Source organism: Cornus florida, unplaced genomic scaffold, assembly GCF_030987335.1.
Source record: "Cornus florida cultivar Cherokee Brave unplaced genomic scaffold, ASM3098733v1 CherokeeBrave_3.0.0_Hap2_Chr06, whole genome shotgun sequence".
NCBI lineage: Eukaryota > Viridiplantae > Streptophyta > Magnoliopsida > Cornales > Cornaceae > Cornus > Cornus florida.
This window is the reverse complement of record NW_026775576.1, coordinates 25,391,688-25,463,776: the sequence shown is the minus strand read 5'-3', so window position 1 is coordinate 25,463,776 and position 72,089 is coordinate 25,391,688. Positions and strand designations below refer to the sequence as shown.

At 36.8% G+C, this 72,089-nt stretch overlaps 1 protein-coding gene across 3 annotated transcripts; it reads right to left on the bottom strand.

The window, feature by feature from the left end:
• Nucleotides 1–20,071: 20,071 nt before the first annotated feature.
• Nucleotides 20,072–51,623, bottom strand: LOC132311217 (probable LRR receptor-like serine/threonine-protein kinase At1g53440). 3 transcript variants are annotated; one of them, XM_059809038.1, is made up of 24 exons: nt 51,455–51,623; nt 51,083–51,248; nt 42,102–42,173; nt 41,459–41,527; nt 41,278–41,349; nt 41,124–41,195; nt 40,953–41,024; nt 40,811–40,891; nt 40,532–40,603; nt 40,313–40,384; nt 40,142–40,213; nt 38,962–39,033; nt 38,765–38,833; nt 36,907–36,972; nt 36,781–36,822; nt 36,636–36,685; nt 36,081–36,454; nt 35,693–35,888; nt 35,473–35,607; nt 34,789–34,907; nt 34,394–34,604; nt 34,068–34,305; nt 25,808–25,958; nt 20,072–20,645 (listed from the first exon to the last, which is right to left on the bottom strand). In XM_059809038.1, the coding sequence occupies exons 1-24, from the start codon at nt 51,606–51,608 to the stop codon at nt 20,217–20,219; spliced, it is 3,126 nt and encodes a 1,041-aa protein (XP_059665021.1). In that variant the 5' UTR covers nt 51,609–51,623; the 3' UTR covers nt 20,072–20,216. The 3 variants fall into 3 exon arrangements, with proteins under 3 accessions (XP_059665021.1, XP_059665022.1, XP_059665023.1); XM_059809039.1 differs by having other exon boundaries at nt 40,811–40,882; XM_059809040.1 differs by lacking the exon at nt 25,808–25,958 and having other exon boundaries at nt 20,391–20,645.
• Nucleotides 51,624–72,089: the final 20,466 nt, after the last annotated feature.

The window sequence follows — 72,089 nt, the reverse complement described above, 5'->3', positions numbered from 1 at the left end:
AAAGGATGCTCATTTCATGAAATGAGGTGTTGTGTGCCAAAGTGAACGTGCACGCAAACGTAATTGCGAGTATTAAGACGCGTTACGATGCTCCACGACCTTAAAATACATCCGATACAAAATACGACCTATCCGAACCTCAAAAATGAGGAAAATCACCTTAAAAAGAAAAACATGAAGCTTACAACACCCATTTCATGCAAATGTGATGTTATGTGAAAAGTAAGCATACACGTAAGTGTAATATACATATTTACATGTATTCTAATGGCCTTCGGCCTCAATATAAGTCATTTGCAAAAATTCACATTTTAAACCTCAAATTTTCCTAAAAATGACTTTTAAAAGAAGACTTGATACTAAAAATTGTTAAATGGTGTCAAAAGACCATTTGGCCCTTGGCCACACTTCATACACAAATAAAGGAACCTTATGAATATGCCTAAGCACATTTCCCACACCCCATGCAAATGTAGTTAAGCTAAAGCATGCCATTTTTTCCATTTTTAAATAATATAGCTTGAAAGTAAAAGTACTTAGAATACAAAATAAAAGTACTTGGCCCATGGCCTCATTACATACATGTCAAATACATATCAAAAGGTGCATTATGTGCACATTACATATTTAAAACAAAATAATCATGTTTTGACATATAAGATAAAAACAAAGCATTTCATGCTAACATTTGCATGAATTAAATACTTCAAGTCTACAAAGCATCCAAGGTATAGCATGAATCTCAAATCATGATTTCCTGTACCTGAAACAAGTCGTATTCAACGGGGTGAGTAACTTGTATTACTCGTAGGAAATGAGCATGCATAAACCTAACATTTTACAAGTTTATCACATTAATATAAAACAATTCATAAGGTTCATGCCACCTAACGTCTATGTCAAAAGTGAGACTCAAGGATCATCCTAAGCTACTTTAAAACATTTTTAGCATAAAAAATAATATTCATACAAGTAAACAACATAGGAGCATACGGTAAAGCGCAACAAGACATGGGTATTCAAAGTTATCAACTTGGAACCTAAAATGCGAAAACAACTAAAGTGGTTTATACCGCCTAACGTCTATGTTCCAAATGAGTTTATAGGATCATTCCTAAGCTACATTAGAATAATTCAACGCAAGTTACAATATAAATGTAATTTAACTAACATTGGAACTTCCAAATATGATGTAATAAGATATAAATTCACAAAGTAAACAACTTAGAATTTAAATGTGAAATCAACAAGTGGTGGAAAGATAAGGACATGTGGTCTCAATGACCAAGTAAGTGATCTCTGGTTACTAACCCTCAAGTTGCTACCTAGTGCACACTAAATCTGGAATAAAATCGAGATGTTGGTGTTTTTGAGTTACTAGCCCTCAGGGTACCACCCAGTGCGCACTATATGTTGTAGGGGGAACTCTCATCCCTTGTACTAGAGCCATGCCCTAGCCCTAACATATTCCATGTCCGCGCAAGCTTTACTAAAATCAACAAGTTGTGCATCAAGATATATTACATATACTCAATACACTTAATCAACTACCATGCATAAACAAGTCATGTAAAAACACACAATATATGTCATATGTCTTCAAGTTACAATGGCATACAACATGTCAAATATATAATGTGTATACAAAAAAGTTAAATTATAATTTCAACTAATGAAATACTATCACGTAATCATACAATAAGTTGCAAATTATAAATTAAGCAAGAAAACAACATCAATACCTAATTATCTCAATGGAAGCATATAAATGTAATTTAATTAAACTAAATAATTAAATTCTCAAGATTACAAAGCAACTCCAGAAGTTCTAAAAATAACATGTCAAAGCTTATTTCAAGGCCTAATTTAATATCAAGTCACAAGCTAATTCTACCTTAGTTACAACTAGGCAAATTAAACTTCATACAAGAAAATAATTAAATAAAAGTTTCAAAACCTATTCAAATATTCTCAATTTAATATATGTGAAAGAACATAGCATGACATTATTTAAAATCAAATTACAAGTTAATTCTACACTAGGTACAAGTAGGTGAATTAAGTTTCATACAAGAAAATAATTAAATAAAGTTTTCTAAACTCATTCAAATATTTTCAATTTAATATATGTTAAAGAATATACCATACTCATTACATATATCAAGTCAAATGTCCATTTAAATGAATGTAACACTTGAATAGAAAATAATTAAACTAACTAATTAATTTTTCTAGAATTTAAATCAATTTCAAATGACTCCAAATAATTATATGTCAATGGTACTATCATGGTAATCATATATATCAACTAAAAAACTTAATTAAGTAAGTGGAACAATTAAATAAAAATTAATTAATTTTAAAGAATTAAATCTCTAGATTCTAAAACAACTCCAAATGACTTTATACTAATACAAGTTATAGATCAAGTCATGACCTTCAAGAATATCATGTCCTAGCTTAATTTCATGCAAGGTACTACAACCTATTAATTTAAAAAATTAAGTATAAGACATGTAAACAATTTATTGTAATGTGACGGCCCAAGTTTTGGTAAACCCGGTGCATCAGTGATGACCAAAAGATGACCCGATAACGGATCCGAAATGCGAAAGCGAAATGTAAAATAAGGACCTCTAGATATGTACGTCATCCTTAAGGTACCAAAATGACTCTTCATATAGCCATGGAACTCAAATAAACCAATACAAAAGCAAGAATATCAAACCCGAAAAGAAATGAACCAAGGTTAAAATGGTCATTTCAAACAGAAATGGATGCCACCGTGTATACCATTGAAAAGACAATGAAAAATAAATGAAATTAGACTCAAGAATCACCTGATTCGGAGTCCGGACGGAAAGATATGAAAATGGAACAAAGTGGCATTCTCCATTTAAGAGATGCCACGAACCCATCTCACTAAAACTGGAATAACTCTCACTATAGGTGAAGTTTTGAGGTGTGGTTAGTTCCATTGGAAAGCTAACTTCAAGCTCTTCAATTTAGACTTAAGAACAACCCAATTTAGATTAAGAATGAAAAAGATATGGCCCTCTGAAGTTGATCTAATAAAACTGTCCAAGAAAAACTAAGAAAAAAAGGTTCCAGGGAGGATCGGTCGACCGATAACAAGAACTAGCCGGCTGAACCTCAACCTTCGATCGGCCGAACCCTAATCATCAACTAGGCAAAACGATGATTTTCCTAAAATAGCTACTGGAATGGCTTCTCGAACATGTGGCAGCCGGCTGATGGCCCTCATCAGCCGACCGACGCCTCTGCTGCAACAATTTAAAAGCTATTGAAGAGTGTGCAAAGCTCACCCGGTCCAACCTTGATGCAATGAATGAATTCCAATTGATCCAAAATGAGTTTGAAAACGTTTTCTAGCCTCATTCAAGCCTATACAGTTTGCCAAAACAAAAGAAAATCTTGAAACACACACAATGCATGAATTTTGCATAAAAATTCATAAATTATTCCAAAAATAGTTCCAAAGTTGCAACTTAAGTGTTTTATGAAATGTGAACATACCCGCAAATGTAAAATGATGTTTTAGATGCGCTACAATGGCTTATGGCCTCATTTCAAACCAAATACAAAATTTGACCTTTCAAACCTCCATTTCCACAAAATAGGTTATTAAGGCAAAACATGAGCTTTAAAAACATGCATGTAAACTTAAAGTTTTATGGCCGTTGGCCTCATGTTATACATACAAAAAGAACATCAAAAAGTGTACTTAGATACACATCACATGAAGGAAGCCATCTAAGCTTCTAAAATACCATACATCCATGGTATGCAAAAATATAACATCCAAAAGTAAAGCATGCTAAACAGTGCATGGCAATAAGCAAAAATGTTCCAAAGTGCTCATAAGCCTCTTAGGATGATAAGCATCAGAGAACATAGTCTCCTTACCTGTAAAATAACCCAAATGACTAGGGTGAGTAAACAAGTTACTCGTAGGAAGAAGCATATGCATATACCCTAAAGTTTCAATGTCATTACAAGATCAAGATAGACGAATACAAGGGAGCATTCCACTTAACATCTATGTTCAAGGTGTTCTAAGGAATCATCCTAAACTAACATAATGATTTTATAACAATGCAATAACAATATCAATGTACTTAACAACATCAATTCACAAAAAAAAAAAAAAAAAAAAAAAAAAAAAAAAAAAAAAAAACTGAAACCACAAGTCACAATTAAACATTGGTTGTCAACTTGGAATTGAATACGAAATCAAATAGTGGGAAACTTGGACATCAAATCTTGGATAAAGCCAAGAACAAAACGGTTATTCCGGACATTAACCTGCTGGGAATACCACCCTAGTGCACACTATAAATGGGGAAAACTCATACCTCCCGCACTAGAGCCAACTCTAGCCATGTCACTTGTAACAATGTCCCAAGAAAATCCAAAATCACAATTATGCTCAAAGCTTATACACAACTATAAGGCATATATACCACCTTCCATGCACAAGAATTTTGAAACCACACAAACCATGTCTTAGGGTTCCAAGTCTAGATTGACATAATAAATGACAAGTTCACATCATGATATAATGTACAAAACAATATGTAATACCCTAAATTTTAAAATGATAGTCTCGGTAGTTTATTTTATGGTTTTATTGTAATTTATGCATTTGTATGTGTTTATTTGGCTATTTGCTTATTTATTTTATTTATTGTTAATTAATTGTAGTATTTCTTTTATTTAATAGAATTATTTAATTGAGTATTCGTTTTAATTTTTCTTTCTTATATGCTTATGTGGATTAATGAATTAATTGTTTTAATGGTTTTTGTATTCATTATAATTCTAGGGTTTTTATGTTTCATGGTTTAGCCGACTAGGTTTATTCTTAGTTGAGGATTCTGTATCGTAATATAGTAAAATTAGGTTTTCCTTAAACCTTTATAAATATAGCATTAAACGTCGGCTTAGGGTTTAGAAATCAAAAACCATGTTCACGTATACAGAAAGATGGAGAGAAACAGAGTACTTCGGTTAGGGTTTGGCTAGGATTAAGGCTGAACCAAGGAGAGATTAAAGGGGTGTTGTTCGAGGGTTGAACCAAGGAGAAGACAGAGAGAGAAAACAGAACGTTCACCGGAAACCTTAAGAAGACGACGTTGAGATTTTAAACCAAAATCTCAAGGCAAGTTCTATTCCTAACTCTCTCTCTTTGGCTCATGTTCTTTACATACCTAACACAATTCTAGAAGTGAATAAACATTAAAAATTAATCTGGTTTGCATGTTAGATTTGTTTAAATCAATATGAGTTCATGAATCGGTACTTGCTTGTTTTAAATCTTTCTTGCATAATTCTTGTGGTGATTGATGTTGATTAATGATTAATGATTTTAAAATCGTTGGAACACACTGGGACTTAGTATTAACCAGTAGGAACATTAACCATGGAGGACAGAAGGAATGGAAGTTACCGGAGGTGAAACGGGTGAAAAAAACAAGCAGTAGGGATTTCTGGGAGTAGAAGCGGCTCCCCATAAGGGTGGAGCCGGCTCTAAGGCTGGTAGAGGTGGCTCCACATGGTGTGGAGCCAGCTCCACACAAGGGGGAGGCGGATCCCCATGTGGGGGAGGTAGCTCCACCCCCTTTTGATGCATTTTTGGTGTATTTTTGCTTCTAGGTTTGGTTTTTGAACTTTCTGGAGTATTCAAGGACTGGACATGGATCTGAGGTTGTATTAAAGCTCTAGAGGATGTGGGAATGGATAATAAACCACTTAGGGTTTATAGGTTGAACAGTAAATAGTTCTTAACAAAGTTACAAACTGTTAGGGGATGTGATTGCTTATGTTGTTCTAGCAATTTTTCTGTGAATGAGTATCCAATTCTAATCATGTAACAGTGGAATAAGTTAAGTATGTTAAAAAATATATTTTTTTAATTATGCTTGTTAAGGATTACTTAATGATTCAATTTTACCAATTATTACATAAATTGTGGACTGGTATTAGAAACATAATAGTTCGTCTATGTTTATTATGCTCGCCATGAAATTAATTGATGTGTACATTTATTATGTTCTCTCAGTTATACGGATTCTGGGGATAAATTGATATTTACATATACTGATCTATTGTCAATTGCTGGATTATGGTTGCGTAGTATAAAATTAGCATATTAAAATACATAACTCTAGTATGCTTATTCTAGAACAATTGATGCTTAAATATAATATTTTTTTTATTCTCAATTGTTAGATTTGTAGATTAGTTGATATTTACATGCATGGTCTATAGTATCAACTGCTGGATGGATGGATTGTATGCACTGGTATGGGACGGTGGCATACTAGGGGGATTACCTCAAAAACGCTAAGTCCTACCTACTCTGGGATTAAGGAATGGATTAACTAAAAGTTAAATCCTATTGATTTGTAGTGTCAAGGCAACGAATAGTTGAGTGGCACTATTATAGATTCTGGATGGATTTTAAATATATAGTTATGGTACCTCGATATGAACTTGAGTCTCAGGATCGATGGTTAGGGAGCATATATACATTGGGATGTATAGCTGGCTATGATGGTTGGAGGTGTACCCTTTTAGGCTTAGGTACACATGCCCATTTCGTGTGCGTTTTGCATATTGCCTCTATTCAGGTTGAGACCAGCCTATAGTCTAGTGAAAGTCCTTTAGTGTGAATATATATATATATATTTACGGACTATTTAGCTGTTGTTGAATTGTTTAGGATGTACATCCGTATCTGGTCTCTGCTTGGATTGTAGTAGTATAGAACTTGCGCATGGGCCTGACCCACTCTTTTTTTCCAGGTATCAGGCAGTTCCAGTCGTAGACTTGATCGTGCTAAGCAGAGACTATTACTCACTCTTCCGACGATGTAGGACTTCTCTCCATGGTTTACCTTTGGATGTTCTTTAAGTTATTTACATTTCAGTTTGGATTTTTATTAGGAGTCCCCTAGGGATGGATTCCCGAGTTGTTTAAACTATTGGAGGTTTTGGAAGGATTGGATTTTATTAATCTTTATTATTTGAGGATTTTATAGTTAGATTGCTTTTCAGCGTTTAAAATTATTTCTTTCTTAAATTCATTTTGTAGTCTGTGTTCGTTTTAAATATTAATTATCTAGTATCCCTCAGGTTCGGGCTTGGGCCTGATCAACCCGTGTCTCGGAGTCAACGAGTATCACAGTTGGTATCAGAGCACTCCAGGTTCAAGTGTCTCTAGGGTTATATTGTTTAAGCCTTCCGCGTAGCGTATTCTCTTATGTAGAGCTTCAGTTTAGGATTTGTTATATTCCTTTACAGTTCGCTTAGAATGTACTGATGTCAAGTTTATTCTATAATTTCATAATGTTTGGCATTAGGAGAAGGATGTGGTCTGTGATGAAAGTAAAGAAACCCAAGGAAGAAAATGATTACTCCAACGATTCCCTTACGAAAGCGGATCAAGAAGGCAACATTGGAGACCAAGGAATTGTTTCCAATAGACGTTGTTTCAGAGTATAAGCCAACGAAGATTTCTGGTGTGCGAGATTAGCCACCATACTGTGGACCCAACACAACTTCGGTGGTGCTCGAAGCTGAGCCAAGTGGAGAGGAAGACCCCGAAGAAGATCCAGATGGAGAAGATACCGGAGCATCTAAGATGGAGGGCACCAGAGTTCAAGGATGAATGCTCTTTTAAGAGTAATATGATTTTAACTACTAGTAGGAGTGGAAGTGGTATTTAAAGAATAGTATTATTTAATTTTTCATACACTAGTAGTATTTTTAAGAATATTTGGCAATTATTCTTTTGGAAGTGTATGATTTAAAGAGGCTTTAATAAAGTCAACTAATGGTTTTGGCTATCTCCATTGTGTTTTATAATAGTATTGTTATGATGGATACATGAATGGTTTTATTAAACTATATTGGAATGTGTATATTGCGATAATAAAGGAAAATCACAGTGGAATGATTTATATTTGAGCAAGAAAACAAATCTTTGTTTATAGGTTCGTTGTGTTGAGGTGGGTCGATTACCACCGAGTTATAAAAACTACTTGTGGGAATCAATTTGGTAAGATGGATTGTAGAGGGGATAGTTTAGCACCTATAAGAGTAGTTGCTATACTTGTAGAGAGCTTGGACACTCTTCTAAGCAGTGTCCTAAAGCAGGACAGGGACAGGGACAGCGTGTGTAGCAGGGACAGAGGGCACCGATACCTTTACCCGCTTCACAGGTTCCACGGATTCAGGGACAGACATATCCAACTTTGCCAGCACCGCCACAGCCTCCGGGACAGGCACCGCAGCAGTTGCATTATGGCAGGGTGTACAACCCCATGCCACAAGATGTACAGGCACCTCAAGCTATTGAGGGTAAGTTTCCTATTCATGGTTTACCGGAACGGTTTTATTTGATACGGGTGCTATACACTCATTTGTAGCTAGATCTTTTGTTGTTTTATCTGGGATGACGACGCGGGTATGCGATAGACGTCAGGGTATTTCTATACTTTTGGGCGATACAACCATTTTACATTAGAGTGACGGCCTGTGACATTAGATATTGGTAGACTCAAATTTCTAACCAATCTATTGATCCTGGACATGCACATTTATGATGTGATACTTGTGATGGATTGGTTATCTCATTACCATGCCCAAGTTAATTATTTTGATAGGTCCATTGCGTTCACCATACCTGGTCAGGATATGTACGTTGTCACTATTCCACGTTTTAATGGGGGTAGTAGCACTTATTTATTCCATGTGGAGGAGGAAACGGATGAGGAGGTTACTGTGTCATTGGATCGCATACCAATTGTACAGGACTTTCTGGATGTTTTTCAGGAGATTCCAGGGTTGCCACCTAGTCGAGAGATAGACTTTGTGATTGACTTAGCTCCAGGAATTACGCCAATTGTTAGAGCACCATACAGGATGGCACTAGTAGAGATGCGAGAGCTGAGGGATCAAATTCAGTAATTACTCAGCCAGGGTTTCATTCGTAGGAGTACTTCACCTTAGGGAGCACCAGTTCTGTTTGTGAAGAAAAAAGATGGTTCACTTCGCATATGTATAGATTACAGGGAGTTGAACAAGGTTACTATTCGCAATAAGTACCCTTTGCCCTGGATTGATGATCTTTTTGATCAGTTGAAAGGAGCTACTTATTTCTCTAAGATTGATCTGCGTTCTGGATATCATCAACTTCGGGTTAGGGAGCAGGATGTTCCGAGGACAGCGTTTCTCACTAGATATAGATCTTATGAGTTTCGTATCATGCCGTTCGGGTTGAGTAATGCACCAGCAGTCTTCATGGACTTAATAAACAGAGTCTTCAGGGCTTATTTGGAACAGTTTGTCATTGTCTTCATTGATGCTATCTTGATCTATTCTAAGTCGGAAGACGATCATGTTAGACATCTTCGGATTGTGTTACAGATGCTTCGTGAGCACCAGTTATATGCCAAGTTCGAGAAGTGTGAGTTTTGGCAGCGGGAAGTGAAGTTTCTGGGTCACGTGGTGTCAGAAACGGGAATAGTGGTAGATCCAGCCAAGGTTTCAGCAGTGGTTGAGTAGGGATAGCCTACTTCACCTACCGAGATTTAGAGTTTCCTCGGATTGGTAGGATATTATCGTCGATTCATCCAGGGGTTCTCGAAGATAGCAGGACCACTCACACATCTGACTAAAAAAGGTGTACGGTTCATGTGGGATGAACACTGTCAGAAAGCTTTTGATGAGCTAAAGACTAAGTTGACTTCTGCATCGGTTCTGTCTACTCCACGGAGCGGGATAGAGTATCTTGTCTACACAGATGCTTCTTTATAGGGTTTTGGATGTGTTTTGATGCAGGAGGAGTGATCGATTTCGAATGGATCTCGTAAGCTTAAGCCTCATGAGCTTAATTATCCAACACATGATTTGGAGTTGGCAGCTGTGGTCTTTGCCTTACGCATTTGGAGGCATTATTTGTTGGGTGAGTCCTTCAGATTATTTAGTGATCACAAAAGTCTGCAGTATTTGTTCACATAGCGGGAGTTGAATATGAGATAGCGCAGATGGTTGGAGTTTGTAAAGGACTATCATTTCTCTATACAGTACCATCCAGGGAAAGCGAATGTGGTGGCAGATGCACTCAGTTGCCGACTTGATGCTAGTCTTTCTGCTTTATTCACCACTAAGTGGAATGATTTGAAGACGGTGGATGAGTTGTCTGATGCTTTTATGGCTTGCATGGTAGTTACACCTTCTATTATTCATAAGGTGTTGAAAGCACAACTCACGGATCAGCAGTGCATTGACAGAATTGCAAAGATAGCTTCCGGGGAGGTTCTATTTTATTATGTTAGAACTGATGGAGGTTTGAGGTACAAGGGTCAGTTAGTAGTACCTTCTGCTGACGAGTTAAGGAAGGATGTGATGACTGAGACTCGCCATTCTGAGTTTTCTATTCATCCAGGAGGAGACAAGATGTATCAGGATATGGAGCGGCAGTTTTGGTGGGCAGGTATGAAGAGGGACATTGCTCTTTTTGTTTCTCGATGTAGTACTTCTCAGATGGTTAAGATTGATCATTAGCGGCCATCAGGAGCTCTACAGCCACTACCAAAACCGGAGTGGAAATGGGAGAGCATTTCTATGGATTTTGTGGAGGGATTGCCAAATTCCTATAAGGATCACAATTCCATTTGGGTCATCGTGGATAGGTTGACCAAATCAGCTCACTTCTTACCTATTCGCACTGACTTCACATCGGAGCAGTTAGCGAGACTTTACATTTTAGAGATTGTAAAGTTGCATGGCATTCCGTTGTCCATTATATCAGACAGGGATTCGAGCTTTGTGTCAGGATTTTGGAAGAGCTTTCAGCAAGCCTTGGGTACAGAGTTACATCTTAGCACTACTTATCATCCTCAAACTGATGGACAGACCGAGAGAGTTAATTAGATCATGGAGGATATGATTCGTTCGTGTGCTCTTGATTTCAAGGGCCACTGGGAAGATTATTTGCCACTTGTGGAGTTCGTATATAATACTAGTTTTCATAAAACTATTGGTATGGCACTTTTTGAGGCTTTGTACGGCCGACTGTGTCGATCGCCTGTTTGTTGGATAGAGGTTGGCGAGAGTAGATTCTTAGGTCCTGAGTTCATTAAGGATACTTCTGAGAAGATTTCTCCTATTAGGGATCGCATGCGCACTACCCAACGTAGGTAGAAGAGTTTTGCAGATCGTCGTACTCGTGCATTGGAGTTTCAGGTTAGGGATCAGGTTCTACTCAAAGTGTCTCCTATGAAATGAGTAATGCGCTTTAGGAAGAAAGGGAAGTTGTCACCGCGGTTTGTCGGTCCGTTCATGATTACGAATCGAGTTGTAGCTGTCGCTTATCGGTTGGCACTTCTGGATAGTTTAGATCGCATGCACAAGGTGTTCCATGTTTCCATGTTGCGGAAATTTTTGCGAGATGAGGATCGGTATCAACATATCGATGTTGGGGAGATTAAGTTGCAGCCGGATGCAACGTATTTGGAGCCACCGGGTTGTATTGTCGACCGTAGGGATCAAATCCTTCGTAACAAGGTTATACCTTTGGTGCGTGTTCAGTGGAGTCATCACAATGAGGCTTAGTCTACTTGGGAATTGGAGGATGTCATTCGCTCATAGTTTCCTGAAATATTGGAAGAAGGTAAGAGCGAATTCCAAGGATGGAATTCCTTTTGTTAGGGGGGAAGAATGTAATACCCCTAATTTTAAAAGGATAGTCTCGGTAGTTTATTTTATGGTTTTATTATAATTTGTGCATTTGTATGTGTTTATTTGGCTATTTGCTTATTTGTTTTATTTATTGTTAATTAATTGAATTAATTATAGTATTTGTTTTATTTAATCGAATTATTTAATTGAGCATTTGTTTTAATTTTTCTTTCTTATATGCTTATGTGGATTAATGAATTAATTGTTTTAATGGTTTTCGTATTCATTATAATTCTAGGGTTTTTATGTTTCACGGTTTAGCCGACTAGGTTTATTCTTAGTTGAGGTTTCTGTATCGTAATATAGTAGAATTAGGTTTTCCTTAAACCTTTATAAATATAGCATTAAACGTCGGCTTAGGGTTTAGAAATCAAAAACCCTGTTCACGTGTACAGAGAAACGGAGAGAAATAGAGAGAAACAGAGTACTTCAGTTAGGGTTTGGCTGGGATTAAAGTTGAACCAAGGAGAGATTAAAGGGGTGTTGTTCGAGGGTTGAACCAAGGAGAAGACAGAGAGAGAAAACAGAACGTTCGCCGGAAACCTTAGGAAGACTACGTTGAGATTTTGAACCGAAATCTCAAAGGTAAGTTCTATTCCTAACTCTCTCTCTTTGGCTCGTTCTTTACATACCTAACACAATTCTAGGAGTGAATAAACATTAAAAATTAATCTGGTTTGCATGTTAGATTTGTTTAAACCAGTATCTGTTCATGAATCGGTACTTGCTTGTTTTAAATCTTTCTTGCATAATTCTTGTGGTGATTGATGTTGATTAATGATTAATGATTTTTAAAATCTCTGGAACACACTAGGACTTAGTATTAACCAGTATGAACATTAACCATGGAGGACAGAAGGAATGGAAGTCACCGGAGGTCAAATGGGTGAAGGAAACAAGCAGTAGGGATTTCTGGGAGTAGATGCTGCTCCCCACAAGGGTGGAGCCGGCTCCAAGGCTGGTGGAGGCGGGTCCACATGGTGTGGAGCCGGCTCCACACAAGGGGGAGGAGGCTCCCCATGTGGGGGAGGCGGCTCCACCCCCTTTTGATGCATTTTTGGGGTATTTTTGCTTCTGGGTTTGGTTTTTGAACTTTCTGGAGTATTAAGGGATTAGACATGGGAACTTAGATGAGATCTGAGGTTGTATTAAAGCTCCAGAGGATGTGGGAATGGATGATAAACCACTTAGGATTTATAGGTTGAACAGTAAATAGTTCTTAACAAAGTTGCAAACTGTTAGGGGATACGATTGCTTATGTTGTTCTAGCAATTTTTCTGCCAATGATTATCCAATTCTAATCATGTAACAGTGGAATAAGTTAAGCATGTTAAAATATATATATTTTAATTATGCTTGTTAAGGATTACTTAAAGATTCAATTTTAGCAATTATTGCATAAATTGTGGGTTGGTATTAGAAGCATGATAGTTCATCTATGTTTATTATGCTCGCCATGAAATTAATTGATCTGTACATTTATTATGTTCTCTTAATTATACAGATTCTGTGGATAAATTGATATTTACATATACTGATGTATTGTCAATTGTTGGATTGTGGTTGTGTAGTGTAAAATCAGCATATTAATATACATAACTCTAGTATGCTTATTCTGGAACAATTAATGTTTAAATTTCATTTTTTTTTTTATTCACAATTGTTGGATTTATGGATTAGTTGATATTTACATGCATGGTCTGTATTATCAACTGCTGGATGGATGAATTGTATGCACCGGTATGGGATGGTGGCATACTAGAGGGATTAGCTCAAAAACGCTAAGTCCTACCTACTCTGGGATTAAGGAATGGATTAACTAAAAGTTGAATCCTATTGATTTGCAGTGTCAAGGCAACGAATAGTTGAGCGGCATTACTATGGATTCTGGATGGATTTTAAATATATAGTTGTGGTACCTCGATATGATTATATATATATATATATATATATATATATATATATATACGGACTATTTAGCTATTGTTGAATTGTTTAAGATGTACATGCGTATCCGGTCTTTGCTTGGATTGTAGTAGTATAGAACTTGCACGTGGGCCTGACCCACTCTTACTTTTATGGTATCAGGCAGTTCCAGTCGTAAATTTGATCGTGCTGAGCAGAGACTATTACTCACCCTTCCGACGATGTAGGACTTCTCTCCGTGGTTTACCTTTGGATGTTCTTTCAGTTATTTACATTTCAGTTTGGATTTTTATTAGGGGTCCACTAAGGATGGATTCCCGAGTTATTTAAACTATTGGAGGTTTTGGAAGGATTGGATTTTATTAATCTTTATTATTTGAGGATTTTATAGTTAGATTGCTTTTCAGCGTTTAAAATTATTTCTTTCTTAAATTCATTTTGTAATCTATGTTCGTTTTAAATATTAATTGTTTGGTATCCCTCGGGTTCGGGCTTGGACCTGATCAACCCGTGTCTCGGAGTCGAGGGGTATCACAATTGGTATCAGAGCACTCCAGGTTCAAGTGTCTCAGAGTCGAAGGGTATCACACAATATCACCAACTTATCAATTTAAATCATGCCTCAACAATAAACATTATATACTAAATCGTAACATTATAGCAATAAGTTTCTCAAATAATCACAATTAGTCCTCAATAAGAATATAGAATTATCACCACCATAGATATAACAATTCAAATCAAAAGGAATTGCATATAACATTAATAATCCTACAAGAGTTCTATATCACTACCACATGTGAGAATACTAGAATTTAACATACTACTAAATCATATAGCTCTTCTACACAAGATACATACGTATCATACATGCTTAAATCAATAAACCCTAAGTCAAAAAGAGAGGGTTTCCTAGAATATGCAAGACTATCATATTAAAAGTATGTACACAATATATATTAAACCCCAAAGGACTTAAAACACTTGAAGTGTAAACATACTACCACCCTTACCTCAATAAGGAATTGAATCTCTATAATTCAAAGCAACCAAGCCCAAAATGGAAAACAAATCTAAGGTTTTGAAGAGAAGAGTGAAAGAAAACTTTTCCTTCCCAAGGCTAATGGTTTAAGGTGAGTAGAAGGAGTCCAAAAATGAAGTGAATTATTTAAGCCAAGCTTTTCCTTCAATGATGGCTAGGTTAAGGTTTGTGAGAACAAGTGAAATGAAAAAGGTAAAGTGAAAATGGTGAGTGGAGGATCTAGTATCCCTCCACTCACTAGGTGCTCTTACACTACCTCTTACACACACACAATGCAAGACCAATTTGTGAGCCTACACTTGTCACAAATCAAAGGCTCCTTCCTAGGCTTAATCTTTAGCCTACACTTGTCAACTATCAAAGCCAACAAGTGCACCAATCCTAAGCCAACAAGTGGATGAATCCCCCCACCCTCCACATGTCACAAGATCATGCTTACAAGTCTCTCCATCCCAATGCCAACAAGTGGCACCATAAGAATGTGACACTTGTCACATTTTTCAAAAATTGCAAAAAGGTCCTTTTTTCAAAATATCTTACAAATTAAATTACAAGATGGTCCCCAAGACTAAAAATAATTACTTTATGTAATTACACAAAAATTCCAAAATTTAAGAATATTTACAAAAAGGTATGCATCCATACCCTTTACAAAAAGTAAGCAACTAGAATGTATTGTCTGCAAAAGTAAAAATACAATAACCATGAAAATCAAATATTATGGATGTATGCAAAGCCGAAATCAAATCCGAACACAAAAAGTGAGGTTATGCAAGGAAAAACGATATACGGGAAAAAGACAAAACAGGAAAAAGGACCCAAAAAAAATCACCGAAAAAGGAAATGAAGGAAAATGACCAGGTCACTATATCTAAGCTATAAAAATAATTAAATTAAACACTTAGATTAAAAACCTAAATCACCCCCTACCTCACAAGAGGATTGTTTCTTTTAGAATCCAAAGCAAACAAAGGAATTTTTTAATTTCCTTCAAGGGTTATATAAAGGAATGTGAGGCAAGTGTTTTGTGTTCCAAGCTTTTAGGTCTAAGGTGAGTGAAAGGAGATCAAAACCAAGGTTTTAAACCTAGGTTAATGGTTTCCTTCAATGGTAGCTAGGGTTCTAAGTGAGAAAGAAGAAGTTTAATGTGTAAAATGAAATAATTAAAACACTTTAGTGTATTCCTCCACTCATTTTGTCAATGGAAGTCAAATACACTTAGTCTTGCACCATCTCCTCACACGCAAAAGCTAGACTTTAATTAGAAGATTACACTTTGTCATTAATCCAATGGTTTATTCTAGGCTTAATCTAAAGTCTACACTTGTCAACAATCCAAGCCAACAAGTTCACCAATGCTAGGCCAACAAGTGGGTAAATCTCCACCCTCCACATATCATCATCCAAGGCTTCCAAGTGTGAACCAATGAGATGCTTACAAGTGGCCCAATGAGAGTGCGACACTTGTCACACTTTTTCGGTAATTACAAAAAGGTCCTTTTTGAAAATATCTTTCGAAATAAATTACAAAAAGGTCCCTAAGAATTAAAATAATCTTTCTATAATTTTGAAAAAACCCTAAAAACAAATAAAGTTTCCGAAGAAACTATGCATCCATACCCTTTTACGTAAAAGTAAACAACTAGCATACTTTTCTAAAAATGTAAAAATACACAAAGCATGTAATTTAAATATCATGGATGCATGCAGAATCAGAACCAAATCCAAGCACAAAAAATGAGGTTATGCGAAGAAAATCATTCTCAGGAAAAAGACGAAAAATAAAAAGTGCCGAAAAAAGAAAATGTGAAAATAACACAGCCCTCACAAGGACGTTGTCAATCCAAAGGAAAGAGTCTCAAAAACTATTTCCGAGTACTCGAGACGACGCAAAGTGACAAAAACCCGAACTCGGAAAAGGAAAAAAAAAAAAAATTATCCATAAAATTTGAGAAAAAGAAAAGGAAGGAAAATGACTAGGTTATTATAATGTTAAATCTTATTTGAAAATTGGCTTCACATGACACTTGAATGGAAACATGCATACACAATTTTCAAATTAAAACTTGGCAAAAGTGCAAAAAAAAGGCCTGAGATTTTATCAAATGAGCACAACACTCCATGTGGTTTAAAAGTGAGTAAGTCAATCCCTATAGTTTCAAAAGTGAGCATCTTACCCCCCGCATTTCACCTACAACCACTTTTCGTCCATATTATTATACACATGATCGATACTTTTTTATTAATTTCGAAATTACCCTCCAATATAACCGTTATATCCCATTTTTCATTCTATTTTCTTTTTCCTTTTCTTAACTAAATTTGCTATCAAACATAATACATTCAATCCTACATATTCCAATAGTCCGTTGCTATATGCATTTTTTTTCACTTTGCATCAGACATGACAAAAGAAAATATTATTATTATTATTTTAGGAAATTATAAAGACAAAAGAAAGTAAAAGGCAAAGTTAATTACTATGAAAGCTATCAAAAAGAGGAAAAATAAAACTAAAATTAACTAATTAACCAAAAATAAGTAAAAAAAAATCAAGAAACCCATCACTAGTTTCACCCTCTCTGATAAATTAATTTGATCTATTATTATTATTATTAATATTATTATTATTATTTGGTACTTTGATCTATCTTCAACAGCAGAACATAAAATTTTCAAAGGAATAAACCTTCAAAAAAAGTTAAAACTTAAAATAAAACAACAAAAAGAAAGATGAATACTTTATTAAGTCAAGTTGCATTTACGAACCAAATGAGGAGTTACACACTTATTAGTCAATTTAGGGCCATGTAATGCAACAATTTACTATAGAGGGTTTTTAAAGTATTTTACTTTCTATGTATAATTATCTTTGTTAAAAAAATTAATTATACGGACAGTTTAATAAATACACAATGACATCGAGGGAAAGTGATTTGAGGTAAAATGTACATTCATTAACTTGCTGACTTTTTTATCATGTTGTGCTCATTTCGTGAAATTTTAAAGTATTATTTTTGCACTTTTGCCTTAAAACTTTATGTCAAATATTGTTTTCATGCGTGTGGCTGCGGAAAATTCCAAAAGCGTAAAAGCATTCCTGAGAGTAGCAAAGTGGTCTACTAATTAGACCACTCGGATACTAAAGTTCTGTCCTAATGGTCAATTAAAACAATTGATTAGACATTGTTTAGGTTTGCATCAATTCATGTCCAAGTAAGCAATGTAAATTACAAGAAGCCTGTAAAATTTTTTCCACACCTTTTGTTTGTATTGAAGACAAAATGTAACCACATTAAATGTTTGGAATTTGGTAGATGCAAAAGTCATAAAAGGTGGCTTGTGTAAGGGGTGTACAAAAATTCAGTCAAATTAAAATTTTAAATCAGATCAAATCAGACCAGACAATATGGTTTAGTTCAATCACAGTCTTAAATTTGTGAAACTATAAAGATATAATTTGATCACAATTTAAGGTCCTTTAAGACCAAATTAGACCAACCCGAACCGTTATATTATATATATATATATATATATATATATATATATATATATATGTTAAATTATAATGTATATATAATATAATATAATTATACAATCCAAATCATTTAGAAATTTGTAACAACTATCAATCATTAATTATCTTAGGTATTATCAATTTATTAGATACTTATTATTATTATTATTATTATTATTATTATTATTATTTTGTTTAAGTGACTGAATTGAATTGTGGCTGATTGTTTGTTGTTGAATTAATAATTCTAATTATATTAGGTTATTAGCAATTCTGAATTTATTTACTTCAGTTTCAGATGTGATAGAGAAGAATGAATTAAAAGTTCTATTGGTAACTTGGTTTATTATTGTATACGTGGATAATATGAATACTTCTGTAACAATAAAATAAAATAAAAAATAAAAAAAATAAAAAAAAGGGAACCGTGGAACAGAACGGAACCAAACCGGTTTTTCATGATTTGATTCGGTTTGATTCCTTTGGTCAAATGGTTTGGTTTGGTTCCAAAATTTATAAATCCGTTAGAATTGATTTGGTTCCAAAAAAAACTCTTAAACCAGTCCAAACCAAACCGTGTGCGCCCCTAATCACTGTGTGAGATTTTATTTTGAGGTTCTACTTCCTGAATAAACTATAATTTTATTTATTTTTATTTTTTATTTTTTTTTTGCAACGGAATCATTTTATGGAAGTTTCCTTATGCTGTAAAATTAGGAATTGAAATTATATAAGTTTCACCCGAGGATCTGTCACATTCAAAGTCTATGTTTGAACTATAATTTTTAAATTTGGAATCGGATAAAAAGGTTGTGGGTTTAAGTTCAGTTAAGTTCAGTGCAAAAGTAAGTTCATGAGTTCATTGCCACTGTAAAAGAAAAATAAAAATAAATATAAATATAAAGTTCACAATTTTTTCCCACTTATTTAATGGCCATATTTATTCATGATTGGCTAAATCCAATCATTTAATCAAGTAGATTTAGTTTATTAAATTGTGCTGGAATATTTACCTTAATGTGCAAACTTGAGTAGAAACATTGCATGGTTTTGCAAAAATAGTACTGCTATTTGTTCTTTTGCAAAAAGTCAAGTAAAACATCAGTTTCTAATGGAGTTTTCGAACTTTGCAACTCTCCTTTAGATCACACCATCTAAATTAATTTTCATTCATTATTCTATTTTCAAAAGATTAAATCATTGAAGGACTAGTTGGTTTTTTTTTTAAAATAAAAAAAAAAAAATACATGCCTTGCATGCATTTAGTACGGGCAGAAACAGCAATTCATGGACCACATTCTGAGGTTTGTTCTTTTAGTTAAAAAAAAAAAAAAATGAATGTATTTTAATTGTAACTTCTTGTTTTCTCTTCTATATATTTTTCTTTCACATATCAATTTTTTGTCCATTTATTTAGGGTGCATTTTTCTCATCTTTGGATAATGTACTATGACTAGTATTAAAATATATATATATATATATTATATTATAAGTGGTTCAAAAAATTCGAGATTTAAATTACATAGCACAAGTTCCGTCCCTCCAAATTAAAATTTCTAGATCCCCTGCTTGAGAGGAGAAAAACTTGGTTGCAGTGCCGTTTATTGCTGCGCGTTGCAATGGGTGCAATAAAAATTTTCTGGCTTGAGAGAATCTCGAGATGTGTGTCCAGCAGTCCCGTGAACCACCGAGCATATTTTCCACCACAGATGACAAGGATGGTCTAAAGATAGCAGATGGGTTGGTGCATAAAAGAGACAAGTTTAATATCCTCATGGCCACTTTTTTTGAGTAGTTTGAAGGCTGAACCAAGTCTCAAATCCACAAGTTTTAGAAAACTTTTGAAAATAGCACCGTTTTGGTGCACAGGTTGACCAGAGATATATTTTACAAAGGAATCTAGATAGAGTTTAGATTAATATAATTTGAAATTGCTATAGTTATTACATCACATGTTCATTAATCAGTCTAAATTTATATCATAAAGATCTGAGAAAAGTTTGCTTGACGAACTGTGCTCCGCATCCTCATTCTTACTTTTAATAGAATTCGAGGAAGCAATCCACGACCCATCAATTGACATGCTCCCCCGCATCTGACTGTCCTGAGAGAATGTCGAGACCGGTGTCTGGGTGTCCTGTGATCGCTTCTCAAAGGCTTTAAACCTCAGGTCCTCATTCAAGGAACTGCACTTGACTATTGGCGCTTGGACTGGGCTATTGCCCTCGAGCATACTCACCACAGAAGACATGGATGGCCTGAGGGTGGGAGATAGGTTGGCGCATAGAAGAGACAAGTTTAACATCCTCATTGCCTCTTCTTTTGAGTAGTTTGAACCAATTCTCGGATCCACTAGTTCTAAAAGGTTTCCCTGCTCTTGTAAAACATAAGCCTGCAAATTCCATGCGGAGAGAACATTAACTTTCGTTATCTTATGTACTTTTCCAAACGTACGAAATTAAAGAAATATATAAAAAGGCTAATACAAGAGCATTCTCATGACTCAAAATGAAACCATGTCTCCTTTAGAATTTCATCACAAAGATTTGAACGCGTGTTGACCTCCTCTCAAAATATATTCACGTTACTGAGACCAACAAACTCAATCACTTGTGGTGCAATGCATTTGAGTCGAGTTTAATGAAAATCTAATGTACTTTCTAACTGAGTAACTCTAAAAGAGTTATTTGTCAAGAGGTGCATGAGTTGTTGTAAGTACCTAGTACTCGGGGGGTTCAAAATCATAATAAAGTAACAAATGGTGAGGTATAACTTGCAATATAGTAGAATCCGAGATGGATTGAGAGAGGTGGAAGCCCAGGCAAACTCGAGAGAAACAGAAAGAGGAAGGCAGTATACAAAAACACCATTGACTCCTTGGTGAAGGTCTGAAAATATGGATCTGAGAGAGAGCCTAAAGCTCTCAAATCTGGAGGTCATTTTCTTCCCCTTTTGTCTACCTCTTTTCTTAGCCTTAGGTCATTTCTTTTTATAGGCCAAGTGAGAGTGGGTGATGTCATCAATGACACGTGGGTCCATTAACAAAATAATTAAAAGAGATTAATTTCTCAAATAATTATATAGCAATATTAATTAAGATGGGGTTAAATGCTCGGGAGTCAAAATGGTATTTCTCTCTCTATAAGTTAGGTCGAGTGTCGACTCGACGAGCCCTGGACTTCAACCATCAAACCAAAACCTTCTTAGATCCTAGGTAATCCTGAGTCCTGCTCCCAGCTTAGGTCTTTGCTCTTCTGTTCGAAGTATATTGATGTCGTGGTAACTTTGACTGTTGACCAGGTTATGTGAGCCATCGCTGCTGATGTAGCGTAGCTAGTTGACCGTTTGACCAAGCTGTGTGGGCCACTGTTGATGGTGTGGCATTTGCCATGTAGACTTAGGGTTATGACACCCACATTTAGTCCCCCTGCACGAGTGAGCTTCGTAAAAAGTAAAAGGTTAGTCGGGCATAAAATGATGTTTTGTAATTGTATAAGCAAGAGAGAAATCTTTTGAGATTCCTAAAAGAAAAAAAATTTATGAGAAAAATTTTAAGCAGCGAGGTGTCCCTGGATGAGTTATCTCAGAAAGGGTCATCTCGTGGAGGTCTCTCAACAAAAATCTAGCGACGAGATATCATGTGGAACTCGAGGTAATAGCTTGTTGATGTAGGACTCGAGGCTAAGAGCTCGTCGAGGATGGACTCGAGGCGAATACCTCGTTGAGGTAGGACTCAAGGCTAAGAGCTCGTTGAGGTAGGACTCAAGGCTAAAAGCTTGTCGAGATGGTGAGATATCTCGTGGAAGTTTTGGGGAGGAAACCTACACAACGAGAAATCCCTAGGTGGAATAACTTTAAAGGAGGTAGATCATGGGTAAGTATTTTGGGTCGCTCGATGGTCTAGGATTGTTTAAAGTCTAAGGCTCTAGGTTGCTCGATGGGAGTTAGATCTAGGAGGAGTCCTTCGATCGACTAGTGACTCAATTCAGGATTGAGTCACTTGATGATTTCAAGTAGTGAAGTCTGGTCAATGTTTTAGGTCACTTGATTGACTGTTATGATAGTTCGTTCGAGGCTCTAGGTCGCTCAATGATTTCAAATTTAATTTTGCATCGAGGTTATGGACCACTTGTTGATGATATATCACTATGATGTGGACCATGAATATACAGGCACCTACAGCAGGGTAATGCCCCTACATGGATAAGCTTCATAGAAAGTAAAAGGTTAGTCGTGCATAAAATGATGTTATGGGATTTCGTACGCAAAAAGTCCCCCAGGTTAATGTGAGTCAAATCGATGGTGTCCTTTGATCGACTAGCAACTTGGTTCCACTTTAGGTAAGTTGTGAGTCGGATCGAGGGTGTGTCCTTCGTTTGACTAGCGTAAGGTTGATGGGGTCGAATCAAGGTTGTGTCCTATAATCGACCGGCACAAGTTCAACTAGCGTAAGGCCGACGGGCGAATCGAGGTTGTGTACTATGATCGACTAATGACAATTCGACTGGGTCAGTCGATGTGAGAGGGGTTGAGGGTGAGTCTGACCGACTATCGATGTGTTTTGATGCAGGAGGAGCGACCAGTTTCTTATGGGTCTCATAAACTTAAGCCTCATGAGCTTAACTATCTAACGTACGATTTGGAATTAGCAGCTGTGGTCTTTGCCTTACGCATTTGGAGACATTATTTGTTGGGAGAGTCCTTCAGACTATTTAGTGACCACAAGAGTTTGTAGTATCTCTTCACGCAGAGGGAGCTAAATATGAGACAGCGTAGGTGGTTGGAGTTTGTGAAAGATTACCATTTCTCTATACAATACCACCCAGGGAAAGTGAAAGTAGTAGCAGATGCACTCAACCGCCGACCTTGTGCTAGTCTCTCTATGATGTTCGCTACAGAATGGACTACTTTGAAGACTATAGATGAGTTGTTTGATGCTTTTGTGGCATGCATAGTAATTACACCTACTATCATCCACAAAATAATTAAGGCAGAACTTATGGATCAGTAGTGCATCGATAGAGTTGCGAAGTTAGCTTCTGGTGATGTTCCATTTTACTCTGTTGGGACAAATGGAGGCTTGAGGTACAAGGGACTCTTGGTAATACCTTCTGCTGATGATTTGAGAAAGGATGTGATGTCTAAAGTTCATAAATCTGAGTTCTCTATCCATCCAGGTGGAGATAAGATGTATCAAGACATGAAGCTACAGTTTTGGTGGGTAGGCATGAAGAGGGACATAGTTATTTTTGTCTCCAAGTGTAGTACGTGTCAGATGGTCAAGATTGATCATCAGAGACCGCCAGGTTCCTTACAGCCACTTCTTATACCGAAGTGGAAATGAGAGAGTATTTCTAAGGATTTTGTGGAAAGATTGCCAAATTCTAATAAAAGTCACAATTCCATTTGGGTCATTGTTGATAAATTGACCAAATCAGCTCATTTTTTGCCTATTCGCACTGATTTCACTTCGAAACAGTTGGTAAGACTTTATATTTAAGATATTGTGAAGTTACATGGCAAACCATTGTTCATTATCTCGGATAGAGATTCGAGCTTTATATCTGGATTTTGGGAGAGCTTTCAGCAATCGACTGTCAGGTCGATGGGTTTTGATTTTTGATTTTTGATTTTTTAAGTTCTAAAAGCATGATTAGGCATTAGCTTTTCTAAGCATCAGTGAATGTTAGAAAACAAAAGTATTACACAAGAAATCAAAGTGGGAATAGAGGGACGTGAGATCTGTTTTATCACAGTAAGCCCTAAACTGTGAGTTAGCAACATATGGCGGCATATAGAAAACAATGCATCAGTAGAAAGAAATGCAAAGAAGTAAACAGAGATGAGTTTTAGAACAAATTCACCTATATAAGGCAGTAAGTTCGCATAGAGAGCTCCTTAAGTTTGCATAGAGAGCTCTTCCATTTTCCACACCAATGAATGCTCAATTGTGGTATAGATCGACAAAGGCTTCTGAGTTCTTCCATATCCACAAAGGACTCTTCCCATGATCACAAGAACACCTCCCCATTGGAGTCGCCAAATGTAAGTACCTAATACTCGGGGGGTTCAAAATCATAACAAAATAACAAATGGTGAGGTATAACTTATAGCAGAGTACAATCCGAGATGGATTGAGAGAGGTAGAAGCCCAGGCAAACTCGAGAGAAAGACAGAAAGAGAATGGCAGTGTACAAAAACACCATTGACTCCTTGGTGAAGGTCTGAAAATATGGATCTAAGAGAGAGCTTAAAGCTCTCAAATCTGGAGGTCATTTTCTTCCCCTTTTGTCTACCTCTTTTCTTGGCCTTGGGTCATTTCCTTTTATAGGCCAAGTGAGAGACGAGAGTGGGTGATGTCATCAGTGACATCATGTGTGGGTTCATTAACAAAATAATTAAAAGAGATTAATTTCTCAAATAATTATAAAGCAATGTTAATTAAGATGGAGTTAAATGCTCGGGAGTCAAAATGGTATTTCTCTCTTTATAAGTCAGGTCGAGTGTCGACTCGACAAGCCTTGAACTTCAGCCACCAAACCAAAACCTTCTCAGATCCTAGGTAATCCTGAGTCCTGCTCCCAACTCTGGTCTTTGCTCTTCTTACGAAGTATACTAATGTCGTGGTAACTTTAACTGTTGACCAAGTTATGTGGGGCCATCGCTGCTGTGTGGCGTAACTAGTTAGCCATTTGACCAAACTGTATGGGTCATTGTTGATGGTGTGACATTTGCCATGTGGACTTGGGGGTATGACACCCACAGTTGTATGCGGGATCAAGTCTCTATATGGGCAAAGTAGTGAGTTATATTTGTCAAGAGAAAATCTCTCCCTTTTTTTTTTTTTTACCTTGCAATGGTTAGTGAGTTAGTTAGTTAGTAGGGGATAGGGAAAGAGGATTCGAACCTAAGACCATAGGGTAGGGGGTACTTAATGCCTGGCCCTTTTCCCACTCGGGCAACACCGCCACACCTAGAAAATCTCTCTCTCACACACGCATATGTAAGATAACGAGCATTTTCATCATAAAGCTACCCAAAATCAAGGCATATCTAATTTTCTTTTCAAAACAAATATATTTTTCTTTTTGGTGTTCTCATAACAAATATTTAAAAACACATTGACAACCTATCAAACATATTCACATCACTCACTCTAACAAAAGGAAGTTACTTGTAGGCAATGTATCTGAAGTTAGTATACTACTCTCATTGAATAAGAATTCGATTAATTATCAATTTCCTTTTTTATTTCCTTCTCTTTTCATTTCTAACCCAAAAGTAGAAAAAGGATCTACCTGACATCATTCAAGAAACAATGTCATTTAGAGATCTTATGTGAGATTGAACGGTTTGCAAAAGTTTTTCCACTGAATTAAATTTAAAGGTTGGATTCAGGCATATTTACAAAAATAAAATAAAAGAATAATTATATTTCAGGCCTTTTCAAAGTGCATTTGAAGTCATGTAAAAATAGTATAAACAAGTGCAAGCTCTAGAAGTGTGAACAAAAGACCATCTAAAGAGGATAAAACTCAAAAAAGAAAACGTTACCCAATCAAGAAGGTAAACAGACTCTTCCCTTGGCCTGTAACTTGTATTGCTTTTTCCACTGACAATCTCCAACAAAACAACTCCAAAGTTGTAAATATCTGCCTTGTCTGTCAAATAACCCCTCATTGCATATTCAGGAGCCATGTATCCTCTGAAATTTATAATAATAATAATAATAATAATAAAACAGATTGAATACTTGTGAGCTCATAACTCTTCTTATGAGGGAACTCTCTTGATACTTGCAATGAATTGAAAAATGTATTAGTGAAATGATAAATTTGAATTTTCACAAATCTCAAAAAAATTGTCTCAATTTAGTGGTTAAGTATGGAGAGCTCGTGATTCTTCTTACAAGGGAGATCTCCTGAGAGCATTACTCATTTTGCAATTCATAAGGTATAATTTGTAATCTATTATAATATTAGGTATTTTACTAAAGGGCAATATGGTCATTTCATTGCAATAGCAATTACATATATATACACATACATGAGAGGAGAAGGGCTAGACTCTTACTCACAAAATTCCCAATACTTGTGTTTTCTTATCCTGGAAACCCTAAATTCAATATGGTATCAAAGCAAGGACGCGATCAATCCCGCTAGCGTGTAAGATTGAAAGCATTTGTGTTGTGAATCTAATCATTGTCACAATCATCACTGGTAGTCGTCATTATCGCCAACATCGTCATCATCACAGCCCATCGTCGCCGTCGTTCAAGTTGCCGCTAGTATCATCATCATCGTCACCTCAATCAGTCATTGTTTTCATCCTTCTTCAGTCGTTGCTGCCATTGTTGCTTGTCATCAGAGGTTGTTGTCCTTGTTGCTTGTTATCAGAGTTATATATATATATATATTTATATATATTTTTCTGGTTTGTATCATCGTGAGGGAGAAAAGGTGTGTTTGGTTGTGGAAGTTTGTTGTCCCAGGTCTGTATATTGAATCCGACCCAAGTGTAGCATCTAGATTCGACCCAGTTTGATCCAACTAATGTAATTGGGCTAACCCAAGTGGAAGAACTATTTTTTTTTTTCAGACACGTTTTGATCTGTTGCAGCAGCCCCTCTTTAAAAAATTTCTTTTTCTTAACTGACACCAGTTCAAGTCCAAGATATTCAGTTCTCATTCCCTTGGCTTAATACGGTATGGCATCCAATGTAGATTTATTTTCTTTTACTAATTCCTTCATTTCTCCCATGACTTCCATTAAGCTTAATGTAAAGAATTATATTTTATGGGCCAAATCTGTTGCCATCTTTCTTAAGGGCAAAGGTCTTGGCAACCATTTGGTTGGAGATAAACCGAAAGAATCTTATTCTTCCTTCAGTGCATGGGAAAAAGAGGATGCTCAGATCATCTCGTTGATGTTATCTAGTATTGAACCCCAAATCAGCTCCAGATTGCTTTACTTAGATACTGCCAAGGAAATCTGGGAGCGGTTGCAACAATTATATTCTGGGACAGGTAATGTTACTCATGTATATGAGTTGTGTAATGAGTACTTCAGTCTTTTTTTTTTTGTGATAAGTAATAATGAAATAAAAAGCCCTTCTAAAGGGGAACGCGTCCCTAATACAATAGAGGAACCGAAGCTAAGGCCCCAACGAATCCAAGAAAATAATTAAATCATCAGAAGAGGAGCAAGAACTCCTCTTAACGTAATTGAAGAGAGAACGAAGAATATAAAGTTTCAGCGTTGCCGTAGACGACTCCTTCCTTTCAAACATTATACAATTTCTCTCCTTCCAGATGCACCACCATACATAATGTGGGACAATTCTCCAGAAATCACGTACATCCCTTCTCACACGACATCCTCTCCAAACATGAATCAAATCCTTAGTAGATCGTGGCATTACCCAACACATGCTGAATAACCTAAGTATAAGATTCCAACAGTCATGCGAGAAGATACTAAATGATAGTAACTAGAAGGAAAGCGAGGGATGAGAATGAGAAGACGAGATAAGGCGAGAAGAAAGTGATGAGAGGACAAACAAAGGGGGTGAGAAATTAGACTGAATGAGGTAGGATAAATAGACAGAGGGATTAAGAACAACAAAAACAAGGAGGGAGAAAGGACACAAAGGGAGTTCACAAACTCAACGATAATATTCAATATTCCAAAAACTGATTTGTCTAATTACGTTTAAGCCCTTTATATAGGCAAAACATAAACAAACCCTAAAATAATAAAGTACTGAAATACCCCTAAAATTAAAACATTATTAAAAATAACCATAAGCATAAATAAAAATCCTAATTTACTAATATCCCTAATTCTATCTTTCTTTTCCACTTCTCCAATGATAAGTGTGGGTCATATGTGGTTTTGGCTCTTCAGTTGCACCTTGGTCTCCATCAACTCTCCTCCACTTAGAAGAACTCTTCTCCGAAGAGTTAGAACAAAAGTACCAACCCCAAAGAATGCATCCAGTAACGAGTTTAGAATTGCTTGGCTCACTAAGGGCAACATGATTAAGTGCTTTCTCTTCAATCAAATCAAAGCTGAATTCAATTCCACGTTCTGCAACTTTATTCCCAACAACAAAATCTATAGGATGAAAATCTGTAACAAAAGATAAAGCTGTCGGAGAAGACAACTCTATCACAATTTCTTCATATATTGCAAGAAATGATAATTATGTAATCTTCTGTTCAACTTCTTCATTTAAAGACGATAAATGAACATGGCTCTCAAGAGAGGAAAAATCAGTCACTTTTTACTCAGTTTCTTCATTTGAAAACTCAGTAGGCGTTTTCTGCTCAATTTCTTTGTTTGAAAACTCACCAGGCGTTTTGTTGTCATCAACCAATATTGTAATCAATTCATTTCCAATATAAATTTCTTCCCTTGAAGAGGTGTTACTCAACTCACATTACTCAACAACTTCTACTAATTCTGAAAGCTCATTAGCTATTTCCTTCAATTGGGAACCATAACCCACACGCAATTGGTCCACATATTCCTTTAAATGAACCACGCTCCTGCCAATTATGTCAAATCTTTGTTGTCTTTTGAAACTTTTGTTCTAATACAGAGTAGGAGTGGTAAGAATGATATGCACCATATGACTGGTAGGAACAGTAAGAATCATATGCATTATATGGCTAATAGGAACGATAAAGAGCATTTGAAGGGAGAGAAGTATATGATTTGGATCAATTATAGGAACGAGGAGGAGCATGTGAAGGGTGGGAAGTATATGATTTGCAGGAATCATGTGAATCATATGAAGCATAATGAGGATAAGACGAACAACCTTTGGGTTGAGTCTTACGAAACACACACACACACACACACACACACACATATATATATATATATTTTCTTCAATGACTTGTCAAAACTGGGCTCTGGTCTTGCTAAGAAGCTGGGTTGGGCTTGTAACTGATCCAAACAGGGCCGAACTGATTTAAATAGATGAGTTATGATCTGTTTCTGGTTTTAAATAATAGCTGGACTGAACTTGGGCTGGGCCAAGAAAATATAATACGGTCTTTATCCAAATCTGGGTTGTTGCTCTTCTCTTTTTCTTTTTTAGTGACCTGGCTTGGCTCTTCTGATCTGGGCCGAGTCTGAACTGGGTCAAAACTGATCTTAATGATGTGGTGGATCGGATCATGAATGTGATTCTTGGTCACTTCTGAATTGGGCTTGATAAAAACTTAACTGGGCCCAAACAAATAATCTAGTCTGCTCTTCTTCTTCTTCTTTTTTAGTAGTCTGGGCTTGTGCTGTCTGTAAAGCTATATAACCCAACAGAATTGAAGTAAAGTTGGACTAAACTTCAGTTGGAGCGGCTGAATTTGGATCAAGTTGAAACTTCCTGGGCTGGGTTAAGTCTGACTTTAATTTAAATTTGATTTTGGTCAAATCTGGTTTATAAGGGAAACAAAATATATGCTTTCCAAACCAACTTTGATTTCCCAAAATCAATCACTGAACTCTAGGCTGAGATATTGAAAATATCAAAATTTGACTTACCAAAAACAAACTCTGAATTCTCGGCTGAAGTTACAACACGAGATGGCAGAGATGATCAGAAAATTCTTGGCGATGATGAGGCAATGAAATCGACGACAAACTCTGGTGAAGACTGTTCGACGACGGACTGATGTCAAGATGTGACAGTCGTTGATGAGAAAGCTAACAATGATGCACGATAGACGAAGACAGACTGACGGCAAAGGATATTGGCGACAAGAGAGAACTCGACAATGATGATCTGTGATTTTTCACTATGAATAAACTTAATCATTTTGCTCTGATACCAATTGACGTAGGACATGTAGTCTCTAATGCTGCGTTTGGTGTGCAGGAATGGAATGGAATGCAAGTGGGAATGGAATGGAATGCAAGGGAATGGAATGAGAATGGGAATGGAATGGAATGACCATTCTCATTCTATTGTTTGGTTGTAAATATGAAATGTGTATGAATGGAATGATAATAACCATTCTAGTGATTGGTTGGACTAATTTAAAATTTAGAATGGAATAAATTTTAAATTGAGTTCTCCAAAATATCCCTCTTACTGACAAATAAATTAAATTAATAAAATGACATTCTTCTATAATTTTTTAAAAATAAATAGTGGCAGTGGCGATTGTGGATGGTGCCTAGTGGTGACGATGGTGGTGGAGATGGAAAGCTGTAATGGTGTAGGTGGTGGTGGTGGAAGGAGATAACGGTGTAGGTGGTAGTGGTGGTAGCCAATGGAGGTGACTGTGGTGGTGATGGAAGGCACTAGAGGTGGCGATGGTGGTAGAAGGTGGTGGCGGTGGAGGCGGCGGCGGCTGTGGTGGTGGTTGAAGGTGGTGAAAGGCGGTGGCGGTGGAAGGTGGTGGCGGTGGTGCTAGTGGAAGGTGGTTAAAGGTGGTTAAAGGTGGTGGAAGGCGGTGAGGGTGGAAGGTGGTTGCGGTGGTGGAAGGCGATTACAGTGGTGGTGGTGAAAGGTGGTGGCAGTAGTAAGGCGGCGGCGATGGTGGTGGTGGTGGTGAAAGGCAATAGCGGTAGTGGCGGTGGTGGTGGTGGAAGGCGGTGGTGAAAGGCGGTGGTGGTGGCGGCGGCGGTGGAAGACGATGGCGGTAGTGGTGGTAGTTGAAGGTAATGGCGGTGGTGACGATGGAAGGTGGTGGCGGTGGAAGGCGTTAGTGGTGGTGAAAAGCGGTGATGGCGACGATGGTGGTAGAAGGTGGTGAAGGTGGAGAAAGGTTGTGGCGGTGGTGGAAGGTAGCGATGGTGAAAGGCTACGGTGGCGGCGGTGGTGGAAGGTGGTGGTTATGGTGAAAGGCAGTGGCGGTGGTGAAAGGCGATGGAGGTAGCGGTGGTGGTGGTGGTCACGGCAAAGGAAGGCGGTGGCCGTGGTGGTGGTGGAAAGCGGTAGGCGATGGGCGGTGGTGAAAGTCGGTGGTGGTGAAAGTCGGTGGCGGTGGCAGTGGTGGTGGTGGTGAAAGGCAAATGTGGTTGTGGTGGAAGGTAGTGGTGGTTTTTAGACTTGGAACATGAGAGTGTTTTGGGAAGTTAGTTTTTTAAAAAAATTAACTTGGGAATGGAATGACCATTCTATAGGTTTAGTTGTGGAATGGATTTTCATTCTCAAGAATGGATTTTCATTCCAATGGAATGATCATTCCCACTTTAAATTGCATACCAAACAAAGGAATGGTTTGAATTGACATTCCATTCCATTCCTGCACACCAAACGCAGTATAATAGTATTTAAATACTAAATGATAGTAACCAGAAGGAAAGCAACGGATGAGAATGAAAAGATGAGATAAGGCGAGAACAAAGTAATGAGAGGAGACGAAGGGGGTGAGAAATCAGATTGAAAGAGGTAGGATAGATAGATGGAGGGGTTAAGAACAGCAAGAACAAGGAGGGAGAAGGACACAAAGGGAGTTCGCAAACCCAACGATAATATTCAATATTCCAAAAACTGATTTGTCTGATTACATATGAGCCCTTTATATAGGCAAAACATAAACAAACCCTAAAACAATAAAGTACTGAAATACCCCTAAAATTAAAACATTATTAAAAGGGTCGTGATAGATAGACCGATGGTTTTGGCCGATTGGTTTGGCAGAATAGACGTGGTAGTCCATGTAAGCAACTTTCTTTTTCATTTTTTCGATAAAGCGGGTAAGGCTGACAAACAACTAAAAAAGGAAAAGAAAAGGGATTTTGCTGGACTAACTTGTGGGCTTGATTTGCTTAAAGAGGTGCAGAGATTTTGCTGTGTTAAACTGCCATTAGATTTTTTTCTTTTCCAATCTTGATATTTCAGATCGCCGTGCGTCGGCGAGCTTGGGTTGCGATTCAAAAAAAATTTGCAGAGATCAGCTATCGCTGTTTGCCACCGACGGAGCCATCACTTGTTATTGGTTGTTTTTTGTTTGGGGCTTCGCTGTTTAATGGCCTCGGTTCTTCATTGTTCTCATCTTTGTTGTCATTCGGATCGCCTCAACAATCTTCTCTCGGAACAGAGTTGTTTGCGCCGAGAGGAACAAAGTCGATTGCCAGTTTTTTTTCACCGACGACTTTCAATTTCCTATCGCTAAGAAGTCTGCAGAGACTAATAGTGCTGTTTATCCCATCGAAGACCACCGACGACCCCTCTGCTGCTGTCGCCAGTTGTGTACTTGCCGTTTGTGACTATTTTTGTGATCTGTGTCTTTGTTTGGGGCTGATTGCTTGGTCCTTTTGCCATCGATTGGTTCTTCTCTATTGGCAAGAGAGAGTTGCAGAGGCTACCATGTCCTTGTCGTAGGTGAGCAGCAGTTTGGTGACTGAAATTGTGAAGAAGATGAAGAGTGTTTGGCTACACACGCATTCTTTTTGCCAGCTAGATGACACCTTGAATTTTGCCTAGGAAATCGGCCAAACCCATCAGCATAAATATCATTTTCCTTATTAAAAGTAACCATAAGCATAACCCTAATTTACTAATATCCCTAATTCTATCTTTCTTTTCTGCTTCTCCAATGATAAGTGTGGGTCATATGTGGTTTTCGCTCTTCAATTACACCTGTTCTCCATCACTGTTCTTCGGATTATTCGATTTCTCAAGCAAGCTCCGGGTCTTGGGTTGTTGTATAGATCAAATGGACACCTTAGAGTGGAAGGTTTTACAGATGCTGATTGGGCTGGTTCTCCCTCAGATAGGAGATCCACTACAGGTTATTGTACTTTCGTAGGAGGTAATCTAGTTGCATGGAAAAGGAAGAAGCAAACAATCGTAGCGTGATCTAGTGCTGAAGCCGAATATAGGGCAATGGCCCATACTTCTAGTGAGTTAACATGGTTACAACATTTCCTTGAAGAACTTGGCTTAACAGTCAAAACTCCTCTTCCATTATTTTGTGATAACCAAGCAACTCTTCGTATTGCATCCAATCCAGTGTTTCATGAGAGAACCAAGTACATTGAAGTTGACTTTCATTTTATTCGAGATAAGATATTGAGTGGGAATATCTCAACCCCATTTGTGATATGTGAAGATCAACTCGCTGATATGTTTACTAAGGCTTTGAGTAATAATAGGTTGAGGTTTATTTGTTCCAAGCTGGGACTATATAATATATACTCACCAGCTTGAGGGGTAGTGTTGGGATATTAGGTATTTTACTAAAGGGCAATATAGTTATTTCATTGTAATAGCAATTGTATATATACACATACGTGAGACGAGAAGGGTTGGACTCTTACTCACAAAATTCCCAATGGGCGCGGGTAGACCCATGCATAGTTTTCATTTATAACAGCATCGCCATCCTCGGCTAACTGTGTTTTCTTATTTTGGAAACCCTAAATTCAATATAATCCATTACAAGTAAATACAGAACAAATCTAGTTATATATAACGATCCACTGTGATCTCTTCAACTATTCAAGAGAAACTCCATTTTCAATAAAACCCTTTTGGTGGGTTCAGAGAAAAGGGTCTCTAATTTTGGAAATAGCATTACAGAAACAAGAGCAGACAATATAGTCAACTACAAAACCACTACTGGTCTAACATAGAACTGGTGCCTCTTTCAGAAATCAGATATGGATAGGTGATGGTTAACTACTTGTTAACTAAGTTCTATTGATATCATACACCTTCCAACAACACTTTATTTGTTTTTTAACATCAAGTTATTACTTTTATTTCTTTTTTGACACCAAGTTATTACCATTATATCCAAAGATTAGATGCAAATAACAATATTGAAGGTGGAAAAGTGTGAGAAAAACTCACATTGTTCCAGCAATTCTGGTGCTGATATGTGTGTTCTCTTCTTCATCAAGCTTGGCCAAACCAAAGTCAGATATCTTAGCATTTAGATCCTTATCAAGCAGCACATTGGTAGCCTTAATGTCTCTATGAACGATTTTCAACCTTGATTCCTCGTGAAGATAAGCTAAGCCCCTTGCTATTCCTAAGCATATCTTCTTTCTTGCTGGCCAATTCAGGTTTAGCTGGTGTTCTTCGCTTCCTAGAAGAAAGAGAGAGAGAGTTATGTCATAATAGTCACTCTAATAACATATATACAATAGTGTCAAAGGTAATATGAAAGTAACTACCAAAAAGTGCACGGGCAAGATTATTGTTCTCCAAGTATTCATATATCAGCAACAACTGGTTTCCTTCAATGCAACAGCCATAAAGCCTCACGAGGTTTGGGTGCTGTAGGGCAGATATCATGCCTATCTCATTGATAAACTCACGATTTCCTTGCTTAGATTTGGAGGAAAGCTGCTTAACAGCGATTACTGCACCATCTGACAATACACCCTAAAATCAAGCAAAAAGAATTTCAAATGATTAAAGATAACAAACAAGATATATGGCGGTCATATGACTCATCTGAAAAAAATTCTTCTTCACATTGCTGCCTCTAGGCATGGACTTAAATTGACACATGACCTCAATGTTGCAAGATAGTTATGGAAATTTGATAAGTTGTGTAAGCAATAACCTTGTAAACTGGTCCAAATCCTCCTTCACCAATCTTGTTTGCAGGGTCAAAGTTCCTGGTAGCAGCTTTGATCTGTCTTAAAGTGAAATAACCTGTTTGCAGATCTAGCCCTCGAAGTTCTGCAACAAAGACCCAAAATAGAAATTAGAAAATCATTGTAATGCAAAAAACAGTTGAAAAATAACAGTTCATCGTTCTTTTCCAATTTCCCTCCAACCATAAGGTTACAATACTGCATAAATCATGATATGTTAGAGCCACGAATTCTTACCTTATATGATCATCAGTAGATAGCTTTTCATGAAGTAAAGTTCACATACATATGGTTATTTTCTTTATCACAATTTAAATAGTTACAATTACAAGTGCAAGTAAAAATTGGGCTAATGTTTACCATGCATAAAGGTTCTTGCTCATCACAGCATCTATTTTATAAACAACAAAATTATTTTTATGCATAGTTTTACTAATTTAAACTGACGTTTGTAATAACTCTCATATAAGATCTACACGAGCGTTACAGATTTTCTCGAGTAATATAAACATTCCAACCCATATTAAATTTATGTCAAAACACCCAAAGGGAGGACTGGTGTTTCAGTAATTCCATAAAGCTAGCTAATCTTGAACACAGGTTCTAACTTACACATGGTAAAAGAAAAAATTTGTGTTTTTAGATCTCACCTGTATCTTCAAGGTCTTTCCCTCCTAAATAACCTTTAATTCGAAGTAGTAACAAAATCAACACAAGGACCACGCATGAAGCAGCCACGATACCAACAATAGCTCCAACAGAAAGTCCCGTATCAGGATCGAAGTCTACAAGAAGAGAAAGATACTCTCGTTACAAGTTACTAGAAAAAAAAAAAGAGCCACACCCAGAATGAAAGATACACATACGTACTTGGTGTCACTGAAATAGCAGATATAAGAGGTCCATATACACCTCTCCCAGGAATTGCATTAGTCCCTTTCCCAGACCAGTATAAGTGGATCTCCAGAGTGCTGCCACTAACATTTACATCATGCACCTTAGTGATGTTTTTGCCAGGACCTTCAGCTTCCTCCATAATGTTAAAATCCTTCAAAAGAGGTTTCCCCTGCAGAAGAAGTTAAGTTAACACAAGCCCACACAAAAGTTAAATAACTTCTATTTCAGAGACAAGAAATCAGTAGCAAATTAAGAAAAGAGAGAGCCCTGAAACCAAAATATTAACAAAGTCAAGAATAGCATTACAGCAGTGCTGCTTGTGCATTAATATGTTAATACAGGTAAGCTGGCTCTTACTCACTTGAATTGATACATCAAAAATCCTCTTCCCGAGGCTACTAAATGTCTGGTCATCTGAAAACATTATTTCAGCAAAGTGGAGATGCACTTTGTAACTGCCTTTACGTAAACAAAGGCCGTAGTACTTGAGTGAAGTAGGGGCAAGGCGCGCTGTTCCATATATCTCATTCTCATCAATCAATTTAAAAGAGGATGAGTTTTTTGCTATGTAATCCTTTTTTTCGTTGCCCACGAAAACCCCTGTACTGCTATAAGCCCATTTTTTTTCTGGAGAAACAAAATAGTATGATGGACCATCCATGGCTGAGTCTTCTTCATATTCGTTCCCATCAAATGTTGTTTTGCTTCCTCCACAATTGATAAACAAGGAATAGTCTGCATATGCAATGGAAATTATAATATAAGATTTTCTTTTCTTTTCGGTTAGTATAATATAATATACTTCTATTGATATCTATAGGTAGATATAACTTATCAAAAAAAATATATATCTATAGGTAGATATAAGTAATTATCACCAGATCATAGTAACAGACCTGGCAGTTTTTAAACTTACACTGGCGATTGTTTGAGCAAGGAAGGTCCTTCTTCAAGCACCAAGCATTTCTGTAAGACTTTCAGGTTAGGTCAACCATATAATTACTTCTAATGGTATTTAAATAAGTAATTTAAATTTCTGTCTTAGAAAGTAAAGATCTTACGAGTTGCTCTCCATATTTGAGGGGTTGCTGGAAGCTAAATTACTGTTGACCAATATGGAAGGGGTAATTTGTAAATTACATAAAAGAATCGAATTGATATAGAACAAATAATGGAAAGAAGCTCACGCTTTTGGTAACTGATTACAAACGAAATCAGTTGGTGGTTCTGTGAAGTTGTTGTAAGATACATCACTGCAACAGAAATGGCATGACATGCATGAATTTTTCAATTGAATATAATTCTTATTGTCTTATATACTATGTTAACACGGACTCCTCAAAAGCAAGTGTCTGTCAGACACATAATACTCCGATATGGGTATAAAATAAGTTTCAGACACTTTAGATCGGACATGCACTTAAAAACACATCCAATTTTATTTTATTATTACTTCAAAAAGAGTGAAATGCCTATATTAAACGCTATATTACATAAATACATTATTTTACACTAAAAAATAAAATGAAATATTAAATAATATGAACAGTGTCCATATGTCATTCCATTTGAAATGTTTTTGACACATCCAACGCATGAATCCTGTACCAGACACACTAATCAACCGTCAAAAGTACCCGACTCTAGGTAACATAACTAGAGATAAGCTCGACCTCGAGCCTGTTTGGGATTGTTTTTCAACCACTTAAAAGCGCTTTTATTTTTAAAATCTGCCTTTAGATCTGTTTGGTATTTAATAAACCATTAAAAACACTTTTAATAGTTACCAATTTTAGCTAAGTAGAGCTTTTGAATAAAACTAAAATTTCTAAATTTTAAAACTGCTTTTTGAGTATAGGTTTCATATTTTAGGCAACTGCTTTTCATCAGACAAATTTATACCTTTTATTTTTTTTATAAAGACAACTTCATCCTTCTTTTATAAAGTCATGCTCTGAGAAGCATCCCGCCTAAAAGGACAAAGAATCCATGTGTTACGCCAAAAAACGTGTCTTTTTTTTTTTAATATTCAGATACGACACGGACACGCCATGGATACGTGTCCAACACGCTTATTGCATGCTTGGTGATTTTTATTTTTATTGTTATTTTTTATTTTTATAAGTGCATTATTGGGTATTTTTAGTTCAAAGATTCAAACTCTTGAACAATCAACTTTAGCTCTCTTTTGATCTCCCACTGACCAAGCTTCGTTGCCATTCGCTACTGGTGGATAGTCTCTCTCCTCTTCCTTCTCTTTTCTTTCTTCTTCTTCCACCTCTTTTCTTTCTTCTTCAACCACCCTTAATACTTCTTTTTCTCCTTCCACAACAAAATTCTTTTTGTCTCTCTTTTTCCTCTTGTTTCCATGAACTTTTTCTCTTCTATAGATTCTTGCCTTTATTTTTAACTAACCCTGATTCTTTTTCTAACAAAATCCCAATCCTCTCAATTTCTTTGTTTTGTCTCCTTCTTAACCCTCTTTCTATCTTTCTTTATTAAAAAATAGTGTTTTCCCAGCAAAACACTATTTTTTTCATTTTTAGGTTTATAAATAATAATACTCTTAATTTCTTAAAGTAGAACATCATATATATATATATATATATATATATATATATATAATATATACTCAGTATTTATTATTCGTTGTGTCCACGCCGTATTCATGTATAATGTTTTAGGATTTATAGTGTCCGTGTTATGTCATATCCATGTCCTGTATTCGTTTCTGTGCTTCTTAGGTCCTATTATAAATATAGTAACACTCTATTAAAGGACATTATTGTAAAATTAGTAACAAAAGTGATTTAAATAATACTGTTAATAAACAAATTAAAAAGTATTATATAATGTTTCACCAAACACCTAATATATTTTTTTTTCAAGAACAAATTTATGACCTCTCTGCTGATATAAGCATTTTTTTTATATATTTCTAACAGCAACGCCAATTGAACTCACCAAATTTCACAAATCATAAAAAGCATAACATACGTATTTGTAACAATCTGAAAGCCAAATAAAGATCGGTGATATACTAACACGTTGCGTTTATCCCTGTCGATTATCCAGTTTGGTATGTTCCCAGTAAGTGAATTGTTGCTCAGAAACCTATATCAATATACATTATCATGTCTCACTCATGAGTAAAACAAAAATCATTAAGGTACAGGAACAACAACCGGCTTTAGAATATTAAAAGTTTGTACACACGACTTACTCTAAAATTAATTACTTACATGTAAGTTAGATTCTTCAAATTTCCAAATGACGTTGGAATTTGACCTGTCAACATGTTGAAGCTCAGGTCTCTGTAAGTGAAAAGTTCGTATTAATTAATGAATGAGATAAAATTGCCAATAAAAACTTAAAGATGACTAAAATGTTATCTAATCTGAATAAGGTAAAGTAGCCCCACATTGTTCTCCAACAGAGTTGTTAAAACATAAATCTATAGTCTATAAGCTACTAAAGGTGATAATTGATCACAAAAGATAGTAAATAATTAAATTAGTATCAATTATTTCATAACAAACCTTTGTGATTGCTATCGCACTATGAAGGAAATCATATCAAATGCTATTACGAAATCAAGCAAATTGTTATCAAATTGAAAGTAGACCACAAGATAATATATTCAATTACATGAATGTCTAAAAATGCCCTTATTATCTCAACTGGGATAATTTTATACTGACAACACTGTTTAGATAAATTAGGAGAATCCACAAAGAGAATATACTACTAAACTACCATCTGTTTGGAATTAACGTTAAAAAAGGATTTCCATCTACCCAAATGATACTTTCCTTGGTATTTTATTATGTAAATATTCAAACCTTGTGAAAAGAAAAACAATCAACACGTTAAAATAGCAATTGGTTGCCCAATAAATCAAGCATTAATGTTAATTGAATGGTGTTGAGGAATGATGATAAAGATTCAATGCAATACAAAAGATTGACATCCTATCAATCATTAGAAAGATCAGAAGCTTTCATCTAGCATTTAGGTTAAATCTTGTGTTTTCTTTTTTCCTTTTGAATTTGTAGATTTATATTGTTTGATGTCTTTGGAGATTGTCAAGAAAACTGAAAATTTTGGCGAAAAAAAAAAAGTTCATATAGCTGGGGTGACCAGAATAGTACTTTTGTGACCACTGGTCTTGACCAGCTGGAATAGCCTCTTATCCCTTAAAGGGGAGGAGGAAAGGGATTAGAGCCCCATAGTAGGTATTTGTAGGGGTGTGTGAGTATTTACCTACCCAAAAAAACAAAAAACAAAAAAAAGAACTTAATAATGTTTTAGAATAACCTTACATAGTTTTGAGTTTATGTCTAGAGGTATCAAATCAGCAGCAGTACTCAGAGAGAGAGAGAGACCATGCTTCTATATGGGAGTACATTAGAATAAACTTACATAGTTTTGAGTTTATGAAGTTCACCAATGTAATCGGGGATTGAATCATTTATTAAGCAATTTCTCAATATCCTGTGCCACAAAAAATTAAAAACTTGGTCAGCTGATGGAACCATAAAAATTAATAACATGTTTTATGTTCTCCATGAATTATATCAATATATGACTCACAAATGTTTCAAGTTTTTCATATTCCGCAGATCAGGGAACCTCGAGATTGATCCCTTCAGATCAGATATTCTCCTGAAAATCAAATGCAACAGATCAAATTACTTTGTTTTTATCTGTTCCCATATCTATAAGCATGCATACATCTCTGAACTTATCTTTTAATTGAAACAAAAAATAAAGTAAATTCAATAGCTTTTAGATTGTAAGCTTTGTGCTTACAACTCAGTTAAGTTTTTTAGCAGGGATATGGTAGATGGTAAGGGTCCCTCCAACGATGTTCCTTGCATATCCCTGCAACAGATTGAGTTGAGCATTTATTTGAGATGTCATTAGTTAACAATAAAATTCAAGAAGAAATTAAGAAGAAGAAATTGTTATTTTTGGTTTAATGAAATCTGCTTAGGGAAAAATAAATAAAAAATTAAGAAGAAATTTTGTTAAAAATCTCCAGTTAGGGGAAAGGATTGGCTGATCAGTGAAAAGAAGTATCATACTCACAGTCTGGTAATACTCGTCCAATTCCCAATCCAATCAGGTATCTTCCCGGATAGTTTACTCCCATCTATCCTACTGCAAGGACTAAAAAGTACTAAAATTTCTGAAACTCAAGATGATAAATTTCCAAGCAATTAACACTTACAAATCCGTTAAGTTCTTTAGATTGCTGTATGTATCTGGTAGTGTTCCACTAAAATTGTTAGCAGAAAGAAGGCTGCAGAAAACATTCGTTGTGAATTTGAAACAGCATGAGAAAAATCAGACCAATAGTGGCGAGAATGTTTATTACTACTCCAACTGATTAGTGTCTTACAGTCTTGTCAAGCGGCTCAAATTTCCAAGTTTCCAAGGAAGAGGTCCTCCAATCTGAGTATTTTCCACGATCCTATATAACACAGTTCGAATTAATCCAAGATAAAGCTTTATCGATTACTCCAATAGACATTGAACTGTTGCCCATCACTTACAGCCACTCAAGGGTAGCAATGTCCCCGATTTCATTAGGAATCGAACCACTGATTCGGTTTCCCGAAAGGGACCTGTAGTGTATCAATTATTAAAGTTCAGCCAACCAGTCTAACTGCTCAATAAATATCTAACAACAAATATGGCCCTCAAAGATTTGAAACAAATTAAAAAGAAACTTACAGGTTGGTCAGACGGAGTTGAGCCAAAAACGTAGGTATCGTTCCATTTATGCAGTTGCGAGTGAGATCACTGTGTTGTTAAAAGAAACATCACTTAGTTAATTTCTATCGATTTCAGATGGACACTGGATAATAAAGTGCCAATCTTCCATACTAGTTGGGTTATACCGTATGTTGGAGGGATTAAACTTTGTACTCTATTATAAAATTTACAAAAAGAGATTCCTCCACTACATACTTTGGTATTTCAGCTCAAATCATCATCAAATAAATTTGCAAACGTCCTCAAGTTTATAAAAGTAGGCATGCCTGAATTGTCATCAAAATTGGAGCAACCAGTTGTGCATTATATAGAACTTGATCGTACAACAACACAATAATCACTAAAAAAAAAGGTTCCACTATATCCTTAATTTCAAACTACTACTAAGGATACCAAACAGGCTTGCCTGCAATTAAGAACAACAGATAGCTACTTAAAATTCCTAGGTACATAATAAAAAATAATTAAAAAAAAAAAAGGTGCTTATGGTCTTCATAGTGTAGAAAATCCATTTAAGTAATTTGTGAATAAACCTAACACAACAAGGCTAATGTGTCAGTATGCTGATGGACTCTGAATGTAACTGAGATGTGTCACTTACATGTTTTGCAGGGAACTAAGCTTTGCGAATTCGGCTGGTATTTCTCCTGTTAAATTTTGACCCTTCAACAGGCTGCAATTCAAAACAAAGAAAACTGAAATCAGAGAAAGAACATAGTATCAACAATCACTGGGTTATACCTAGGGATCATTTTAGTCCATAAAATAATTAAAAAGAACCAACAATTAATATGTCGAAGCCCGTCTTGGTTAACCATTACATTTATTCTAGAAAGTGAAACAATGATATGAACATGGTACTTTCTCACCTTCCATAGTAGAAGGCGGATGTGGGATGCCAAACTAAAGTTGAATCCAAGACGAACAGATATTGATTTGCTACAACTTTGAATCATCAATAGCAAATTCTGTCCAATAAAAGTTTGCAGAACATTTAGGTTTACTTAAGTTTGAAGATTCGCACCCCAACTTGCTTGACCTCCGCACATTGGAATATGTTAGGGATTTTCCATGTTTCTTTGGATTTGATTCAATTATGCCTTCTCCACAACCACCACCCTCCGAGTACCACCAACAGAGTGTATTGTTGCTTTGTTTTCCCCTTCGACTTTGCGAATCGAAGAGGAACCAGATGAAGAGAGAACTAGAATTTGATAGAGAGAAGAGAAAAGATTCGATTAATCAGGTGACGAATAGGAATGGTAAAAAAAAAGAGGGAAATCTCTCTAAAACCTCCAATTTTTTTTTTTTTTTTTTTTTTATACACACTTATGCCATCATAGACTTGAATCCCTACTTTCCTTCGAGAAATAAATGCCTCAAACGACTCAAACCTACTTTATCATTTTAGATTATACAGTGACATCATAAATTTTTGGATTAATTTTAAGACTAATGCTATTGCAAGAACGCGCTCTCCCATTCTAGTCGCATGATTTGTGTTCATTGAGATTCGGACAAAAACAAGAGAAAAGTAATTCATGGCACAGTAATTTTCTCTCTCCTCTCTCTTTTTCTCTTGCAATTGCTTTCTCTCTCTTATCTTTTCTCTCTCTTATTCAATCATCTCACCACGAATTATAATCATCCTCATCATCTTCCAAGAAAACCCAATACAAGCAAGAAATAAATAAATAAAAACCATCAAAGCTGTCCTTCGCGGTGGAAAAGGTTTGTCCCGAGGTTTGTCCTCGCCATCGTCTCTCTAAAACAGAAAGATCACTCTCTCTATAAAGAATCTCCTGCAAAACCCCTTTTTTTTTTTTTTTTTTCTTTCTTTCTTTCTTTCTGCCTCCATCTCTAAAGTCAATTTCAGGTTTAAGAAATATGAAGATGGCAAAATTCGATTCAACAAAAACGTACTCAAAAACCATAACCAACAATTGAATCGTCGCCGGGAAATTGCCCGGACGTCAAATCCGGCGAATTTCCTCGGCTGGGATTTTAGTGAGCTTCGCCTCTCCTCCTCCGGTGTCGCCGTCGTTGTATATTTTCGTGCCGGATTGATGGTTTTTCCCACTTTTTTCTTAGGTTATTTCCTTGATGGTTTTATCCCAATTTCACTAGGATACAAATGGTGAAACTTTACAATATAATCAAACGAGAGGGGGTTATCAAAGAGAGAAGAAGTTGTCTGTCTGATTAAAAAAGAAAAAACCAAAGAGGGATTAAAGAGAAAGCACAGATAGATGAGTTACTTTTCTCTTGAATTTGTCCGAATATCAACGCACACAAATCATGTGGCTAGAATGAGGGGTGTTCAAAAATTGGGTAAACCGAAAAATTGGACGGACCGTATTGAGTATTGAATTGTGCGATTTGAACTAGTGTTTTTTTTTTTTTTTGTGCATGTTATACCAATATTAGTTGATTTTTTTAAAACTTTGCCCCTCTGAATTAAAATAAAAACAAAATAAAAAGGAAATAAATTGAAACCAACAAATCCAACCGAACCAAACCGGTTTTTCGTGATTTGGTTTCATGGACATTATGATTCGGTCTAGTTTTAAAAATAGTGGAACCGTAATAAATGGTTTGGTCCCAAAATACTTTCAATTCGATCCAAACCGGACCGTGTGCACCCCTAGCTAGAATGGGAGAGCTCCTTAGTGCTATTGCGTGAGCATTACTCTAATTTTAATGACACCCGAGTTTGGCCAAATCTCATAAAAATACTTTTGGAAAATTACTATTATTCAGACCTCAACTTATTTTCTTGTAATTTTTACTTTTAAAAATATATGAAATGTCATATATATCCTCATTTTTTTAATACATTTTAATTTAAAATATTATAAATTTAAAAAGTCAAAAATACCCCTAATAAATACTCCTTCCGTCTAATAATACATGTCCTACATGGAGAATCAACTTTTTACGGTAGTAGAGTTTTAATAGTTTTTTATTGTATTGATAAGATTGAAGTTTTAAATATGCCCTTACTAAAAAAAAATAGTGCTCCGTAATTAATGCAATTATTTAGTTAAAAAAATAGTTTGAAAATTTTATATAAAATAGTACATTCAATTTTAAAATAGGACATATTTTTTGGGACATTTCAAAATGAAAAGATAGACAAATATCATAGGACAGGGATTATTTATATCTCCAAACCCTCTTCTTCTCTCTCCACCCACCAGCCACCAAAGATATACATGGCTCATTTTACCATATATAAACAAGCCTCGTTTCTCTCTCCATGTGTGTCTAGAACTCTCTCCCTTAAAACAGTTGTTAGGTCAAAATTTTTTGATACCCATATTAGGAAAAAGGAGTGAAATTTGCCTAACCCATCATAGTAGGGAGAGAGAGAGAGTGTATATATATATATATATATTACGTTATAAAGGCGGATTTGAAGAATGGCTCTAAGTATGCCGGAGGCACTTATGATGCATGGAAGTGATAGCTAGCTAGATACTTAACTGGAATTAACTCGTGCACTCATAATAAAAAGATGAATCAATGGCCTAAATAAATGAAAACTATGGTCCCATGCTTTTATCTAATTCTATTTTTTGCTTCAATGAAATACGATACCTTGTTGTGTCATGACTCATGAGTACAGAAGAGCGTGGTATACTCTATTTGTTTTTATTTACTATTTATTTTTTCCTTTGTGTCTTCCTTACATATATATGTGTTAAGATAGCTGTAAATTAGGCTAATTAATTAGAGTTAACTTTCTTTGTAAATCTTTTCCGTAATTGACGGGTTTTCTATAAATTAGCATAATTGATTGTAAAGTTATTTGTTCTCCACACTTATAAATCAGTATCTATACTTCCATTGAGAGAAGAATAAAATCATCAAATATTAAACCCTGAAATTCTTCTTGGTATATTTGAAAAACCCGTCTCAAACTTCCTCAAATTCGAATCGCACTGTAACCCGTAACCCAAAGCCATACTTTGTTGTTGTGATCCCTGTCATCCATGGCCAAGGACAACAACAAATCTAAATTTTCAACCGTTCCTGCACAACCCCAGGTTATACATGTTTAGTCAGAAGGTTCTGGTTTCAATGCCGGAATCACACTTAACGAATCCAACTATGACGTATGGTCCCAGATCATGGAGATGCATATTATGGGACGTGAGACACTTGAGTATATTATTGGCAAAACAACTCAACCCGAAGTTACTGATGCCTCTTATGCAAAGTCGTATGCTAAAGATCAAAAGGTCAAGGGATGGTTGTTAACTGCTATGTCACCGGAAATCATGAAGCACCATCTCCAGTTGCGCACCGCAAGAGAAATCTGAAGTGCTCTCGCCAAAACATTCTATGATAGGTCTGATGAATCACAAATCTTCGCATTGAATCAGTGAGCTTTTTCCACCAAGCAAAATTTTCGGCCTCTGTCAACATATTATGGTAATCTCGTAGAAATTTTCCAGGAATTGGATCATCGTGATAAAAATGTCATGAAAAATCATGATGATGTTACCGCGTATTAGAAATCCGCTGAACGTCTGCGTGTGCACATCTTTTTGGCTGGGTTTGATGTAGAATTTGAACAGATTAGTGGCGAGGTTCTTAGGAAGGATCCGGTGCTAGATTTTGAAGAAACCTATGCTTATGTACGTCGTGATGCAGTTCGAAGGACCACTCTTGGTAAAGAACCCGATCACTCTAAGCCATCAACCATGATTGTGCGCCGACCCAAGCCTTCATAGGGTCGGTCTAGCTCCAACACAAAACCAGACTTGGCATCCAGTCCACCCAACCGTATTGCAGACTCAGACCGGTCATTTGGGTCACAGAATCGCAACCTGGAAACTACAACTGAACGGTCAAACCGCTCATGTTCTCACTGTGGTGCAACCGGACATACTAAGTCACGTTGTTTTGGCTTAATTGGCTAGTATAACAAATTTGAAATCGAATCACCGTGCATCTGCTGTTGTGGCCAAGACCTCTAAGGCTTCTGATATTACTGAAATGGCCTCATCCTTGATTGCTACTTCAGGTAACTCTGGTAAGGCTCTTAATGTTTCTGCTCCTACTAGTAATAGTACTTGGATTATTGATTCTGGTGCTATAGATCACATGACCTTTGACCCTAATCAGATTCAGTCTGTAAAGCGTTCAAAATAATCTATAGTATCAACTGCTAATAGTACTCCCTCTCCCATGATTGGAGAAGGTTCAATCACACTTACTGACAAGTTGAATTTAGATTCTATGATGGTTATTATTTCCCTTAACTGTAACCTGTTGTATGTTGCTCAAATAACCTTTGTTTCACATTGTATTATTATTTTTTAGCCTCACTTTTGTGTTTTTAAGGAAATTCGGACTCGGAAGACAATTGGTTATGGTATTAGGAGGCGAAAGCTCTACTACCTTGATCTGACACCAGCAATATCAAATCAGTTGGCTAAAGAGTTCTCAGTTGATGGGTCAACACACATGTTAAAGAATTCAGATGAAATTTGGTTGAGGCATCAGCGTTTAGGCCATGCTTCTTTTGGATATTTAAAAAACTATTTTCGAAGTTGTTTTCTTAATTTGATGTTTCCAAATTTAAGTGTGATATTTGTGAACTTGGTAAAAGTCACCGTGTGCCTTTTCCACTAAGAATGAATAAGAGTTTAATACCTTTTCTGATGTTTGGGGACCTGCAAAGATTCATTCTTTAAGTGGTGCAGGTTGGTTTATTTCATTTATTGATGATTATACTCATATGATTTGGGTCTCCTTAATGAAATCTAAAAATGAAGTCAGCTCTCTCTTTCAGCAGTTTCACAAAATGGTTGCTTCTCAATACCAATCTCACATACAGGCCTTTCGCAGTGATAATGGTGGAGAGTTTGTTAATCATGCCTTGACACAGTACGTGAATACACATGGTATCGCTCATCAGAGGACTTACCCCAACACTCCCTAACAAAATGGGGTTGCGGAGCGCAAAAATCGTCATCTCCTCGAAGTTGTTCCTGCTTCTTTGTTTGGAGCTCACATGCCCACCTGTTACTAGGGTGAAGTCGTCACTGATGCGGCTTACCTCATCAATCGTATACCTTCCAGTACACTAGAGTTCTAAACACCTCTCCAAACTCTAACTGCGGCAGTGATTGCCCTTGTTGTGCAAAATTTGCAACCTAAGGTATTTGGATACGTGACGTTTATCCATCTTTACAAACCCCTACGGAGTAAGTTGGAACCTCGTGTTCTTAGATGTGTATTTGTTGGCTATGCCTTGTATCAGAAAGGTTATCGGTGTTATCATCCTCCCTCTCAAAAGATCTATGTCACTCTCGATGTCACATTTCATGAGAATGTGATGTATTATTTTGCCCCTGAGTCTCCACTTCAGGGGGAGAGTAGCAATGAAGTGCCGACTCTATATCACTCTTTAGACATCTTGGATTCTGTAAGTGGTAGTAACTTGGATTTGAGTGGTAAACATCCAGATGAGGAGAACAGTCAGAACGATAAGATGGAGCCATTATCATCGTTGCCATCGTCATTGCCGATACCTCCATCACCAGCACCGTCATTGCCGGAAACATAAGTGCCAACTTCCCCCTTGCAATCTGTACCACTAGACCAATTGTTCTCTGAATTTGATTCTACTCTTGAGTCCAAAGTAAGTTCTGAATCCCAGAAAAGAGTGTTACCCAAACGAGTCACAAGAGGAATACCTAGAGTCAATTATGAACCTGATTTTAAGTCCAAAACTAGATATCCCTTGAGTAACTTTGTATCCCATCATAGGCTGTCAAAGGAATGTGAATCTTTTGTGAATCAATAATTTGTTGTATCTATTCCTAATAGTTTGCAGGATGTTTTAAGTGACCCGAGGTGGAAAGAAGCAATGAATAAAGAGATGAAGGCTCTTCAAAAGAACTCAACATGGGAAGTTATTAAATTACCCGAAGGAAAAAAAAACCTATCGAATACAGGTGGGTTTACACTATCAAGCATAAAGCCAATGGAACGGTTGAACGATTCAAAACTAAACTTGTTGTCGAAGGATACACGCAAACTTATGGAATTGACTATATGGAGACATTTGCACCGGTGGCCAAAATTAATATTGTTCATGTCTTATTATCTTTGGCTTTAAACCTTGACTGGCCGTTACATCAGTTTGATATGAAGAATGCGTTTCTTCATGGACATCTCAAAGAAAAAGTGTATATGGAGTTGCCTCCTGGGTGTAACATGTGAACTGAAAAAAGAGGCAGGTGTGTAAACTAAGGAAGTCCCTGTATGGTTTGAAACAATCCCCTAAAGCGTGGTTTGGGAGGTTCACGAATTCTATGAAGGCATTTGGATATAGACAGAGCAACTCGGATCATACTCTCTCCTTGAAGCACAATAATGATAAAATCACGGCTCTTATTGTGTATGTTAATGATATAGTAGTGACTGGGAATGACCCAGAAGAAAAGAAAGCATTGCAAAAATACTTGGCCCACGAGTTTAAAATGAAGGATCTTGTCCCGTTGAAGTATTTCCTCGGGATTGAAGTTTCCAGGTCGAAGAAAGGTATTTTTCTATCTCAAAGGAAATATGCCTTAGATGTTTTAAGTGAAGCCGATTAACACTCCAATGGAAGCAAATAACATATTGGGTATCCATCCGAATCAGGTCCCTGCCAACAAGGAATGCTATCAGAGGTTAGTAGGGAAATTGATGTATCTTGCACATACTATGCCAGACTTGGCTTATGCGCTGAGTGTTGTCAGTCAGTTTATGCATTCTCCAAGTGAAGACCATATGAATGCGGTAATTCGTATATTACGGTATTTGAAATCGTTTCCTGGAAAAGGAATAATGTTTACAAAAGGGGATAATTTGAATATTGAAGGGTACACTGACGCTGATTGGGCTAGGTCAATCGATGATAGGCGCTCTACTTCTGGTTATTTCAGTTTTGTAGGAGGGAATCTGGTTATTTGGTGAAGTAAAAAACAAAAAGTGGTAGCCAAATCCAGTGCTGAGGCCGAATATAGGGGAATGGCTAAGGGAATATGTGAGTTACTATGGATAAGGAATTTAATGCAAGACTTAGGTTTTGAACCACTGAGTCCAATGAAGTTATATTGTGATAACAAGGCAGTATGTGACATTACACATAATCCAGTCGAACATGATCGGAGTAAACATGTTGAGGTGGATAGGCATTTTATAAAGGAAAAATTGGAAGCAAAGCTTATAGAGGTTCCTTACGTGTAGTCTGAAGATCAGCTGGCAGACGTACTCACCAAGGCGGTGTCAAGTCAAGCGTTTCACAGCTCTTTTGTCAAGTTGGGCATGAATGATATCCATGCACCAACTTGAGGGGGAGTGTTAAGATAGCTATAAATTAGGCTAATTAATTAAAGTTGACTTTCTTTGTAAATCTTTTATGTAATTGATAGGTTTCCTATAAAATTAGCATAATTGATTGTAAGGTTACTTGTTCTCCACACTTACAAATTAGTATATATACCTCCATTGAGAGAAGAATAAAATCATCAAATATTAAACTCTGAAATTCTTCTATATGTATATATACTATGACCCATTAAAATACTAATAGTTGTTAAAAAAAAAAAATTTTTTTAATAGTAACAGAACAATTGATTTTGCAGTGTGGTGGTACATTCTGATAAATATACATATACATGACCCTCCACCTTTATTTCCTTCCACTACATCAGATCAAAATCTATTATAAGGGAAAGTAAAGGGAGAAAACACACATATATATATACATATAGAGAAAGAGAGAAAATGTCAGTCCATTCAAACGGCATGTGGTTAAAAGATGGAGGTTCCGGGTGTGGATGGGGAGACGAAGTCTTTTTCAGGTTGGGTTAGTTGACCCAATTCACGTCAAAGTGATAGAAATCGCAAAGACTGCTGTAATAACAAAGGTAATGAGAGGAGGAGGAGAGTGGGTAGAATTGTCTTTTTAAACATCAAACAGTTCTTCAGTGAGTCAACACAGATTCAAAAGGGGTAATAATATCTTTTTATATGTAAAAAATCTCTAATCCCATTAAAAGGAAAAGTTTGGGATGTGGGTAAAAAATGGACCAAACATTTATAATGTAAGTGATAATAATTTCAAAAGATGTCTCCATGTAAGAGATTTGGCCAAAACTCATGGAGTGTCAATGAGTTTAACCTTAATTTTTTATAAAATAAAATGGGTAAAATATATATTTTTTAAGATGTAGATAGATATAATACAAATAAATAATAATTATTTGTATTATATATTATTATTAACTTTATATATATATAAAATATTACTCCATAGGATTACCTAATTAATGAGCTATATCATGGATAAATTTCAAGTTAAATCAAGATATATATATATATATATATATATATATATATATATATATATATATATTTGTAAAAAAAATAAATAATAAATTAAAAAAATTATATTTTTTATGTTGTTAAAAAAGTTACATTTAAAAAATATATATATTTATTGAACAGAGTAGTTCAAAGTATGGGTATCAACCCAAGTTCAAGGATTTGTAAAAAAAAAAAAAAAATTTGCCTTACATATCTGTGATGTGGCAGATGGTGTTGTTGCACTTGCAAGAAATATTGATAAGAATCATATCCTCCTCCACCACTTTCGAAAAATTACCCTTACTGCAAAAAGTTCGGTTAATACTGTTCAAGTGTTTTATGTGCAGTTTCCTTGATATATCTTCAAGAGCTTGAACTGTTGCAGAAAGCGATGAAAACTGGTTAGCATCAAAAAGAAAGAAAAAAATGATTAAAGAAAAGAAAATATTGGTTGCAATTTACAAACATATCCATTAGTCGAAGTCTATATGGAAGCAAAACAGAGATTAACAACAGAGGAAGCAAGTATAATTAAGCACACAAATAGGTTAACCTTTTTATAGTTGGGAATAGAATTTGTACCTTCTTCTAGTGGTAGTAGTTGAGCGGCGGATGTAAATTCAGTAAAACAGTTTAAAAACAGAGATAGAAAGAGAAGAGAAGTGCAAATCTTCCTGAAATTGGTCCTACTATTGAAGAGAGACTCCATCTGCTCTGCAACTCCAATACCTTCCATTTGGAAACAAACGGAATCGTTGTATATAAAGACAACCGGGCAGAACCGCGCTACATACACAGTACACACTATGTGTGTGTAGACTGTAGGGAGGGTAAATTTGAAAAAAGACAGATTACCAAAATGGGTATGCCATATAACAAATTGGGTAAATTGCAATGATATCCCTGAAGTTTCGGTCAACGTCACTCAGTGAATGGTCAACAGTTTTGTTTACATTGACACCCCTTCCAATTTTTGAAATCCCCAAAATGATAGTAAGAGTGGTCTCAAATGAGAGCTCTTGAAGAGTAGAGCAAATTTGTCTTCTTAGTCTAAGCTTGAATCCCACCTTAACTAGCTCAAATATTGAGTTAAAGTATGTAGATATATGTATATTTGTAATTGTAGAAAGTGAAGGGCCGAAAATGAGAAGTAAGAGGGGGTTTGACAAGTCTTCAAAATGAACTCTTAAACCTCCATGTGCCAAGTGTCACCCTTTGGTGGTAGCTTTTTTACAAAGTTACACCTTTGCCCTCTTCCTTCCCAAGTAATGCCATCCAAGTCCCTAAAATATCTCCTCTAACCCATACTTACATATATATGTATATGTGTGCATAATATCTATAATGCCCTCTATTATAAATGGCAATCTCATCACTTCTAAATGACTTAAAATAAATAAAAATACTTTTCTTAAAACTCTCGGATCAAAAAAATGATCCCTCGGGCCCGTGTGGTACGCAAAACTAGGTATGAAAAATAAATAAAATAAAATTTCAAAAATATGCAGAAAAATCCGGGACATTACAAATGCAATCTCAATCCAATTCCAATTTTAATTCGGTGTAACCAAACATAGTCTTAATGTAATTTATGTTATGTTGTGGTAACAATTTTTTTTTAATATTATTTATTTATTATTTTTTAAGGAGATCTAAAAAAAAAAATAAAAAAAAAAAAAAACTCAAAATAAGTTCTCTTTTTTTTCTTTTCTTCTTTTTTTGCATATAAATTGTTTATTATTGAAAAAAAATTCATATAATTAATGATGTTTAAAGGACCTAACTTAGGGTTCGATATAATGTCAATAATTTATTACTAGTATATTACACGTGGCAATCCTTCCAATCTATATTCATATTTTTTTCTTTTCTCTTAAAAATTGTTTGTCTTATCAAAAAAATAAAAAAAATTATTGACTATACCATTCAATAGAGAATGTAAGTACCACGCCTATAAATTCCGAAATATTATTTACTTTTTCATGAAATCTTTTATAAGGCAAAACTTTGTTTTCATGCATGCACGGCTGTGGAAAATTTCAAAAAGAAAGCATTCCTGATTGGAGAGAGAATAGTGGTCCATACATACAGGCTGTGGGGTCCCGGTTTTCGTCAAATATTGAAGTTGTCGAAGTCTTCGGTCCTTCTAGCATTATCTTTTTTAAAAACTTTAAAGGCAAAACTTTGTTTTCATGCATGCGGGCTGTGGAATATTTCAAAAAAGTAAAAGCATTTGGAGAAGAGAGTAGTGGTCCATACCGGCTGTAGGTGTCTATATCCAGTCATTTATTATTATGCACGTAATATATGTAATGACAGGCTAAGTGCACCCGTTGTATTGTATAACTGCCCCAATTAAATTAATTGTTTTTGGTAAATTAAAAACCTCTGTACCAATCGTGAAATAACTTTATTAGAAATTGGATAAAGTGCATTAAACCCTTCTGAATTTTTTTCTCTTTTCCACAAAATCCCCCTAATCTATCACAAATACACTTAACCCCCTGAACAATTCAGTTCGTTGCAAAATGTTTAACTCCGTTAGAAATCAAACAAAAATTGAGGCATGTGGGTCACGTGATAGGGCAAAAAAATTTTAAAAGACAAATTTGACCTTATAGCATTCTCACCTTACACCGCCGGAAGCCACCACCATTCCCACCATACAACTGCCGTGGCACCACCACACCACACCACACCACACCACACCGACGTCGCCACCACTATCCCCAAACCCACAATCAGTAGTAGAAATCAACGGAAGAGATAAACACCGGGCCTTCACCGCGCTACCATCCGTAACTGCCACCACCCCCACTATCCCCAAACCCACAATCGGAAACAGAAATCGATGAAGAGAGAAAATGGAGGCATCGCCGCTGCCGCCTATTACTCCACCATCAAAACCCTCTTCCTCCACCGATCCCCTTCTCTCCAAGGATCGCGACTGTAATACCCCTAATTTTAAAAATGATATTCCTGGTATTTAATGTTATTTAATTTATTATTTAAGTGCATTTTATTTGATTATGTGTCATTATTATTTTTATTAGGTACTTAATTGTTTTCTTTTGTGGTAATTTAATTTATTTAAATGATATTTATTTTTAGTTATTTGATTGGAATTACTTGTTAGTATTTTAATTATTTAATTGGCATTAATGGTTTAAGTGTAATTGGTTTAGTTATTTGATTGGAATTACTTGTTAGTATTTTAATTATTTAATTGGCATTAATGGTTTAAGTGTAATTGGTTTAATTATTCTATGTGTGTCTTATTTGGTTTAATTGGGTTTACTAATTATTATTTTGTTCAATTAGATTATTTGTTAAGTATTTAATGGTGAATAAGGTAATTAGGTAAATACATCTAACTAGGGTTTTAATTACAGTATAAATTAGGGTTTTATATTATAACCGTCGTAGGTTTCTACGTTAATTGGATGGGTCGGTTAGGATTGTGAGTTGGACTTAAATGAACCTAGAGTTTAGGAAAACTCTATAAGTATAAGGTAGACGTCTGTGTAGGGTTTTTTTTTAAACAAAGCACACGTTTTGTGGAAGTGGAGAAGGAAAAACGTAGTTTTTCACATTCTGCCAATGTTTGATCAAAGCTCCGATCCCGCTTCGTCCGTGGTCCGATCGAGCTGAATTTTGGAGGAGAGGTTCACGACTCAGTGACGCACAATCTGAACAGTGGAGATCAGAGTTTGACCTGGGGAACAGTGATTCGTACTCGTGAACAGTAACTGGGTCGCACAGGTTTTTTTCCATTCTGCCCAGATTTCATCAAACAACCGATCCTGCTTCGTCCGTGGTCCGATCGAGCTGAATTTTGGAGGAGAGGTTCATGACTCAGTGACGCAAAATCTGAACGGTGGAGATAAGAGTTTGACCTGGGAACAGTGATTCGTACTCGTGAACAGTAACTGGATCGCACAGGTTTTTTTTTCCATTCTGCCCAGATTTCATCAAACATCCGATCCCGCTTCGTCCGTGGTTCGATCGAGCTGAAATTTGGAGGATAGGTTCATGACTCAGTGTCGCACAATCTGAATGGTGGAGATCAGATTTTGAGTTTGGGAATAGTGTTTCGTACCCATGAACAGTAACCGGGTTTTGGAACTCGCCGGGATTTTTTAAGAAAACGACGTTGAAACTTTGAACAAAAGTTTCTGAGGCAAGATTCTATCCTTACTCTTTCCCTTAGGCTTCATATTCTTTGCACTCTTAAATGATTCCAGGATTAATGAAGATTAAACCAAACTAAAATGATATCTGTTTTGCTATGAAACTGGTAGTTACAGTAGTGTTGTATGCTTGTTCAACCTAGACTAAGCATGTTTGTGGATGCATTGTGGTTATGTGGTTCACGTTTTTCTTTACCACTGCTAGTATAAATTATTGGAAGGATGGGTCTAGATGATAGCTATCTTAACTTCTGTAATAGCAACTGTTGGAACTTAAATACTAAGAGGATTTGAGTTTAACACTAGATCGATTTTGTGGAACACTATAATTTGAGCATGTCTACATACATACTGTGAATATTGTTTTGATGCTTACATTATCATAGTTAGTATCAACTGTGGAGGTTAGGATTTTGTGATACATACCCTACATATCTGTATATCATTTGTAAGGTGTTAAATGGAAGTTTTAATTAATTCTGTCTTTATATCAGACTAAAGGGAACAACTTAAATTGGGCATGTATATGTTGTTGTTGTGACCCTGTTTATCAATGCTTATTTTATCACTGCTAACATTGAATGTTGGATGTTGGAATTTAGTTGATATATACTTGATTTATTGGTATTATTGACTACTGGAGGATTGAAAAGTAAGCACCGGTATGGGACGGTGGCATACTAAAGATGGGTTTGGTTTTTAAATCAATACCATTACCCACTTACTTGGAATAAGAATGGGATTAACTAAAAGTTAAGTCCCGTGGATTTGTATTGTCATGGCAACTACTTGTTGAGCGGCAATACCAGGGATTTTGGATGGATTTTATATATGTACTGTTATGGTGCCTCGGTATGAGCTTGAGCCTCAGGACCGATGGCTAGGGAGCGTATATGCATCGGGATGTATAGCTGGCTACGATGGTTGGAGGTGTACTCTGTTTAGGTATAGGTACATATGCCCACTTCGTGTGCGTTTTAGCATGTTACCTCTATTCAGGTTGAGACCGGCCTATAGTCCAGTGAGAGTCCTTTAGTGTGACTATATATATATTTACGGACTATTAGCTATTGTTGAATTGTTTTGGATGTACATGCGTATCGGGCCTCTGTTTGGATTGTAGTAGTATAAAACTTGCGCGTGGGCCTGACCCACTTCTATTTTTCAGGTACACGACAGTTCCAGGCTTAGACGTATTCGTGCTGAGTAGAGGTCTCTATTCACTCTTCCGACGATGTAGGGCTCTCTCTATAGTTTTATTTCTGGACGTTTATTACATTTGTTCTATCTTCAGTTTGGATGTTTAATAGGGGTCCACTAGAGATGGATTCCCAAGTTGTAAACTGATGGAGTTTTGGAGCTTGGGTTTGATGGATTTTAATAATTATAGTATTTTGCGGATTCTATTTTGTATTCCTTCCAGTTTTAATTTCATTTCTTAATTTATTTTGTATTCCGTGTTCATTATAAAATATTAATTGTTTGATATTCCCTCGGGTTTGGGCCTGGGCCTGATCAACCCGTGTCTCGAATCCGAGGGGTATCTCAGTTGGTATCAGAGCACTCCAGGTTCAAGTGTCTCTAGGATGTTTCGTATTAAGTCTTCCGCGTAGCGTTTTCTCTTGAATAGAGCTTAAGTTAGGATTCATTGTATTCCTTATGGTTCGTATAGAAAGGGTACTGACGTTTGTCTTTTCGTGTTAACAGATGGATAACGCTAGAAATGGATAGAACATGCAAGGAACTAGGAAGGAAAAGAGAACGACACGTAGGCAACAATATCTCCTACGGCGTCAGCAAATGGAGGAAGAGCAGCAAAGGCTTGTGTTTCAAGATGACATGGATCAGTTTCAGGAGGAACAGGAGAATGTTCAACAGACTCTGGACCAGGTCAGAGATCCAGAGATTCCTCCTCACCTCAATGACCTCGTTGCTCGGGCTATAGAGGCTGGGGTAACAACTGCACTTCGGAATCAGCCTCAGGTACAGCCGGCACCTGTACCAGCACCAGTGGTTCAGACGGATTCTTGGGGAAAGGCTAGGAGCTCTTTCACAAAGGGGAGTCCACCTGTGTTCTCAGGCTCAACCGATGCGAGAGCAGCTCACCAGTGGAAACAGGACATTGAGCGTCATCTTCGTTTGGTTCAGTGCACGGAGGTTCAGAAGCAGATACTTGCTACTTTCAAGCTAGTTGGGGATGCACTACAGTGGTGGGAGTCAGTTACCACCTCAGAGGAGAGGATGTCATTGTCTTATGATGAGTTCAGTGCTCGCTTTAATGAGAAATATTTTCCCTATGCAGTCAGGGCAGTTATGAAGACCGAGTTTCTAAGTCTGCAGCGGGGAAACATGACAGTGGCGGAGTATGAGCAGCAGTTCACACGCTTGTCTCTCTTTGCACCGGAGGAGGTGGATATAGAGGAGAAGAAGCACAACAGTTTTGTCAAGGGACTGATGTGGTCTATCAAGACAGCTATTACAGATAATCCAGCCTATACTACCTATGCTCAGGTGGTAGACGCCGCTCTACAATAGTATCGGTTGACTGTGGACATCAGACAGGCTCGTGGTGAGAAGCGGGGAGATAAAGACTCTACTAATCAGTCAGCTGAAAAGGGGAATGGCAATGGTCACCGGCAGAATGACAAAGGCAAGTTCCAAGGACAACAGCCTTGGAAGAAGCACAAAGGTGGTTCAGATGCTCACCGGAATGGGGCACCTATTCAGAGACAACAGAATGGGGGACCACAGGAAGGATAGGGTCAGCCACAGGCTAACTGACAGAGGAGGCCATTTGGTACTTTCCAGGGTAGTTGTTACACTTGTGGAGAGTATGGTCATACCACCAGGCAGTGTCCTAAAGCAGGACAAGGACAGGGACAGAGACAGTATGTGCAGTAGGGACAGAGGGCGCTAGTGCGTCTACCAGCTCCACAGGTTCCACGGATTCAGGGACAGACACATCTGGCTTTACCGGCACCGCCGCAGACTCAGGGACAGGCACCACAGCAGTTGCACTATGGCAGGGTGTATAACCCCATGTCACAGAATGTTCAGGCACCTCAGACTATTGAGAGTAAGTTTCTTATTCATGGTTTGCATGGACGTGTTTTATTTGATACGGGTGCTACACACTCATTTGTAGCTAGGACTTTTGTTGCTTTGTCTGGGATGAGGACGAGGGTATGCACTAGACCTCAGGGTATTTCTACACCATTGGGTGATACAGCTATTATACATGAGAGTGATGGGCCTGTGACACTAGATATTGGCAAACTCAGATTTCTAGCCAATCTATTGGTCCTGGACATGCACACTTATGATGTGATACTTGGGATGGATTGGTTGTCTCACTACCATGCCCAAGTTATTTGTTTTGATAGATCTATTATTTTTACCATACCTGGTCAGGATATGTATGTAGTAGCTATGCCACGTTCTAAAGGGGGCGGTAGCACCTATTTGTTCCATGTGGAGGAAGAAAATGAGGAGGGGATTACTGTGTCATTGGATAACATACCGATTGTACAGGATTTTCCGGATGTATTTCAGGAGATTCCAGGGTTGCCACCTAGTTGCGAGATTAATTTTGTGATAGACTTAGCTCCAGGCACTGCGCCTATTGCTAGGGCACCCTATAAGATGGCACCGGTAGAGATGAGAGAGCTGAGGGATCAGATTCAGCAGTTACTCAGCCAGGGTTTTATTCATAGGAGTACATCACCTTGGGAAGCACCGGTTCTGTTTGTAAAGAAGAAGGATGGTTCGTTTCGTTTGTGTATAGATTACAGGGAATTAAACAAGGTTACGATTCGTAACAAGTATCCTTTGCCCAGGATTGATGACTTGTTTGATCAGTTAAGGGAAGCCACATATTTCTCCAAGATTGATCTGCGTTCTGGGTATCATCAGCTGAGGGTCAGGGAGCAGGATGTTCCTAAGACAGCATTTCTCACGCGATATGGTTCTTATAAGTTTCGAGTTATGCCGTTTGGGACGACTAATGCACCTGCAGTATTCATGGACTTAATGAATAGAGTCTTCCGGGCTTATTTAGATCAGTTTGTTATTGTCTTTATTGATGACATCTTGATCTATTCTCGGTCGGAGGACGATCATGCTAGACATCTTCGCATAATCTTGCAGACGCTTCGTAAGCACCAGTTATATGCCAAGTTCGAGAAGTGTGAATTTTGGCAGCGGGAGGTGAAATTTCTGGGTCACGTGGTGTCAAAAAAGGGGATAGCAGTGGATCCGGCCAAGGTTTCAGCGGTGGTTGAGTGGGGATAGCCTACATCACCTACTGAGATTCGGAGTTTTCTCGGTCTGGCAGGATATTACAGGAGATTCATCCAGGGGTTCTCCAAGATAGCAGGACCACTCACTCATCTGACCAAGAAGGGTGTACAGTTCGTGTGGGATGAACACTGTCAGCGAGCTTTTGATGAGCTGAAAAGGAAGCTGACTTCTGCACCGGTTCTGGCTACTCCGCAGAGCGGGATAGAGTATCTTGTTTACACGGATGCTTCGTTGCAGGGTCTTGGATGTGTATTGATGCAGGAGGAGCGACCGATTTCTTATGGATCTCGAAAACTTAAGCCTCATGAGCTTAATTATCCAACACATGATTTGGAGTTGGCAGCAGTGGTCTTTGCCTTGCGTATTTGGAGGCATTATCTGTTGGGTGAGTCCTTCAGATTATTCAGTGATCACAAGAGTCTGCAGTACTTGTTCACTCAGCGGGAGCTAAATATGAGACAGCGCAGGTGGTTGGAGTTTGTAAAAGACTATCATTTTTCTATACAGTACCATCCAGGGAAAGCGAATGTAGTGGCGGATGCACTCAGTCGCTGACCTATTGGTAGTCTTTCTGCTCTATTCACTACTGAGTGGAATGCTTTAAAGAGTGTGGATGAGTTATCGGATGCTTTTATTGCTTGCATGGTGGTTACACCTTCCATCATTCGCAAGGTTTTACAAGCACAACTCACCGATCAGCAGTGTGTCGACAAGGTCGCAGAGATAGCTTCCGGAGAGGTTCCATTCTACTATGTTGGGGCTAATGGAGGTTTAAGGTACAAGGGACGGTTAGTGGTACCTTCTGCTGATAATTTGAGGAAGGATGTGATGACTGAGACTCATCACTCTGAGTTCTCTGTTCATCCAGGAGGCGATAAGATGTATCAAGATATGAAGCGGCAGTTTTGGTGGGCAGGTATGAAGAGGGACATTGCTCTTTTTGTTTCTCAATGTAGTACTTGTCAGATGGTTAAGATTGATCATCAGAAGCCGCCAGGAGCGCTACAGCCACTACCAATTTCGGAGTGGAAATGGGAGAGCATATCTATGGATTTCGTGGAAGGGTTGCCAAATTCTTTCAAGGGGCATAATTCCATATGGGTCATTGTGGATAGGTTGACCAAGTCAGCTCATTTCTTGCCTATTTGCACTAACTACACTTCGGAGTAGTTGGCGAGGCTTTACATTTCAGAGATTGTGAAGCTACATGGCATTTCATTGTCTATTATATCGGACAGGGATTCGAGCTTTGTATCTGGATTTTGGAAGAGTTTTCAGCAGGCTTTAGGTACGGAGTTACACCTTAGTACTGCTTATCATCCTCAGACTGACGGACAGACTGAGAGGGTGAATCAGATTATGGAAGATATGCTTCGGTCGTGTGTTCTGGATTTCAAGGGCCACTGGGAGGAATATTTGCCACTTGTGGAGTTTGCTTATAACAATAGTTTCCAGAAGACTATTGGTATGGCACCATTTGAGGCATTGTATGGTCGACCGTGTCGGTCACCTGTTTGTTGGATGGAGGTTGGAGAGAATCGATTCTTAGGTCCTGAGTTCATCAAGGATACCTCTGAAAAGATTGCTTTTATTCGAGATCGCATGCGTACTGCCCAAAGTAGGCAGAAGAGCTATGCTGATCGTCGTACTCGGGCTTTGAAGTTTCAGGTTGGGGATCAGGTTCTACTCAAAGTGTCTCTTATGAAGGGTGTTATGCGCTTTGGGAAGAAAGGGAAGTTGTCACCGCGATTTGTTGGTTCATTCATGATTACGGATCGCATTGGAGCTGTTGCTTATCGGTTGGCACTTCCGGATACTTTGGATCGCGTCCACAACGTGTTTCATGTTTCCATGTTGCGGAAATTTCTTTGAGATGAGGATCGGTATCAGCATATCGATGTTGGGGAGATTGCGTTGCAGCCGGATGCAACTTATTTAGAGCTACCGTGTCGTATTGTCGACCGACGAGATCAGATTCTTCGTAATAAGGTTATTCCTTTGGTTCGTGTTCAGTGGAGTCATCACAATGAGTCTGAGTCCACTTGGGAACGAGAGGATGTCATTCGCTCACGGTTTCCTGAAATATTAGAAGAAGGTAAGAGTGAATTCCGAGGACGGAATTCCTTTTGTTAGGGGGGGAGAATGTAATACCCCTAATTTTAAAAAGGATATTCCTGGCATTTAATGGTATTTAATTTATTATTTAAGTGCATTTTATTTGATTATGTGTCATTATTTTTTTTTATCAAGTGCTTAATTATTTTCTTTTGTGGTGATTTAATTTATTTAAATGATATTTATTTTTAGTTATTTGATTGGAATTACTTGTTAGTGTTTTAATTATTTAATTGGCATTAATGGTTTAAGTGTAATTGGTTTAATTATTCTATGTGTGTCTTATTTTATGTGTGTCTTATTTGGTTTAATTGGGTTTACTAATTATTATTTTGTTCAATTAGATTATTTGTTAAGTATTTAATGGTGAATAGGGTAATTAGGTAAATACATCTAACTAGGGTTTTAATTACAGTATAAATTAGGGTTTTATATTATAACCGTCATAGGTTTCTACGTTAATTGGATGGGCCGGTTAGGATTGTGAGTTGGACTTAAATGAACCTAGGGTTTAGGAAAACTCTATAAGTATAAGGTAGACGTCTTTGTAGGATTTTTTTTTAAACAAAGCACACATTTTGTAGAAGTGGAGAAGGAAAAACGCCGTTTTTCACATTCTGCCAAGGTTTGATGAAACCTCCGATCCAGCTTCGTCCGTGGTCCGATCGAGCTGAATTTTGGAGGAGAGGTTCACGACTCAGTGACGCACAATCTGAACAGTGGAGATCAGAGTTTGACCTCAGGAACAGTGATTCGTACTCGTGAACAGTAACTGGGTCGCACAGGTTTTTTTTTCCATTCTGCCCAGATTTCATCAAACATCCGATCCCGCTTCGTCCGTGGTCCGATCGAGCTGAATTTTGGAGAAAAGGTTCACGACTCAGTGACGCACAATCTGAACGGTGAAGATTAGAGTTTGACCTTAGGAACAGTGATTCGTACTCGTGAACAGTAACTGGGTCGCACAGGTTTTTTTTTCCATTCTGCCCAGATTTCATCAAACATCCGATCCCGCTTCGTCCGTGGTCCGATCGAGCTGAAATTTGGAGGATAGGTTCATGACTCAGTGCCACACAATCTGAATGGTGGAGATCAGATTTTGAGTTCGGGAATAGTGTTTCGTACCCGTGAACAGTAATCGGGTTTTGGAACTCGCCGGGATTTTTTAAGAAGACGACGTTGAAACTTTGAACAAAAGTTTCTGAGGCAAGATTCTATCCTTACTCTTTCCCTTAGGCTTCATACTCTTTGCACTCTTAAATGATTCCATGATTAATGAAGATTAAACCAAACTAAAATGATAGCTGTTTTGCTATGAAACTGGTAGTTACAGTAGTGTTGTATGCTTGTTCAACCTAGACTAAGCATGTTTGTGGATGCATTGTGGTTCTGTGGTTCACGTTTTTCCTTACCACTGCTAGTATAAATTATTGGAAGGATGGGTCTAGATGATAGCTATCTTAACTTCTGTAATAGCAACTGTCGGAACTTAAATACTAAGAGGATTTGAGTTTAACACTAGATCGGTTTTGTGGAACACTATAATTTGAGCATGTCTACATACATACTGTGAATATTGTTTTGATGCTTACATTATCACAGTTAGTATCAACTGTGGAGGTTAGGATTTTGTGATACATACCCTACATATCTGTATGTCATTTGTAAGGTGTTAAATGGAAGTTTTAATTAATTCTGTCTTTATATCAGACTAAAGGGAACAACTTAAATTGGGCATGTATATGTTGTTGTTGTGACCCTGTTTATCAATGCTTATTTATAACTGCTAACATTGAATGTTGGATGTTGGAATTTAGTTGATATATACTTGATTTATTGGTATTATTGACTACTGGAGGATTGGAAAGTAAGCACCGGTATGGGACGGTGGCATACTAAGGATGGGTTTGGTTTTTAAATCAATACCATTACCCACCTACTTGGAATAAGAATGGGATTAACTAAAAGTTAAGTCCCGTGGATTTGTATTGTCATGGCAACTACTTGTTGAGCGGCAATACCAGGGATTCTGGATGGATTTTATATATGTACTGTTATGGTGCCTCGGTATGAGCTTGAGCCTCAGGACCGATGGTTAGGGAGCGTATATGCATCGGGATGTGTAGCTGGCTACGATGGTTGGAGGTGTACCCTGTTTAGGTATAGGTACATATGCCCACTTCGTGTGCATTTTAGCATGTTACCTCTATTTAGGTTGAGACCGGCCTGTAGTCCAGTGAGAGTCCTCTAGTGTGACTATATATATATTTACGGACTATTAGCTATTGTTGAATTGTTTAGGATGTATATGCGTATCGGGTCTCTGTTTGGATTGTAGTAGTATAGAACTTGCGCGTGGGCCTGACCCACTTCTATTTTTTAGGTACACGACAGTTCCAGGCTTAGACGTATTCGTGCTGAGCAGAAGTCTCTATTCACTCTTCCGACGATGTAGGGCTTTCTCTATAGTTTTATTTCTGGACGTTTATTACATTTGTTCTATCTTCAGTTTGGATGTTTAATAAGGGTCCACTAGAGATGGATTCCCAAGTTGTAAACTAATGGAGTTTTGGAGTTTGGGTTTGATGGATTTTAATAATTATAATATTTTGCGGATTCTATTTTGTATTCCTTCCAGCTTTAATTTCATTTCTTAATTTATTTTGTATTCCGTGTTCATTATAAAATATTAATTGTTTGATATTCCATCGGGTTTGGGCCTGGGCCTGATCAACCCGTGTCTCGGATCCGAGGGGTATCTCAGCGGCGCCTCCAATTCACCAAACCACCACTCGACCGCCTCATTTGCCGCTGTTCAATCCGTTCCAAGCTCACAGCCAACAGCCAAAGTTATCGGCTGTACATGACCCATTTCTAGCTGCGTACATCACCACCGAACTCCTCCTTGGTCGCCAGATCTGTCATCACAATTCAGGCCCCACCCTAAGTGCATCAACTCCATTCAGTACAGACCCGCTTGCGTCATCACTAGTTAGCTAATTTTCCACCACCATTCAAGTTCTCGTATCACCGATTCTTCTTTTTCACCACCTCTATCGTTTGTCGTCTGTCGCTGGTGGGTAAGTCGACGGTCTTGGCCGCCGACCATTCAAACATTCTGAGCTCATCGTCGTGATGAGCTCATTCCGGCAACGTTGGTCTAGGCATATAGCGGCGCTGTCAAACCCATCGAATTTTTGCGTCAATGGCAAAAGCTTGCTTAAATCGTGGAAACGTTGGTCTGTGCATATAGCGGCAGCGGCGACTGCGACGTTTATTTAGGGTTTGGAAAAAACATGAAGGGGGAAGAGAGGGGAGGAGAGATGCAGAGAGAAGTTAACATTTTTTTAAAATTACGTAAGTGCCCTAGTTATTATGAGGTGGCAGATTCAAATGAGGGTATTTTTGTACATTACACCCAATTTTGCCATAAAGTTGGATATAACACAAAACGGCGTCATTTAACTTAAGGGCTAAATGGTAATTTATATTTTCTGTTAACGGCTTACTAACTATTGCAACAAAGTGATAGTTTAGAGGGTTTTACTTACTTCAGGGGGGTTTCTTGCAATTGGGGCATAGTTCAGGGGGGTTTAATGCACTTTACCCTTAGAAATTAAACTTTATTTCATTTCCAAATCAGGACTGATCGGTTGATTTCCTTGAAATGCCAGCAGGAAATAATTCTCTTCATGCGTTAGACTGAGACCTTACTAATTCAGGCTCCACCAAGGCTTGTTCTATATTTAGATCAGAGGGAAAATTGTAATTTAGTGACTACATGTAAGTAACTCTCATAAAGTAATACAGATGATGCAGAGCATTACTAATCATTTGGATTTAACAACTTTGTGGGGGTCCATCTAAACAGTAAATTTTTATTTACTAAGGTAGATTAGGGATGGTAATTTCCTCCCACTCGGCGGATTCTCACCCTACACTGTCCCTAATAGAGCAAATTTGGTAGCCTCCTAAATGAATTTGGGACGAGTATGCTAGAATAATTGAAAATTCAAAGCGGGTTTGGGGCGGGGAAGAATTTAGTGATAAACTTGTCCCGCCCCGATTATATATATACCTTAATTTTTTTTTTTTATTTTTATATTTAATATTTTTAAAACCCTTGCTCGAAGTGTCAATATTCATATTCACTGCTTAGTAACTTAAAAGTTGGGTTAGTTTATTTATTAGTTCAATTTGAGTATTTTGTATATATATATATTTTTACTAAATAATAAAAGTAGCATAACCCACTCCACCCTACCCCACTCCGCAATTAAACGAGTATGTGGGGTGGAGTTGGTCTTTTGTCTGCCGGAGTAGAGGTGGGTTTGGTATACCAATTACAAACCTGTCTCGGAGTAGGGGCGGAATTTGTATGACGAATTTTCTAACAAGGCAGAATAAGGTGTAGCAAAAGCCGCTCCAATTCCGCCCCGTTGCCATCCCTAATGTCACTATGCATATTAATCACAATCCTCTCCAATAACCAATTTTATTTTATTTTATTTTATTATTAATATTTTTTTTAACATGTGAAATTTCCCCCCTTTTCATAATATAAATTTTATCATTATAATAATGAAATTTTACATTTTTTTACTTGCCTATAAATATAATAAAATTCATTGTCCAAAATTTTAAATTTTTTGATATGTTGAAGATTATGGTGTTAAAATTAATTAAAATGATGAAATTTACTATTTGAAATTTTGATATTCAAGATGGTGAAGTTTTTAGTGGTGAAATTCATCATTGAGAATAATAAAATTTCAGAGTAAATGTGGTTACAAAGGAACTGAGGAAAAAAAGTTACCAGATAGGAATTTTTTTTTTTCCTGACTAGATAGGATTTGGATTAGTTGAAAATAAGCTTTCTTTTTTAAATACAGTTACTAGATAGGATTTGGATTAGTTGAATATAAGCTTTCTTTTTTAAATACATTTTATTTGTATTAGAGACCAAATTTAAGCATGTTTAATGTAGGATTTGGATTAGTTGAAAATAAGCTTTCTTTTTTAAATACATTTTATTTGTATTAGAGACAAAAATTAAGCACATTTAAAGTACGGAGATTCATCCTTGTGTTAATCTTATATAAATGGAGTTGACCATATGACTTAACTTTTTTCAAATTTTTTGCATTTGGTGTTTAGAAATGGAATTGAATGTAAGTGGAAATGGAATAAGAATGGGAATCGAATGGAATGGAATGACCATTATCATTCTATTATTTGGTTGTAAATATAAAATGAGTAGGAATAGAATGATAATAATCATTCTAGTATTTGGTTGTACTAATTTAAAAGTTAGAATATAATAAATTTCAAATTGAGTTCTCCGCTATAATTTTTTTAACAATAAATGGTGGCAGTGGTGGTGGTGGAGGTGGAAAGTGGTAGTGATGCTAGAAGGCGGTGATGGTGACAATGGTGAAAGGCAGGCGGTGTTGGTGGAATGTGGTAGCAGTAGTGTGGTGGTAGAAGGAGATAGTGGTGTAGATGGTGGTGGTGGAAGCCAATGGAGGTGACTATAGTGGTAGTGGAAATTAAGCAGTAGAGGTGGCAGTGGTGGTGGTGGTGGAAGATGGTGGTGGTGGCGGTGGTGAAAGGCGGTGGTGGCGGTAGTGGAAGGCGGCGGCGGTGGTGGTGATGGAAGGCGGTGGCAGTGGTGAAAGGTGGTGGTGGAAGGCGGTAGCGGTGGCCGTGGTGAAAGGTGCGCAGTGGTGGTAGTGGTGGTGGAAGACGATGGTTGTGGTGAAAGGTGGTGACGATGGTGGTGGTGGAAGATGGTAAAGGTGATGGCGGTGGTGGTAATGGAAGGTGGTGGCGGTAGCGGTAGCGGTGGTGAAAGGTGGTGGTGGCGACGGCGGCGGTTGCGGCAAATGAAGGCGGTGTCTGTGGTTAAAGACGGTGGCGGTGGTGAAAATCGGTGGGTGGTGGTGGAAGGCGGTGGAAGTGATGGTGGTGGTGGTGAAAGGTGGAAGTAGTTGTGGTGGAAGGTACTTGTAGTATTTTTAACTTAGAATATGAAGGTTTTTTGGGAAGTTGATTTTTAAAAAATTTTTACTTAGGAATGGAATGGGTAATTCATAGGTTTAGTTGTGGAATGGATTTTCATTTCAATGGAATGACCATTCCCACTTTAAATTACATATTAAACAAATGAATGGTTAACCAACAGGTCAGTGGTCTAGCGGTACCAAGCCCCTACCTCTCAAAGAGAGGTCAGGGGTTCGAGTCTCAGTGAAAACATGTGTGTGTGAGTACCCAACTAGGAAAAAAAAAAGTGGAGCAGAATTTTGGTAAACATGGTATTAAAATATAGAGTGCTTGTGTATAAGATTTTTTTGTACAATTTAGGAGAATAAGAAAGTGGAGCAGAATTTTGGTGGAGCACCAATATCTACACCATTTTATTATTAAAGTATTATCATTACATCATTAATGTCCGAATATTTATTAGATTTACGCTCCATATATGCGATTAGTTCGACTAATTCTTAGTTATTTCGATTCTAATATTTCTATTTTTATTGTTAAGTTGATATTTTTTATTTTTTAGTTTTTTCTGGAGCAAGAGACAAACAGAACCAAGAAGAAGAAACCAGAAAACCTAACAACAAAAACATAAAACACCTCAACCAAGAATAGACGCAAGATCCTTGGCAATAACAGAGAGGAGCCAATTGGGCCAGATATCCCACAAAAGATTCGAAGTGCACAATATTATTGACAAATATCATATACCATGGGATTAATGTAAAAGAAATAGAAGGTCTCTTGTCTACTTAGCAGTTGTACCTGTTTGGCTGCCCAAATGTAATGGATAAACTAAGTGTGGGTTTGTTCACTAATATCAAAGGATAAAAAATCATAAATTACCCAAATTAGCCTGAGAATCATTTTCCTTCATTTGCAGCTTGTCACACAAATTAACCTAAGAATCATTTTTATTCGTTCTATGTGCAACTTGAATCCAAACATTAATTGAATAGTTTAATATGCAAAAGCAAGTCCAAACATCAGTTTCGTGCATGGCTGGCCATGGAAAATTCCAAGCAATTGAATACACATATAGAGTACATCATTCATGTCTGGACGAATTCATGCCCAACTGCCCAAGTATCAAGACCCCCATCAATCAGAGCTGTTGAAATAGAAGTTTATTGGTACTCATGGTATAGTGGTATTAACAAATATTTAGAAGGTAGGTTTTTGAATTTTTACTTTTCCAGTTGAACTCCTAATTTGAGTGGTGCGTATGTTATGGGGCCAATAAACGTACTCTAAGAAAAAGAAAAAAAAGTTTATTCCATTTACAATTTTTTTTTTTTTTGGGTGGTCTAAATTCTTTGGTTTTTGTAATCTGTATATAGAATAAAATATATTTAATGCGTAATATGCCAATGAGAATGTAACTTCAAACCTCTTGAACTATGTTTAAATTTGCAAATAACTCTCTTGAAGTATATTTTGTGCATAATATTTCCTGAATTATCACATTTTTGTTGCAATTTGCTCCAATGCCTAGATTATTTTTCATTAAATAATCATAATGCCCTTTTTATTGAATTACTCTTAATCTATTTTTCTTATTGAAATAAATTATGAAAAAAAATTCATACTAATTTATTGACATATTCTCCATTAAATATACATAAATTTACCTTTAGTTTTTTAAATTGATTTTTGTAAATAAAAATCTTAAGTAGAAAGTTTTAAATTTTTTTTAAGTAATTTTTTAATTTTTCATAAATAAATAGTGTGACCCTAACATCACTAACTTCCACCAAGTTTTCAACCAAAAAGATTATCAACTCTCAATCATTTCATATCTCAAGTCCAACTTTTACCATTTCCAAAGAAATATCCAATTTTTGGTCCATTATTTGAATACTTAATTTCCTTCTCAAATTTGATGGACGGTTTTGATCATGAATAATAATGTATATAATTGAGAAGTAGTGAGGGACCATCATGATGGGTTCCAAAGATTAGGGGCCAACTTCGTGAGGGAAAAGTAATAAGTCTTTTTTGAACAAAATGTTGACAATTTGCCACTTTCCACATAATTGTATAGTTTTTTGAAACCTTATAATGAATAGGTCACAGTTAATTCGATACCTATATAGGGTTAATGGTTTTGTTCTACACCAACATTATTTCCCTATTATTACTAAAATGCTCAACAATTGATGTTCTATTTCTTGATTGCATGAAGATCAGTATAGTACTTTGTGATCTATCCTTGAATGATCTTGATTTCAATATGTCGTTGCTTGACTAACCAATTTGGATCTATTTTCTTTGCTCCAAGTATGTATAAACAATGAGATCCTGCAAATTAAATAGATAGTATAAATATCTTGAAATATTAATACTATTTTAAACCTAGATGGGTAAGTATTCATGCATACTTATATATATATATATATATATATATATATATATGCTTAATTGCTCTTCTCTCTCTATACTATCACTTTGCGGCACACCCCTTGAACTATGTTTTTGATAGATAAACCCCTGAACTATAAGTCTATAAACAATATTATAAGATATATTTTTGTATAATATTGTAAGCTTCTCCTATTTTTTTTTTCTTTCAGAAACTATGTCTCTCCTATTATACATAAATATATGCATAGATGAATATCATCTCGATCTTCGCTTTGTGTATTAATTATGCATGCAAGCTGAGCCAACCCTATAAATTGTTTGGTCTGATTGATAGTGTCCATATATAATTAATTTCAATGCATGTCTGAGGGCTCAACAGGAGGCAAATGCAGAAGGAAGTTAAGGCCTAGTTGAGTAAGTTCTCTATCCATTTGTGTTGTTTGGTAGAAACTAGGGTTTGTAGTGCTAAGTTTCAGAGGATTGCGGATAGGATCAGACCTAATTGGTCTTGGACGAATAACTATAATGTTGTGGTAGGTGGTAGAATTTGGTGTGGATGGGACTATTCTAGATTGGATACTAGCATTCTTGAGGTTAAATCTCAGATGGTAGTATTGAGAGTGGTTGTTAGAGAGACTTCTCTTCAATTTTATGTTGCTTGTGTGTATGCTGAAAATACTGTTATTGAAAGGAGGCAGCTTTGGAGTGATCTTGTGCACTGTTCTTCTCATGCTCATTGACTGCTGATATGTGACTGGAATATTATCAGATTTAACAGTGAGAAGAAAGGAGGTCTTAGACATCCTCCTAGAGTGCTTCATGATTTTAACTATACAATTGATTAGTTATGTTTATCTGATATACCTGTTGCTAATGGGGAATACACTTGGTGTAATAAGAGATTCAACCAAAGGAGAATCAATGCCAGGCTTGACAGGGGTCTTAGGAACCAGGAATGGGATCAAATGTTTCCAAACTCTCAAATTCTTCTGACTCCTCCATTAATATCTGATCACTGGGGGTTTTTGTTTTCAATTCCCTATGAATATTGCTGAGGGTCCTAAACTTTTTAGGTTTCTTTTGGTGTGGAATAAACAGCATGTGGTTACAAAACTAATTTATGAGGTTCGGCAGAGTGAATCTTATTGCAATCCTATTCAGAAGGATGCTTTATAAACTTGGATTGGTTAAACAAGCAGTGAAAGCTTGGAACAAAGAACAATTTGGTTCTGTGTTTGAGAAGGTTATAACTAGCAGTTGGAGGAACCTCAGTTTAGCCTAGCAGAGGATCCATTGAATGATGATTTAATCCAGAAGGAGGATGAAGCCAGAAAGAAATTTGAGTCTGATTATTCAAATGAAACAATTTTACTATCCCCAAAGGCCAGAATTAGATGGATTAAGGATCAAGACAGATGTACTAGGTACTTTCATCAGAACATAAAAGAACATAGGGTTGGCAACAATATCTCTGTTCTGCAAGAGGATGAGGGGGAATTCATACATGATCAGGGTATAATCAAGGAGAAGATTGTGCAGTATTTTTAGAAGGTTTTCTCTAATAATGAGAGTCCTGTATCTCAGTAGCCAGGTACTGAATACATTAGAAGAACTTTTGGGGAATTGGAGGCAGGTATGCTTAGGGCTATTATTTATAGGGAGGAGGTTAAACAGACTGTGTTTGCTATGGGTCCTGATAGGGCACCTCGCCCTGATGGTTTCAGTGCTAGATTTTCTCAGCAGTATTGGAAGGTAGTTGGAGCAGACTTTACTGATGCTATATTACATTTCTTTGATAGTCCATCCATGGGAAAAGGAGTTAACAACTCTTTTATCACACTGATACAGAAGAAGGAGGAAGCTGTGCAGGTCGGTGACTTTAGGACTATATCATTGTGCAATGTTTTTTACAGTCATTACCAATATCTTAGCTAATAGGTTAGCAAAGGTCTTGAGTTCTATAGTGGGTAAGGAGCAGAATGCATTCATTCATGGGAGAGTAATTCAAGATAATCATATTACTGCCCATCAGCTATTGAGAGGTTTTGGAACTAAGTTTGCTAAGCCTACTTTGGATTGGAAGATAGATATAAGGAAATCATGTGATTCTGTACAACGGAGTTTTTTAATTAAACTCTTACAGCTTTATGGATTTGGTAATAAATGGATTCATTGGATTAAGGAATACATCACAACAGTGTGGTTTTCCA

Excerpts from the sequence above, each read along its gene's own strand:
- LOC132311217 (XM_059809038.1), bottom strand. The coding sequence starts at position 51,608 with ATGGAAGGTATTGGAGTTGCAGAGCAGATGGAGTCTCTCTTCAATAGT. Across the intron at positions 51,249-51,454 it reads ACTACTACCACTAGAAGAAG|TTCAAGCTCTTGAAGATATA; the intron begins GTACAAATTCTA and ends TTTCTGCAACAG. Across the intron at positions 34,908-35,472 it reads GAAAGACCTTGAAGATACAG|AACTTCGAGGGCTAGATCTG; the intron begins GTGAGATCTAAA and ends TCTTTGTTGCAG.